This window comes from Mytilus edulis, chromosome 2 (assembly GCF_963676685.1).
Source record: "Mytilus edulis chromosome 2, xbMytEdul2.2, whole genome shotgun sequence".
NCBI classification, from domain to species: domain Eukaryota; kingdom Metazoa; phylum Mollusca; class Bivalvia; order Mytilida; family Mytilidae; genus Mytilus; species Mytilus edulis.
The window spans coordinates 23145027-23217115 of NC_092345.1; the positions used below are offsets into that span (position 1 = coordinate 23145027).

Here is a 72089-nt window from a genome sequence, read left to right on the forward strand (position 1 = left end):
TTGTGTGACTATTTAGTTTTGTTGTCTTATGCAATTCATTCATATTTTTTGTCGTGTATAATAACGTTCTAAAAGTATTACGTTAAAACTTTTATTTAGCATCAATTGTTTTCCATAAAAGAGTCTTTCTGCCTTTACAAATATTATATATAAATATACTAAATAAATAAATGATTTGGAAAATACATTGAAGGTATAAAAAGTCCTGAGAATTCCGAATGCAATTAGGTTATATCCGGGCACTCTGGTTCTAAACCTTGGTTCCATCTGGGTTTTCTGGTTCTGAACCTTGGTTCTTTGGTTCGAAACCATGGTAACTGGTTCAACATCCGGGTTGTTTGGTTAAGGCAACCCAACTTCTTGGTTCCATCTGGGTTCTATTCTAGAACATTCTAATGTTCCCGTTGAACATAACAGAAGATAACCGCAAGTCTCCGAATAAAAAGGTAAAGTAGGTCAAAGACGCTAAAATTATTTTATAACATTAAACATTTTAGCATCGACGATAAAGGAAGCTATAAGGTATTTATCTTCTCATTTTAATTATTTTGATAAGGAAACTAGATAAAAATAAAGCATCGTATAGATTTTTAAAACAAACCGAAATATACAGTATATCCAACATCCTTTTATTTAATTCAGTCATTTTGTTTTCTTTTTTTTCCCTTTTACTCATCCCTTATTTACGTAAATATGTCTAGACAGTGGCGAATCCAGAACTTTTCCTAAGGGGGCCCGCTTCATTCATGCTTCAATGATTCCCTATATAATCAACCAAATTTCCCCCACAAAGGGTTTGGGGGCGCCCCCTGGGCCCGGTTGTTCAAAAGGCTGGATAAAGTTATCCACAGGATAAAGTCTGTATCCACCGGATAACTTTTGTCCACTGGACAACCCGGTTGTTCAAAAATTGTCCAGTGGATAAAATAGCCTAACCAAGGACAAAAGTTGTCCAGTGTCTGGGGGTTCGGATAAGTTCTTATCCAGAGGCTAAATATGGCTGCCCATGTGTTGTATGATGTGTAGTAGACATATAAACCACGCATAAATAGTGAATTTCACGGTGAACCATATTATAGAATTTCAGGCTAGGTAAAGATTTTCTGAGGCTTGCATAGAAGTTTAAACAAATTTTGCTTTATGTTGATTTGAAAAGACCTAGATTATCTACCCAGAGAAAATTCAAATTATGCCGTTCCAGTTGCCACACCGATTAAAATTAATTTTAGATGTTTTTTACAGTTGCATTGTATGTTATTTGTAATATTGAAGTGAGAAAAAAAGTCAGTTCGGACAAATTTTAAGAAGAACGCCTTTTACTTTTAAATTAAATTATTACATGACGTCACAAAGGTTCTGACGTAAAAGAGATGCTCGGCCAACGCACCTGTTGATGAACAATACGATACAAGTTGTTTTTCCTATCGCATAAATCTTCCAACTGCGATTTGGAAAGCACAATAGAATACTAGTAATCCACCTATGCTAGAAGTTTAAAAACCACCCAATTAGGACATGTTGTTTATATGGCTAACGATATGTGCATCTAGTCACTTGACCAGTTGACGACTTGCATATATATTTGATTGCACATTTATTATCAAGTTCGACTGAATTTTATTTAATGGATTTTTAATAATGTCAGATTTGAAAGAAATACATGTGAAGTATATGTTAGAAATCTTTTTGTTCAAAACAGAATGTTAAAAGACATATAAAGGAAAGTTATGATCAATAAGTTGGTAAGCTTTAATTAGTTGGAAAAAAAGTTATAAATATAATAAAATGTATAATTATGTACAATAAATTTGTCAAATTTGATACTCATTCAGTCGTTGTGAAGGGCATGCATATAATCATTCGGTCAAAAATAAAGAAATCAAGATTAAGATTGAATATTATTTTTATAATAAAATTAATTTTACATGTGTTAATGACAGTGCTAGTGGGATGTGTATCACCAGCACAATAGTAAGAATGTCTGTGTTGGCGCCATGATTTAGGAACATAAAGAGTTACACTAGTCCGTCTGTCCCGAATGTCCCATAAAAACGGGTTCTGCTCTTCTTACTTTAGTTTGCCTCAATCAAATACTTCAAAACCTAAACACATTATATAAAAGGAGCTGATGCATGAGTGCCAATGAGAACTCTCCACAAGAGACTAAATGACACAGAAATTAACAATTATACAATGTAGCCTAGGTCACCAACACGGTCTTCAACAATGGGCAAGGTTCATACCGCAAAGTCAGCTTTTAAAGGCACCGACATGACAATGTAAAACAATTCAAACGAGAAAACAAACGGTATAAGTTATGTACAAAAAATAAACAAAAAACAAAATAGGCACGTGCATATAAAATAAGGCGGGGTTAAAAATGTTAGCGGGATCCCAACCCTCCCCCGTATGTGGCATGAGTGCCAATAAGAACTCTCCACAAAAGACCAGATCACACAAACACTAACAACTATGGGTCATATGCAGCTTTCAACAATGAGCAGTCAATACCGCATATAGTCAGCAATAAAAGGCACTGAAATGACATTGTAAAACAATATTCAAACGGGAAAATAAACGACCAAATTTATGTACAAAAAATGAACGAAAAACAAGTATGTAACACATAAAAAACGACATTGATTTAATTACAGGCTCCTGACTTACCACAAGCACATACATACCGAATAAGGCGGGTTTGAACATGTAAGCGGGATCCCCACCTCAACACAAAATCAAATTTGAAATTTTTAAGTGTCACATTTACCGTTCAAGAGTTATCATGTCCCTTTAAAAAATATAAGAAGTGCTGACTCTTTCGTTTCCTTTGTCTTAAATAAGTCTAACTCAATCAAATGTTATGAACCTTATACGCGATTCACATTACCCCATAACACAGATCTGTGAAGCTCAATATTGGGTCACGATGGCGTCACTGTTCATGTTTTTTTATATGTAAAAAGTTGTGGTACGAGTACCAATGATACAAATGTCAACCCGGAGCCTCGAGATAGGAAAACTGCTAAATCTATTGTTTCCGTTCTTTAACTTAAATTTGCCTCAGCCAAATGTTTTGAAACTTATTCACAATGCTTATGGTCACAAAACGGTCAAAATTACGCGAATCCTGCATCTATATGTGGAAGTTTACTCATTTTTTTCACAAGCAGGGGCATCTGTGATTAATAGACATATTCTACATTTATTTCAGTAATCAGCTTATTTTCTTCCATTGAATTCTTTTTTAAATAAACTGAACTTGCACATTTTTTTTCAGGATCTCGGTGCAGTTTGGTAACAGACAGTGATATCAAGTTAAATGTGACCAACTTAACAAAGTGTTTCACTAGATTGAGCTCTCTGTCTAAGTGTACTTTAATGGTTCTTATCATTGAGTTCAGTTTATTGATATGCGTATAACTTCTGTGTGAATTTTTATGATGTAAAAGCAGACTATCCATACCTACATGTCCATGAAATGAAATCTAAGGTAAAATGATTGAAACATTTTGCATTATCTATCACAGGTGGCAGAACATGATGCTACTGAAGCAGTAAATTTTCTTACTTGATATTCACGGAAATTAAAGGATTTAGTTTCATCTGAAGCAAACATTCTAAATAATTGAGAATGGAAATGTGGAATGTGTTAAAGAGACAGTAACAATGTCAAAAGAGCAGAAAGCAGTGAAAGGCCATTTATGAGTCCTCATAGCTGACTATGCGGTATGGGCTTTGCTCATTGTTGAAGGCCGTACGGTGACCTATAGTTGTTAAAGTCTGTGTCATTTTGGTCTTTTGTTGATAGTTGTCTCATTGGCAACCATACCACATCTTCTTTTTTATATCTTCAACAAAGCGAGAAAATCCCTCTTCCAGAGGCGGGCTTCAGATGGCCCTTAACAAAATGTGTACCAGTTCAAACTTCAAATTATAAAATCAACTTACAATTAAAAATATACAAGACTAACAAAAACCAGAGACTCCTGACTTGACGTCAAGGTAATCATACCAAGAGCCACATCCAATATGCAAAGGTCAAGAGTCAAAAAGTCATAGTCTGGTCAAGAGATTCTTGTGAAAAAAAAGGATTTTGATAAAAGGGTCATTGTGGTACACTAAACTAACAATATATCTTATGTATCTAATATATCTTAGAAGATGTGGTACGAATGCCAATCATACAGTTAATTTTCCATTTAATTCAAACAAAATATACAAGTTTTACATTGAGGGCAAAGGTCAAGCTCACATGAAGTTTCTCGTGCCAATAGACTCATATAGAAAACCTAGGGCAGAGACAGAAACACAAGACATATAATAACTAAACTCAATTGAATGGAACTTGTATTGCAGGTCACTACAATTGCCTTCAACAAAGAATATAAACTTTCGCAAAAAAGCAAGATTAACCCCGTCTTTCACTAAAGTTTGATTAGGATTCTTTGCAACGATTATCTTAACACATATAATTGAGAATCGAGTCGTGCAGTTATGTCAAGAAATTAAAACGGTAAGATTATACATTAAAACAGTAAAAACTAGCCTAAGGGTTTACCAATAATTTTTAACCCAACCATATGATAGTACTATGGTAAACTTATGGATACACATGATACAGTCATGAAATTGAATATTTGAAATAGTACGACCAGAACAATACAAGACAGAGTTGTAAACAAAAGAAAGTAATGATGCATATCGAATTTTTAATTCCAATGCACAAATTAAGAACCGTAGTTTTCATTCAATTTATTTATCTAAAATGTACGCTTGGGTTAAACAATGGAAATTAACACTGTATATTTATATAAACGATCAATCTTGTAGTAAAATAGAATAAAAAATATGTCATTGAATTCCCTACATAATTTTTTCAATTAAATAAATGTGTTAGGATGGTATTAGGACCATCGTAGTTAGAACTGTCTTAAGATAGCTTTGTTTTACATCCTAAGACATGTCTCAGACACGTCCTAAGACCATCCTAAATAATGTCCTAAGACCTATCTTAGGACATATCCTAGGATACGTTCATTGACACGGCCCCTGTATTTTTTCAAATGTAATTGGTTTTAACTGCACTCTTTTTGTGGCAAAATTGTTATATTTTCAAGTTGTTTCATTTGCGCAAATTGTCATTTTCAGTGATACCAGCATATACAATTACAATTTTTAACATGTTAGATATATACTTACTAGTTTTTTGTATATCAAATTTAATACATTTTTGTAATTTAATGTAATATAAACGGGTTTGTTGTAGCGTGTTTCTATTGTGGCGTTATCGATACTAGGTATGTTGAAAACATTTGACACAAACGTAGCATAATCACAATTTATTTGTGGTGCAAAATTACATTTCCCTTGGTGGTGTTAAAAAAATATTGTTCCAAACCTCTCAGTCAAAGTTTACCTAAGTTGACTTTATCTATTTTTCAATGTTCAATTTAGTCATAGAGATCTTTACGTGAACATTTCTTAAACATCTGAGGGTTTTGAAAGAAGAGAAGCGGAAGGTAATAAAGGGAAATTTAAACCCTTACGTCGAAAACAACCTGACAACGCCATGACAAAACAAAAACGATAAACAACCACACATTATCATCGCAACTACTCTTATATATCATATTGTTTTAAAATTGATACAAAATTGAATGTTAGATTCAAATGTAACTAAATAAATCCCAATGTTGGCCTAATCAGTAAGGGAAGTTTTCAAAACCTCTTTGTAGAAATTCCATTACCAAAAGGACATTTTTTTATTATTAGTTTGTCTCCAAAACATTTAGGTGGATGTCATTTCTGTCTCATAGTTGAAATTCTTTTTTGTTCAATACTTTTTTCTCGATTGTGAGCTTGAGAGCATCAAATTAGACTCGTCGCCGAATTTGCATTATGAAGAACAACAGGAAAATGCACCAGTGGAGCAGGATATGTTTACCCTTCCGGAGCATCTGAGATCATCCCCAATTGTTGTTGGGGTTCGTGTTGCTCTGTTTTTAGTTTTTTGTGTAGTATTTTGTGAAAAGTATTCAAAATTCAAGTCTTACATTTTGGTCCGCCAGACCGCGTTTCGTCTACTTAGAACTCATCAGTAGTGCTTGAATAACGATATTCGAATGTGAATTAAAATACCAAATTAACAATAAACAGAAACTAAAATGTTATTCCAAACACGGCTCACATCTAGAAATTGACATTGAAAGTTGTTTTAGAAAAAATGATTGTTAACTTTTAATTACTATGTAGCAACGCTTCAGCAGTACCTGCATGTGAAGTATATATCTCCGAGTTGAAGCTATATTTCATAGCTTGCGTTTCTTGTAATGATTCCCTTGATAGAGGGTCGTAGCTAACCAGGAAACTATTAAACGAAGTGTTCCAAGTGGTGAAGATGAGGTCATCCTTTCCAAAATCTTGCGGTCGACATCACCAATTGATTGACCGTTATGGAATATCTGTTACACAGATAACGACGGATATGTTCCGTATTTGTCGTTACCACAACACCGTCCTTATTATATCGAATAAGACTATTATCGGATTTGTATTTATATGAGCAATACGACGGCAGCCACATATGAGCAGGATTTGCTTACCGTTCCGTAGCTCCTGAGATCCGGGTTCATGCTGCGCAGTCTTTGGTTTCCTATGTTGGTTTTTTTTTAGAATAATGTTGGTGGTTTCGTTTTTGTATTTTTTTTTGGGGGGGGGGGGGGGGGTAGCCATAGTATTGTCAGTTTGTCATCGACTCATGAGTTTGAATATCCCTTTGGGATCGTCCGCCTCTCCTTTGTTGGTTTGTAGTTTTCAGTGGTATCTTTGCCTCTTTTTCATATTTTTAATTGTGAAAAATGTAATTTCCGCAGAGTAAAAGATTAAACTATACCCTTGTCATACAATTTCATTTCTTCGATACAATGTTTTAAAAATTAAAACCTGGAGGACATATCAAGACAAACTCCTGCAATTAGTTGGTCCTTATTTGAGATTGTAAATTTTCAGCTGACAGCCCTTTAGAAAATCTAAAGATTAATACTTTTATAGACTGGTTTTTGATATAAACGAAGACTGCTCAACATTCAGATTGTATGTAAAGGCCTATTTTACCCTGTGTACTACAAACAGAATAGGATTATAACAAAATCAACTTTATTAATGTACAACAAAGTTTTTAATATTCAAACATAACATTCAGTCAATGTTCCACAACACTTTGATATACAAGAAATATCAAACATATATTCAAGTATAAAGATACGAAATTGAAATAGACACAAATAAGCATTGAAGATAACGATTGAAATAAGTACATATACAAATCTAAACATGAATCAATTTACAATTACTCGTCACATACACACACAACTTTTGAAACTTAGTATTGGGTTGTCGAAAGATTAAAAGATCTGGGTTACTAAGTTAATTGTTGCCTTTGCAAAAGATAAATTGTGAAGTAAATTGAGACATTCGGGCATAGGTTTTCTACACAGTTTTACAAGAAATCACACATACATTCAGATAAAAAAATCGAATTGAAATAAAGCTTACACTTATGCTATTCTCCTTTCTAGAATTTAAAGTACTCTTAGTTATTTCATTGTTTGTGCACCAAAATGAGAATAACGTTACTCCATTGGTTGAATTTCTATTCTTTAGAACGATTTAAACCAATCACAACGTTCATGTGTAAACTTTTGAAAAAATTACCCAGAATGCATTAGAATCTGAAACGGCGAATAAAGCAATGCGGATAATGTATTTAAGCAGACACCCATATCAACATTTCAATTATAAATTGAAGGGTGAAAACACCAAGCCAACAATGCAGAAACTAGTAGAAGGGAAGCAAAAGTAGTTCAACAATGAAAATACAAAGTGAAATAAATAAAAGCAAATCCAAATTCAACAATACACTGACAGATATACAAGTATGAACGACAAACATTTATTCATATATTTAAAACAGAAACCAATATCAATTATTAACAAGAACCCATTCCCTGGCCAGAATGAAACAATCAAAATTCAACAGGATGAAAATGTTTTGCTAAAAAAAAAAGAAAAAAAAAAGAAAAAGAAAAAAAGACAATTCATGCAATCTAAGCATTTTAATTTTTTTAATTTTTTTTTGCTTTCACTTTCCATTCAAATTCAGTGGAATTACGAAACATCAATTTTGATCATATTTACCATGAATACCTTTTGACTCTATTTAGGTATAGCGATTAAAGTATATAGAAAGAAGCATTATTTATATGTTGTCTATATCATGAAGACTTAATTACCAAAAAACAAAAGTACATAAAAACCAGTACTTCCTTTGTAATGATTTAGTATTGAAAAATAAGGAAAAAGAGTTAAACCTTGCTAAATTAATTACAATCATGTGCCTTTCACAAGTCTGGAACCTAGTAAGTGGTAGTCATTTGTTATATCTTAATGATTTGGCTTGCAGTTCTTTGTGACCATTGCTTTATTTAAGATATATCCTAGAATACGAAATTTATTTCCGCCAAATTATCTGCAGTTTCCTTATTCATAAAATAACATTTGTCACCTGTAACATATATAAGTATCAAGTAAATGATAATATCTTAAATAACAATAGATCATGTGATGCAAATGGGACTGTTGTGTTGTTAAATATATATTTTTTTTTTACGCTTATTATACAAAGTATTTGGAAAACCAGTTGCGTAAACGTAACATTGGTGCGTATCAATTGCGGTGTAATAAAATGGTTCCCATAGTTTTAGTATAAAGAGTGTCTTTTATCGATAGATCTAAAATACCAGTAGCCGCTGTTTTTTTGTTTTTTGTTTGAACGACTTTGTACAGAAATTATGCGATGTGAGCTTAAACACTTGTTTATTGTTTAAAGGCCATATGATGACCTAGTTGTCTTATGTTTTTTTATGTCCTTCGATTGCTGCCTCTTGACGTATAACCCAATGCCCCACACAAACATTTATTCACAAATTCAGGAGAAACAATATAACACAACGAAATTTAAAAGACAAAAACCATCTGGTCAACGTTGCCAGAACAGGGTTAAAACGTAGTTCATCTTTTATATAAGCTTTGGATTTTACATATTTTGGCAACGAGCATCACTGAAGAGACATGTATTGTCAAAATGCGCATCTGGTGCAGAAAAATTGGTACCGTTAATGATATTAGTTTTAGAACAATTCACATATTATATCGTGGTGAATACTTCTGCTTTATAAAATAAAGAAAACAAATAATATGTAGAGAGAGAAAATATAAAATGAAATAAAATATGAATAGAAATTAAACCAAAGTTTTAGAATGTATTTGGTGATAATCTGATCCTTTTTTTTTCTCTGAACCTGAATCAATTTATCTTTAATGTGTCCAGCGACCACATGATCATCACAACTCTCCTGGATACAATATTAAATTCAAATCTTTTGATAACAGAGTTATAATACCACATATTACATTATTATTTACAAATGTTGTGACCAATTAAAAAGACTGTTAAGCCCCAAAAACCTGAAAATGTGTATTTGAAAGTAGACTAATATATATTTTTTTAATTCAATAATTGGAAAAATATCATCTGTTTCAAAAGGATATTTACCTTTTTTTCAGGAAATAATTAGGTGTCGGAAGTTTTCGTAGTTATGCTGAATGTAGATTTTATATTACCACACATATACTTTGTTGTTAAGTTAGCTATAGAAAAGAATAAACCTTGCAGACCACACATTAAAAGGAATATGTTGTTAAGCCAATCAGAATATAAAATACCAGATAAAAAGCCCATGACCATTAAGGTTCCAGATAAAAGTACAAATCGCAAAACCAATTTTGCATGTCTGAAATTTGAAGATTTGATTATATGTTTTGATTCCATTTGAAGCAAGCACAGCTGGATAATAACTGCAAACAAAACAGCGAATTTAATCGCTGTTAAAAGGACAACTGGTCCACTTAAGAAAATAAGAAATGCTGGATACCTGTATGGGAAGCAACCTGAATTTCCATATCCTATAGATAAATTGGCAACATTGAGATGATCCAGAATGACAGCAGGAACAACAAATACAACTGGAATCAACAAGGCAGTAACCATCAACACTCTCCTTGTGAAGGTTCCCTTCTGTTTAATTGTTCTGTTGCTAGACTTCATTGATGTTAGATTCTTTGCTATATATAGAACTGATATCAACATAAAAGAAAACACAGACAGCCACAAGTAATGAAGAATGACACTAACAGTGTAACACAGAATTGTTGTTTTTGAGAGAAAACCACCAATCACGAACAAAACATATGAACAAATTAATGAAATGGAAATATTTTCCGTGTTAGAACCTGCAATACTTGAAGAGCGGTCAAACTTTCTGCTCATAATTAAAGAGAAAACCAAAGCAACAACTGAAACTGAAAAGCATAAATATGTCAGGATAGCTTTGATAGAGGACAGCTCTCCGCTTTCATTGGAGTCTAGGTTTCCATGGTATTCGTGACAGACTATGTCTATTACTTGTATATTGAACAACTCAATTGGTTCAGCTAGCACTGATATCTTATTACAACCAAAATGTTCAGATATTGATAAATTTACACTATTTTTTGAAAGATTCTTAACTATACCTTCAATGACATCATCGTTTATCCTACCAAACGATTCATTTTGCATTATCAGTGGTAAATTCTGCTCTTTGATTAGTTCAATAGTGTTATTGTCATAAGTCAAAAACATATTCAACATTAAGTTATTCAGATTCCGCTCCATTGTTTTTATTTCATGAATAAAAGATGGTTTGGTGATCGAAGCATGCAGTTTAACTTCTGCAACTTTGCTATTTTCTCCCTTTGGAAGAAAAACTGAAGTTTTAGTTACTTTAACAATATCTACCAGCTTTGTCATGGTCCATTGAAAAGTCGCAGTAGCTACTAAAGTCTGTTCTTTTGTCAGCGTAACCCTCGATACAAGATAGAAACTCAATGGTTGCATTACATAATTTGTAATGATTTCTAAATCACATGGATTGCTTGCATTTATCTGAAAGTAAAATTCGAGTACCGTTTACAAACATATTTACATATCAAAGAAGTACAAGTGACAACTATTTTTTGTATTTGACATAATTATTTTACCACAGTTATATTTTAAAAAAATACACATTAGCAGTTATATTGCCTATTAAAAGAGCTTGACTTTATCTTAAGATGTATTTAAGATCAACGTGTATATTTTGTTTTTGTTTGAACATATATAGAAGACGGCCGATCGAAAAGTTGAGAAAAAAAATTGTGTATCAATTTTTTAAAGTTTCTAAAGGATTTGATTGTTATGCTTTCAAACTTTCCATTTTGTAAAATGATTAATGTTAATAGTTATTCTGTTATAGTTTAGGGGGTTAAAAACATAAAAAAAAAATTTTTTTTAATTTAACAGTTTTTCTTTAAATTTAACAGTTTGAAAGATGAAAAATGCAGGAATTTCAAGCTTTCATTTCGGTTATAGGTTAATACAAACACAATGGAAAGCAACGTCTTTACGACTGTTTAAAATAAAATTGAGAATGGAAATGGGGAATGTGTCAAAAAGGTAATAACTAGACCCAAGAGCAGAAAACAGCCGAAGCATATTTTGTTATCTTAATGTGGTACATAACACTACAGGGAGATAACTCTGTAAAAATCAGCTGAACGTTTTAATCAGGTTCTATTGTTAAGGAAATATTAAGATCCTCAATGATCATTATGAGTGTTTGTCAAACTGCTATATATATCATAATTTTATGTAAATTAAATTAATTTTAGTCAAGGTGCTTGGTACCAACTTAAGAATATATTCTATGACCTTGTTAATATATTTACAATATTGAATAATTACATTAGATGTATGTTTCATTATAATACGTTATTCTGATTGGCTAACTGCACATCACGTGCTATTCCTGAAACAATTGCATTACACAATAAAATTTATCATTCATGATGACACTAGGTCCAACAATGAAGTGCACAGGAGAATCAAATAAAAACTTGATAAAAATCGTGTTTTCATGATCCTAGCAAAAAATGTAATTATAAGTATTGAATGCTTCTTTTTGTAACTTTATAGGGTTGTAAAAGCGTTGACCGTGCGCACATTTTTGTATAAAGCGCTTCCGCGCTTTATACAAAATGTACTTTGGTCAACGCTTTTACACCCAATTAATTTACAAAAAGAAGCATTCAATACTTATAATTACATTTTTTGCTAGGATCATAAAAACACGATTTTTATCAAGTTTTATTTGATTCACCGGTGAAAAATAATTGTCTTCCAATTCGTGAACCAATCCATACAAACATCATAAACTTAGTTTTCTGTGCACGAAATTAACATTTTTTCGTGTAAATTTCGTTTAATCGTCATTTGTTTTTTCAATCGGTCAGTGTTGTTGTGAAAATATGGCAGGTAATTAAAGTTTGTGTTTTGAAGCCGAAGTTTAAAGATTGTCACCTGTTTGTCAACAATCGACAAAAAATCAACAAAAAAGCACGGAAATTGAGCACGTGTTTAACATGTAAATTCAGATAATAGTTTATTTTAAGGACATCCATGCGTATTGTGATCACTGGATTCTTACGAGATGGGTCAAGCTGAGGTCACGTTGCATACGGAAAATATGTCGGGGAAATGTCTCCTGGAAGGAAGCAATTAAAATAAAGTAAACTTCTTCTAAATATGAATAAATTTAAGAATTTTCTTCAGAAAAAAGGTAAATGTACATAAGTTTTATAATGAAAACTATCCATTGAGTTATAAAAAAACATATGCATTATTTTTTTTGATTTTAGGTTTCTTATGACTTTAAGGTTTATCAAATTTAAAAAGTTGTCTGATTTTTCTAAGAAATCTCGATAGCTTTAACGCGGACCGCGAAGAAGACCCCAAATGAACTGTCACAGACAAAAAAATTGCACATTACCGTTTGCTGAATAAAGAAGCGGGGAGACTTCATTTGTAAAGCAAAACAATATCTATGTACCTGTTATTTGTACAATAGTTGGCTAAATTCCCTAAAACGACCCAAACAACATATTACCACAAAAAAATTAAAACAACATTCAAATATTCATGCGTCGAAGACGCTTTTCTGGAATTACTTTCATCAGGATCGATCAAAGCCCAATATTTGAAAGTCCACTCTATACAAGAACCCAAACAATTGAATATCGTGCGCTATATGACTAAAATTGACCCAAACTAATAGCCTAATAGATATATGATCATGTTTGTCTGAGTATTTAAACCAATAGTTTTTTAATAAATGTTAAATTTAAAAACAGACAATTTAAGAAAAGTGTGTTATAAATAAGGTCAGTAGTGAAGTACTGACTACTGAGCTGATGGTATAATCGGGGATGGATAATCCACGGACAATAAGCACATGAGCTTACGTACGATTGATGTTAAATAGCCATATATCAGCATCAGCATCGTCGTCGTCGTCGTCACCGTCTAGTTCAATGAGTTCTAGTATCTCATATATCTGAGTTAACTTGACATTACGGATAGAACCGAAACTACAATATATCTGCCTTCATATCTCGATTAGCTTCGCGATACAAATTGAAGTCTTTTTGAACTCGTTCGCTGAGCTCACTCGACAAAAAGCTTCATATTGTGACTCGCAGCTGGTATTTGTTAATATCAATATGCAGACAACCTGATAATCGGTACTTCCGATTGACAACTTCCCATTTATTCACAGTTATATACTCTCTACCCCGTCGTATATGGCGTTTGTATACTAGTACGCTCGTTCACGTCCACACTAAACATACTTTATCATAGGGTGTGCTACTTATACAAAACTACTCCATTTGAGTAATGAAGAATAATGACTGAATCGACACTAACTAAGTTCACAATCACATATTGCTTGACTGTTACGATAATGATGTATCTTAACTAACTATGATGTGTGGTCGCGGTCGTAAATCCTTTTAGGTACCAGAATATTCGTCCGATCTGCAAATAAACCAATATTCTGTTGCAACATCGTTTGTAACGTTCATTTTGATTGGATAACGTCACCAATTTTCATGGCATCAATTCGCAATGAATGCTATAAAAACGTACGCGCAAGCGCAGACGACGTATGGCAGATTGGTGATATTAAGTTTACTGGCGACGCGTTAGCGGAGCCAGTAAACGCGTATTTGCGACCATCAAATCACCAATTGGTGACGTCGGAGCTAAAAATACAATAATGTTATCTCCATTCTAATAAAACTGACAGAAAATAACGTTAAATCATACATTTAAAATCTGCCATACGTCGTCTGCGCTTGCGCGTACGTTTTCATAGCATTAATTGCAATTTGATGCCATGAAAATTGGTGACGTCATCCAATCAAAATGAATGTTACAAACGATGTTGCACTAGAATATCGGTTAATTATTTGCAGATCGGACGAGTATTCTGGTACCTAAAAGGATTTACGACCGCGACCACACATCATAGTTAGTTAAGATACATCATTATCGTAACAGTCAAGCAATATGGATTTACGACCGCGAATCAGTCGTTATTCTTCATTACCCAAATGGAGTAGTTTAGTATAATATCTGGTAACTTAAAGGATCTACGACAGTTATTTCCTAAGTGTATAATCCGGATTTTAAAATTTTGACTGTTTGCATGGCGATAGAAACGTGCATATCAGGAGACTCTTATCATGTCACCGAAGTTTGTCTCCATTTGGGCTTTTATATAATTAATTCTATACCCCCATCTATTATTTCTATTGATAAAGAAACATATCATAGATTACAGCTTAAAATTGTAAACGTCAGACGCGTGATTCGTCTAAAAGTTTCTTCTGAATGAAGTCATCAATTTAAAAACCGGTGCACTACTATTGACTTTAATTTGTGTAATGTGTTGAAATATTACTCGTGTTGTTATAATTGCAAATCAAAAAGGGAACTGTTTTAACGGTGTCATTTGGTCTATAAAAACGCGGTTCGTCAATGGCACTTTTTGTCTAACACTCAATCTGTTACGAAATCATTTATTGTTGAAGTATGTTCGAAATCAAACTTGAACGCTCTTCGAAAACAAAATAAAACAATTGTATGCGCCTGGAGTGAATTTCTGGATTTATCTACATCAATAACGCTCAAAGCTGAAAATTTCGGGATCCAATATTATTACAAGAACCAAACATGTTATGATTTTTTCCCTTAACGTTACGCACGCTGTTCATACAACCTCTGGGATTTAAAACAGAATCTTCGAAATTCCATCGCAAAACCAAAAAAAAATGTCGGCAAACACGTTCCAAGATGAAAATAAATTCAGAACATGTTTTTAATTATATTGTTTTAGCTATTGGTCATATACTTAGTTATATCTAAAATATTTGACGATTTAAACAACAAAGTTATGCAAAAAAACGGATGTCCAACAGTCGGAAAGCTGACCCCGGTTTGACCCCATTTCTTAAAGCAACAATGGACGTCATGTGATTACCATATATGGGCATTTTTTTACCAAAAAAAGTGAAGCTCGTTTTTTGGAATTTGTAGTTTTTTGCATGAATTAAAACTAATTTCCTTTTAAGTGAACATTCTTGAGTATATAAGAAATATATTACTCAACTCAATTATGGATTTAACTCATTTTTTTCTCTCAAAATGTGTCTTCAAAGTCAAGGTGTTGACGAAAAAAATTGGTTACAGAAAATTAAAATCGTAATTTTCTTTCTTAACTTCTCGGGAAGCTATGCTGAATTTGAATTATGTTATGTAACATAACTTGGACTATGATGTGTCAAATTTGTGCCAGTTGATATGCTAAGATACGCAAATGTGCCAGTTGGATGTGTCGATATTTCTGACGAAGCGGGGCCGACGGTAATTCACGAGTTACGTCCCTTTGATTGACACTATCATGAACAAACTATTGTTATATATCAAGCAATATGCTGTTATTTACATGTGGATATTATTAATATATTTTGATACTGTAAACATGTGCCAAAAAATAGAGAAACACATTTTATCACTTTTCAGAACTCAGTCCCTGTGAAATAGGCCCTATGTGTCCCTATATATATGTGCCATAATAGGGTTAATAATTTAATATTAATTTAATATTCCAAGAGTTAATTTAATATTCATGTTTTGGTAAGTATTTTTACTGCTGCAACCAAATTATTTTAACACAGAAATAAATGTCTACTCAATTTATACAAGGGGTAGTCTAAATATTCATGAATAATGGATCAAGACAGTATTAAAAAAAATAATGATAAAAAACAGGAATTCCTTTTCATTACTGATACTTGCAAGTTGGTCCTACCTTTTTCATTTAAACATAAAAGAGATCATAATGAAAGTATTCTGAATGTAAAATCTTCATTATTTTAAATTTATAAAAGGAAAATTAGTTTGCAATCCTTGTATGAACAAACCAAATATAACCATGTTGTCTCATTGATTTCATGCAAGTTATAGTTCTAATGAAAGGACTCAAATTATAAAAATAACACACTAAACTAATAAATAAATGGTGCTGGTCATGGCAGAACTTGAAAATAAATAAGAACAAAAAAGACTTAGTAATATTTCTCTTTTTCTATTTGAAAAAATAATAATAACAAAAACTATGCATTTTTACATTTATATAAAAGTATTTCAGAGCAGTTTCTGGGGGCTAAGTCAACAATTATGTTTTAGATCACAAGTCAAAATTAAGTCTCAATTCATGTCAGTATGATAATGCTTTGAATAAGATTGATTAAAATGATACTCTGAAAGAGATTGTTTGAAGGCAGCAACCATTTGTTTTCAGGGAGGGGGGGGAGGGGGTGACTATGGATTTTTTTCCAGACAAGTTGAAAACAATTCTTCTCTTTCAATTTTAGCATTTCATTTAATGGCAGCTGAGGGTAAAACAAACATTTTTTTTCTCAGGGTCAAATACAAATTATTTTTTATCCAAAAATTGGAAACAAACTTTTTTTCTTCAAAACAATCAAAAGCCACCACCCCCTACCCCCTACAGAAAATCAAATGGTTGTTGGCTGCCTAAGTTGAAATTTAGGACAATACTTTCTCATTTACTTTTGCAGGATTCCTTTATCACAAAAAAAAAGTATTATTTTAAAACAACGAATGTATTTTATGTCAGTGCATCTAAAGCAGTTAAGGTTGTGCTAAGACAGTATAAGATTTCCTTACCTTGGTTTAGTTAAGTCATACATTTCACTGACTTAAAGAGAATTTATATTAATCCAGTCAAATATTCACAGCTGATCTCGCCATTACTTTTTCAAACAAACATACTAAATGTGTGTACATTGACTGCATGTGTTTAGATGCCAGGTGACATCCATGTGTGAGACCGAAAAACTACAATGTCAAAAAATGTCTTTCTTTTGGAATTTAGTTCAAACGGGGTTTCCCAAGGGGTAATAGAACGTTATACTTTATGATTTTTTAAAATTTTGAGATACGTATTATTAATTGTTTGTATAGTACATAAAGTCTTTGTTAATCTGTGAAAAATAGAAGAAAATAATTTTAAACGACGATCAACGGCATTACGGGATCGTTAAAACACGGCCAATTTGACATGTTTGAGATTTTGTTTTTCTTTTGATAATAAACTCCATGCTCAACAAATCGAAATAAATTTATTTCAGACCCTAATAGCAAGTAGGAAACTGAAATAAAGATAAACTTCCAAATTGGCGCCAAAAAAAAAATCCGCGAAATTAACGCAATTTCAGAATGGCGGGTTTTAATATCAGTCCCATTGTTGTCTTAAGAAAGTAGCAACAACGGTTGTTTCTAAGGGCTTGCTTTCCGACTGCAACGTTACATTTTTAAACAACTGTTTTAACTTTTATGTATAGTGATGCTATTTCTTATTCTCTGATCTTCCCGAAACTTGGCGGGAACAACGACGTGTGTTGGTTCTTTGTGACGTTAAACGTTTTTTTGTCAAATTTCTTTTGACTCGGTGACAGCAGATTTAGCTGAAACAAGAAATATGTCCAACGACGTTTTTCGTTGACTTAACGACAAAAAGTGAATTTTATGAGTGTAACGTAACGGTACCCAAATTGCACCGAGTACCCAAATTGCACCTATTTAGCAAAACTAGCAGCGAAAATCTTACAAGATTTTCTAGAGACTAAACAATTTGTTTTTTTATGATTTGATACTATCACATCTTTCAACATAGGTAAAACTATTTAGATATGCACAAAACGTTCACAGTATCTATCAACAGATGAAGTATTTACTGAAAAAGCAAAATGTACTGAAACGTCGCCATGCGACGTCATCAAAACGTCATCTTTTTAAAATGAGCAAATACAATATGTTACAAGTATCCATTTAAAAAATAATGAAGAGTAAGCATGGACTTAATCCAATTGTTCAAAACATTTAAAGAAATTAAACAAAAGCTCTGTTATTAGACTTTTGACTATGTGAATTTAAGCATGGAAGCAATTTGGGTACTCCTAATTTCAAAATCATTGATGGTTTGGAGGTCAGTTTAGACCAATTTTTCTATGATTCCATATGGAATAAAAATCAAATTGGTGTACCTTTATAATAAAGAAGGATAAGGCTACAAAATAAACACAGAATGGACATTTTTGTTTTCATCATAAAAAAACGTAGATGAAAAAACTGTCAAAATAGGTGCAATTTGGGTACCGTCACGTTATATAGAAGAAAATGTCTAAAAAAGGTAAGATAATAATAACATCTTCCGATAGAACAAATATTTGCCTCCTTGTTCGTGAGTTCAAAAATTGTAGATTTTAAAAAATCTTCTCTACGCAGTCGTTTTTCAACCGGTAGCCGTTTTGTCCAACTTGATATTTCATTTGTCAAAGCTCTAAATGTGTTTTTTTCTTGCCTGATATTTCAATAAGTTGTTTATAATTTATTAAAACAAAAGTTAGATACACGAAGAGAACAAAATCACAAGAATCTTTTTTTATTTACTACATATTTGAGTCTAAAAGTGATAAAATGATACGAACATTTACAAAACGGTAGCCATTTTGTCCCAACGTCGGAAAACGTCAAAAATCCGAAAAAGCTTATTTCCGACGTAACAAGTTTGTGCTCATTTTTTTTCAATTAAATGTTCCAGATAATTAAAACAAAACGTTTGAAGGACGTCATGTTAGAATATGAATATAATTTTCTTCATTTGTAAACGAATATCAACCAATTTACAAAACTTTTCAATAAATGTATATAGATAGATAGATAAATAAGAACATTTGGTATGAGTGCCAATGAGACTTCAAACAAAGATTTTTTTAAATTCAAATCAAGTTAAAAAAAAAAAGTAAATATGTTTGATCGACAAATAATTAGTAACTATTAGTAATTCCAAGTAATTATGAGTAATTTGATAGTAATCTGAAATGCAAGAAATTTTTCAATGTACCTTAAGTAATTCTTTTCGTAAATATCAAGCAATTTTTATCATATATACCAAGTAATTCTTTTAAAGCAGACTAAGTATTTCTATTTATTATAGTAAGTTATTCTGTCGTTTACGATTGTAATATTACAATAGTTTAAAATGGCTACCCGTAACGCAGAGCCTGTGTATGTCGTTTTGATAGCCGACAATAGCGTGTATTGTATAGACGAATATATCTGTCCTATGTATTACTTGGTTTTAATAAAAGTCCTTTTGTAGGGAAAAGAATAAGGATAAAAGTTTTGACAACAGAAGTCTCAGCGTGGACATTCACATCAAGAAAAACAAGAAGTGACGCTTTATCTGAAGACATTAAACGGAAAATCTATGAATACTGGATATCTCCCGACAATTCGCGACCTACTGCAAACAAGAATGATATAAAACGCGAAAGATTAGGTCCTAAAATATACACCAGTCACATGAAGCACGTGCTTGAAAAAACTCAGACGGAAGTCTATATTAGTTTCAAAGAAAAATACCCTGATTTGAAAATTTCACAGAGATTATTTGAACGGTTAAAGCCATATTTTGTTGTACCTGTACGTCCATGTGACCGAGAAACATGTTGTTGTAGGTATCATGTAGAGGCTAGATATCTATTTAAAAGTTGCATGGATTTTCGAAAAAAAATCACACCATTTTCTGAACATTTTCCAATTTTCACCCATCTCACTGACCTGACCAATCATGCTTTGTGTCCAAAAACTGACGGGCAAGAATACCACCAATTGAAGTGTGTGGAGCGGAGGTGCGATGATTGCGGCGTGAACAAATTGCATTTATTGGAAGATGAACTCTCCCTAACTACAGAATCACCAAATGTTGAATGGATGCGCTATGAGTATGTTTTCGTTCCAACAAAAAGCGGGGAAAAGAAAAAGCTGTGCCTTGTTAAGGTGAACACAAAACCGGGAGAAATGTTCAAGTACTTTCTTGAATTGATATCAAAGTTTTCAGCACACGTTTTTCGTGCAAAATGGCAAACAGAACAACTGAAATCAATTAAGAGCAACTTGAAAAAAAATGAAGCTATTTGCATTCATGACTTTTCTGAAAACTATTCGTGTAAAGATAAAATTGAAATCCAAGCATGCTATTTTCAGAAAACGGAAGTTTCGATACATGTATCCGTGATTTATAGGCATCCAATTGAAAATCTAGACGGTTCGTCCGATCCTGAAGTTAATGGTGGATTAGTTGAAGAACAGTTTTTTGTTATAAGTCCTGATCAAGTTCATGATCATAATTTTTCACATGAGGCGCAACGGCAAATAGCGGATTACCTAAAGAGTATTAACTATGATTTGAAAACCATGCACGAATTTACAGACGGGTGTGCTACACAATATAAGTCAAGGCACTGTTTCGGAGATTTAAGCTATGCAAAACAAGATTTTGGTTTCAATATAGTTAGAAACTATTTTGAAACATCCCATGCCAAAGGAGTACAAGATGCCGCAGGGGGGTTAATAAAAAATCAAGCTGATTTTGCAGTGGCGAGAGGAAAATTGTTTATTCAAAATGCAAATGATTTTTATAACTTTTGTAAGGACAATTTAGAGACTCCAAGGCAGTCCGCTATATGCAAACGTCGAATTTTTAGATATGTTGAGGAAGTTCCCCGAAATAGAACAAGATCTTTTAAAGTCGTTCCGTCAGTAAGGTGTATTCACCAAATCAGAAGTACGAGTCCTCGAAATGTTTTAGTTCGAGACTTGTCCTGCTACGACTGTTCCAACTGTCCCGATGAATATAATGCTTGTACTAGCGAAGCCGGAATTTTTCGTAAATATAAACTTTGTCATGAAACAGAGTTAACCGAAAGACTTATCGCAAATAGCGATGAAAATACTTTCATTGAATTGATTCAACCCGGATTTATTTTAGCCGTTTTTACGGACGATCCAGGAGAGGACTATTATATTTTAAAGTGTTTATCCGACGTTAAAAAACTAAATCAATCAACTTTTGATGACTGGGGAAACACTTTTCAAGCTGGAGTTCAATTAATTGAAGGGTTATATTTTGATAAATTATGTGTTAATGGAAACAATATTCAGTTCAAATTAATCAAGTGAAAAAAGTCTTTAATTTACTTGAACAGTGTCAGATATATTTGTATTGGGGTGGAATCAAGGTATGGAAAATTTATAATGACAGATGATATGCACCATGAAATTTTAGCAGCATGTGATTAAAAAGTTTTGTACATCTATACATGTAGTTTTGTTTTAATTTATTTATGGAAAAACTTTCCGTCTTATTTTCCCTTCTTACATGACTTACAATACAGCATTTTGCAGGTGTTAAATCGATATCCACAACTTGAGGCAATTCGTGGTTAAAAGACTTTAAAAAAAATAATAACAGAGACAAAAATAACCAGCAACACAAAACAACCCGAATGAAACTTGCAAATTCGACGTTAAAATTTCGAAAAATCCTCTTTGACGTCGCATTTTCAGTGTAACGTTAAGGGACGACATCAAAAGTTCAATGTAGGATAAAAAACTTAATTCACGTAGTTTTTTCGCTGACCCCCCCTACCCCCCTTCTTAACTTAATTTGGGAAAAATTGATTTACCTATATGGATATATGTAAAATCGATTTTATATGAACAAAACTTTCAACTATGTTGACCCCCCACCCCCAAACTATTCGATTTAAGTTTTTTTTATCCTACATCGATCTTTTGATGTCGTCCCTAAGTTGTAGGAACATCGTGCACAACGTTCTTACATTTTAACGTTGAAAATTGATATTATCAGATTATTACATGGCATTTTTCATATTGCATGTATTATCAGCCCTAGGTTCAATATCAGCCCAAGAGCCGTATGGCTCGAGGGCTGATATTGACCGAGGGCTGATAATACATGCGATATGAAAAATTACATGTTATGATCTTTTTATCATATGCTTCAACAGTAGAGAAAAATAACAGATTCATATATTGATCCTTCTACGTAGTTCCCGGAAAGAAGTTGAAAGAGTAAAAAGTTCACGGACGTCGGACCCAAAATTTGATTCATTCAATATGAAATCTTTCTATCATATGCCTCAACAGAGAAAAAAAAACACATTTTAATATGGAAAAATCGACAAAAAAATAATTCAACAATATACATAATTAGGAGATAACTGTATTGTATTTTAAGCTCCGACGGCATCAATTGGGGATTTGATGGTCGCAAATTAAGTTTACTGGCGACGCGTTAGCGGGGACAGTAAACGGGTATTTGCGACCATCAAATCCCAAATTGATGCCGTCGGAGCTTAAAATACAATATTGTTATCTCCATTCTAATGAAACTGACAGAAAACAACGTTAAAACATGTATTTAAAATCTGTCATATGCCGTCTGCGCTTGCGCGTACGTCCCATAGCATCAATTGTCAATTGATGCCATGTAAGAAAGTGACGTTATCCAATCAAAATGAACGTTACAAACGTTGTTGCATTAGAATGAACATTGAATAGAAAAGTCAACTTTTTTAAAGGAACTTTCTAAATAATGTTTCAGAAAAACTTCAAAATGCATTTATTCAATATTTTTTTTTCTTTTTTTTTAATCTAATTTAATTATTTTACACAACATACTTTCCAGTATTCAAATAATTGTTTTGTACACTACTTTGTAATGTTTTTCACTGAAAACGTAGCATTGAGGTGTAGTTTCCGGAATTTGCCGAGTATCACCGGAATGCCATGTGATAACGTTACGGAAAGGCATGTGATAACAATCGAAGCATGTGATAAACTTTTCATATCAGCCCGCTTAGCACCAATTCGAAAAATATGGAAAATACTTTAATTTAATGCTATTATCATACGGTAAAAATCATATGTTATTTAGTCTAAGTATATGATAAATATTTTTATATATTGAATAAGAATATAAAATTGATTTTTTTTTGCAACAAAATTGTCTGTTTGGAAATATTGAGAGCATTTAAAGAGCAAACTAAACATTTATTAGAGATATGCTGCACATATATATTGATAAACACTGTTGTACTTATTTTTGGAGGATGAAATATTCCTAGATTTTTTCTTTAAGACTTTTTTGAAAAAGCTTTCGAATAGTCTGATGGTCATTACTATTCCACATTTGGCGTTTTATTGCTTTGATATACAAATAGTATATCAATATATCAAAATTGAAATGCAGATTTACTGATTGACAACATATTTGTTGAATTTAGCGGCATGATATTTCAATGGAAAGCCGGCTTCCGATTAGTACTTATTTTTTCCACCTAATGGCCAACCTGTGTTTGCACTCGTATGAAGCAGAATCAACGCAGGACCTACTTACAGACAAAAACATTAATCATCATGCAAAGTTCTTTAAGTGCAGATTGATTATGTCCTGTCACTAAATAACCCACATTTCAGTTAGTGTTGCATCTCATATATATGTTACAGTAAATAGGTGAAAATAGGAATTACATGTAATTACTAAAATTTAGGAATTACAGGTAATTCCCGATGCACTTAGTTAATACAAGTAATTCCTTAAACGGCCCAGTTATTACCAGTAATTACTAATTTTAAAATGAATTTTTACACCTATTTACTGACTGCTAAAACAATGTTGTATTATGGTTAGATGATCAAAAGTTATGGTAATACTAACTAGAAGATCAGTTAGTACTCTTAAAATTTTGAATGGTTGATTTGTATAAAAAAAATCTATTGATATGGACTTTCAAATATTTGGTTAAATCAGAGTAACTTTAGTTTTAATCCAAAATGGTTAAAGTTGACCATTATACAGATAATTTTTTACCAATTTCAGCAGACATGGAAATCAGAAATGGAAAATTCTTCCAAAGCATTATGTTTTAACTTTTTAAAGAAAACTTTGAATTTGAAGAATATTTAGACTTATTACCTTATAAAGATAAGATAAAGTTATGTCATTAGCTTCTAGATATAAAAAAAATAAATATTTTGTTGTTGTTGTTAAATCATTAATAAAAATGATATAGTGAAATTATAATTCACTGTTAGCAGACAATCTGGTTCTATTTTGTTAAATTAGCTGAGAAACAAGGTTGATGAGTTGTGCACTTGCGAGTGAAACTTTGGACCTCATTGAATACCTTCAATTCAACCCCTAGCTGGAGATGGGTTATTGATGTATTAAGCTATTAAAATTGTAAGGGTTTTGCAGAACAAATAGTCTTCTTTTGCTGTTAATCGCAGGCTCAACAAAAATGAGGAAAAAATATTAAAATTTTCCTCTAGATACTATCTTTAATTTGACTAGTACTGTAAGAAGCTTCTGTAAAACTTGGGTAAAAATACAGGATGGTTTATAAATTCTAATGTTTTAAAAACTTTAACTGCAGAGTGTATGTAATGTTAACTGGGGAAAACTAGTCCTTTTATAAGTAATATACGAAAAAAAGGATTTTTTTTCAAACTTTACTTTTGGATAGTATCTTATGATCATAAGCATTAAGCTTCTGTCCAAGTTTGGTAGAAATCAAGGATATTTAGAGAATATGATTTTAAAGTTTTAAACCACAGTGCATGATGGAGATTTTAGTTCAACAAAATTATGAAAATCAATTTTGAATTGATATCATTGTCTTGCATGCATATATTTACGGAGTTTCAAAACCTATAAAACAACCATTTTCCAGTTTCAATTCATAAAACACTAAAGAGTATGCACTTTTGATGTGTCTTATATTCCAACATCCCTAAGTAAGCTCACTTAAAATACCCTACCCTTTACTTTTTTATTTGGTATCTTGAACTATGTTTTGAATTTTAAAACAAAAACATCAAGTTAGTAAATAGCTGTAAAAATGACATTAAAATTTAGTGATTACCAGTAATCACTGTAACAACTAGTAAATACATGTAATTACTGAATTGGCTAGTAATTACAGGTATTCAAAAATTGTACATTTCAGAACTAAGTCTACACCAAAGACAAATTTTACTTTTGTACTTAATAATAATGATATGGAAATTGTTCCTAGTTATACTTATCTAGGTTTACTGTTGTCAGAATTTTTAGACTACAATTGTATGGCTAAGGCAGTAGCTAAATCTGCAAGTAGGTCTTTAGGTTTATTAATAGCTAAATGTAAAGCTAATGGCGGTTTTCAATTTGATACATTTACAAAACTTTTTGATACACTTGTCATGTCTGTCATTGAATACGGTGCCTTAATTTGGGGTCACCAGGATTTTTCTTGTATTAATGCTGTAAAAAATAGAGCAATGAGATTTTTTATGGGTGTGGGTAAATACACCCCTAACTTAGCCTTATATGGAGATATGGGTTGGATGCCCAGTAGTATATCTCAGTGGACATGTATTTTTAGATTATGGTCGAGACTTACTAAAATGTCTCATTGTAGAGTTAATAAAAAGGTTTTCTTATGGGGCAATAAATGCTGTAATAGTAAATTTAGAAATTGGAATTATAGAGTCAATGTGAAATTTAAAGAAATGGATATGGAGTTTTTATGTAATACTGATTTTTCTATTGATAAAAATACAATTAAACAAATTGAAAAGGAAAATTTTTGTAGATATAAAGAGAAGTGGTACTCTGACTTAATGTACAATGAAAGAAGTAAATTGCGAACGTATAGAATGTTTAAGCAATGTTTTAATAAAGAAAAATATTTATGTATTAATATGCCTGGAAAATATAAGAGTGCATATGCTAAATTTAGATGTGGTGTTGCACCTCTGAGAATAGAAACTGACCGATATGAAGGCATTATGGTTGACAATAGATTATGTTTTAATGAGCAATGTAAGAAAAATAACATTATTGAAGATGAGAAACATGTCTTAATTAACTGCCCAGTATATGCAGATTTACGAGCTATTTTATTTAGACATGCTAGCTCTTTTAATTGTGATTTTGTTAATTTGTCTGATGATGATAAATTCAAATTTTTATTCACTGATGAAAATGTGTGCTACTTTTTAGCCAAAATCTGCTATGATGTATTATTAAAAAGAAAAGGTATTTTATATAATTGTAGATAATTATAATGTGTTTTGTAGAAATTTTATAGTCTCTCATAACTCTTTTTAGAGTGGCTCATGTTGTTTTAAATATTACTGTAATTTTATAAATGTATAAAATTAACAGAGAGCAGAATAAAAAAGGAAAAAACCAATTTTCCTCTTTTTTCACTCTAATTTCTGACAAGTGCAATTAGAGGCCAAAATAAGACCAGAACGTAATAAATTTATTCTATAACCCATGTATTTGAGAAAAAATCATGAAAAACAAAGACAATTATGTTTCATTAGTATTTATTTGATACATTTCAAAATAAATTTATACTGAATTCTACACTTTACATTCAACTCTCCATAAATGATGCAACTTAGAATAAATTTATTCTAAATGCATGGTGCTTTCTGTATATAATCATTTATAAAATAAATTTATTATAAAGAGCCTTGATATCTATTATCAGTTCGAGAAAATCATAGAATAAATTTATTCTACATTTAATGTAATTTATGATTATAACAATATTTAAAATACATTTATTTTGAAAGTCCAGTAATCTGTATGCTGAGGCTGTGATACAGAATAAATTTATTTCACATTTAATGTCATTTATGATTATAATAATATATAAAATAAATTTATTTTGAAAGTAAAGTAATCTGTATGGTGAGGTTGAGACACACTGAGAATAAATTTATTCTATGTTCAATGTGATTTTTGTCTTGTATAATAATATATAAAATAAATTTATTCTGAAAGTACAGTTATCATATTAAGGAGGCGACACAGAATAAATTTATACTACATTCAATGTGGATTAAAAGTATTATGATATATAAAATAAATTTATTTTGATAGTACAGTAATTATGTTAAGGTTGAGACACAGAATAAATTTATTCTGGTTATAAAAATATGTAAAATTTGTTTAGGAAAAAATACACTGATCTGTATGATTACATTAGGATACATAGAATAATTTTATTTTAAACCAGCAGTGTTTTTGATAATATTTGATATGTTCACATAATAAATTTACCTTGACAATACATTTAGGTCATAAAAAATGTGTTCCTATATAATTTTCAATTTTTCATGTCTATTTAATGACATATAACATTAATAAAAATGTATTTTATTTGAAGTTGCGATCTGACTGTTTTTAAACCCAACTTAAGACAATACTTATATCTGCTATCAACAATGCAAAAGGACACTCCCTTGAAATATGAAAATATTAATTTCTTCAGCTGATTTTGTTACATGGGACTTAATAGAAAAAACTGTGCAGCAATTTAAAAAAAAAAAATATCAACATATAAATGTAAAATTAACAGATAAGAAATAGTAAAAGTTCAACAGGTTTTTCTAAAATTGAAAATAAATCTATTTTTTTAAACATGTCTTTCTCTGTAGATGTACGTGCTATGAATTGTTCTTTTTCTTGCTCTGGATAGGCCTGATCTGAAAGAAGTAACGACAAATTCAAAACAATTTCAAACATTTTTAGTTAGCATACCAAAATTTATTATATTTGATGAAGAAACTGTCTATCTTTCTTTTAATTATGATGTCTATTTTGTTTATATAATATTATTCACTCTCTTAATTGTCATTAATAACAGTCTTGCTCCGTGTTGAAGTCCGTACTTTGACCTTTGATGATTTACTTTTATAAATTGTGACTTGGACGGAGAGTTGTCTCATTGGCACCCATACCATGCCACATCTTCTTATATATATATATATATATATTGCCTCTGGATACAGCAAGATAAAGATGGCTATGCTATGCACTTGAACTTACCCGAATAATTCAGTCGTTATATTCTGCTGATCTACGAAGGCTACATTAACCTCGTGTGGGAGAAAATAGGACACAGAAAGGGCTTGAATTATTCGAGTTACACTTGAACAGCAATTGTTGAATTTTTATACACTAAAGGGATTAACGTACAGTAACTCATTAAACTTTTACAATTTAAAAGTCAACACTCTATCAAATTAAAAACTCATTATTACATACCTAATCTCCATCTTCAGAAACACTGTATAAGTCAGGACTGAATAACAATCTAATCTTTTTTGCTGGTGTTTCATAACATTTTTCTCACTCTACAAGAAAATATTTGAAGTTAAAATGCAGGAACACTTACTGTTATTGTTTTTCTTCAGGCATATTTCTTTATTTTTTATCAGGATTGGCATGAATCGTTCCCAACTTCCTGAATATGCATGTAATATTTGCCATTGGACATTCAGCAAGTCATGATCAATCAATCAATCAATCATAGAGTCTTAAAACAGATGAATGGTTCATGCCTAGGAGACAGCGAACTGAAGACACAAATTACAATTAAAAACAGGTTTCATTAAGTTTTAAACAAAACACAGGTCTGGTGTTGACAATACTTTTACCTATCCCATTCAACATACCAGAAAACAAGTAAGACATGTTTCAAAAAGAACAGCAGCTTCCTCAGGCAAAGGTATGAGTAATGTACCCAACACATTCCCCCCTTCAATAAAATATCCGTTTTCCTCTCAAAATGTTAAAGATGCGCCTTCGGCACTCTGATACAAAAATATATTGAAATTTAGGTACATGTACTTTTGTCAACACTTTACACATTTTATTACCAAAATATGAGTGCAAATGTCTCGCCTTTTTCTTACTTATCATTCAAATCATGTTGAAAGTCTTTAGTATGGAGGTTTAACTACAAATATCACGTATACTTAACATAAGCAATGCACAACTACAATGTATGATTGTTGTCATGTATACTATTAAACATGAAGACCTCATTTTGTGTGTCGCTTCTCTTCCTTCCACCACGATAAATTATTCATCATGCCTCGACCAAAAACCTTAACCCGCAGCGGGACAGACGGAAGAACGAACAAACGAACGAACGCACAGATTCGCAGACTAGAAAACACAATGCCAAAAGATGGGGCATATAATTTATTGTTGAAATTGAAAGTAGTGAGTTGGCAAAAAAGAAAGTAGGGTAGGGATAAGAGGGAATCAGGACTTTTTCGGAACCTCGGGATTTGAAGATTGACCCTTGCGGGATCCGGGAATATATTTTACGATTTCGGGATATGAATTTCTTTAAATTCTGCATCTCGGGATTTCATGTTTTTAAGCCCAGGATTTCGGGATCAGGACCCCTCCGACCACCCCTCAAACTAGCCTTAGTCGGTCAGTCATATATACAAGATTCATATCCTACCATTGGCATGTTAATAATGCCCTCAAAAGAAAAAGCACTGATGGATTGTCCTAGAAGCATATTTTATTAGACTAATATGGTCTATATATAAGCAGTTACATTTATTTCATGTTTGGAGCGGTGCAAATTTTACCAAAAGATGCATTGTAGCAAAGGAGAAGAATAATTGTGGTCTGAGACCAGAGACACAAAAAATATTGAATTTAACAGAAAGGAAACAAATATCAGACTTTGAAAAAAGGGAGAGGGCTTTTGATACCTTTTATGAAATTCTCCATACATAATATCTTTTTAATACAAAAAATCATCCCAGTTCACAAGCTGTATATGACCGCGATTTTGTGGGTGTGTTCTGGTGTTGCTAATAGTACCTGAGAATCAGATCTTAATACAACATCTTTCATCGAACAATTAGGTTAAGGTCATGTTAACCCCGACAGATAGACATGACACCACAGTTGTCATAGTTGTTCCATACACTACATATTATTGACCTATTGCTTATAATGCCCGAAAAATTGACCCAACCACACAACTAAAAATTGTCCAATGAACCATAAAAATGAGGTCGAAGTCAATTGAGACCTGTCAGACGGACATTTCCAGCTGACAATGATTCCATACATGATACACAGTATATAGTGACCCTCCTGCTTAAGGCATCTGAGAAATAGACCAAACCACAACACCATACATCGGCCAATGAACTATGAAATTGAGGCCAAGGTCAGACGAAACCTATCGGGTGGATATGTACAGCTTACAATCATTTCAATAATCAATACAGCAAATATAGATGACTGACTAGTTATAGTATCTAGATACAGTCTTGCTTAAGTTACTTTATCTTTGATAAATGATCCATGGAATAAGGTCGAGGTCAGGTTAACCCTACATGTACCTACCTGACGAACATGTAAATGGTGCTAGGAACCCATATACCAAACATAGTTATCATATTACTCATAATAAGTGAGTTTTTTATTTAACAAAACAAAATGTATCAAGCAGTTACTGAACCATGAAAATAAGGTTGCCGGGACAATGATCATATATGATAGACGGAAATTTCGTAACATATCGTATGAAACATTTAGATTGTCTTACCTATGAAATATAATGCTTCAAACAAAGAGTGTACACCATCGTCGCCGGTGCGCTGGGTTGCAATACCTACTATGTCTCGCATACAGACGTCGGAGAAAGAAAAAAACATCACTGCACAACAGACATCAACGTTTCATATAAGTTCTGAAGAAAGAGATACCTTTCTGAGAAAATTTATTTTTTCCAAATAGGACCCATTAATTTGTATTCATGCTTGACTATCTTTCTTCCAGAGTTTAATCGTTAGTACACATGATATATATCATGTGTATGCTACACTTTTACCATTATATAATATTTATGAAAAATTCACTGTTGTCTAAGTGTGTACATTTCCCTCGAGATACAATGTATATTATTTACCATTTAAAATTCCTTGCAGTCAGAATTAATACATTTTTTAAAAATTATTCGAAAATGCCTGCCCATAACAAGTATATATTTGATGACCATTCAGGCATTCATTTGAGAAGAAAGATTCGACTGAGGTGTGTCTTTTCAAAGAGGTTCTTTTAGTTCGAAAAGGACATCGGTGGTCTACTAAAATAGTGCATAGTTAAGAGAATTTGTCAACAGAAGGCATGAAAGGCTTATAATATCTATGTTAATATTTATAAAGACATACAATAGATACTTACAGACTTTTGTTGTCTACCCTGATATGTTCCTGGTGCCGTTTCAACCACTACAAATACAATGCACAAATGGATATTGAATCGTCGCTCCTAATCTTTGAATATCTTTCCTCCATGTACTAAATCAAATAATTCAGCGCCCTATCCACTACTTTTCTCGATGAAATGGTTAATGGAGTGATCGAAGTGATCGTAATATAACGACTGGATTATTCGGGTTATCCATGTACTGACAAATATATTAAGATACACGCGGTGGATTTATTATGTAATTTCCGTCGTTTGTTTGAAATTATCTATCGTGCGAAATTTTACATTCGAATGTTTATAATTTATTAGGGTTTATATGATCACGATGGCCACAGTATGTGGTCATTAAAATATGATATGGGTAATTAGCATATGATAACAAATCTTGTTCGAAGAAACTTTAGAATCGTAAGATTTTATATTACAATTCTCTTTTTCGTTTAGTTAGGTTAGAATATCTCATAATAACCTCCTTGTTAAAATTAAAAATAATTTACGTTATTAAAAAAAATCGAAGTTTGGAATTTACCAATATTTTTTTTTTGTAAAGGAACATTTTTTCCATAGAAAAACAAAAGAATATTGGGTATCAATCCGTGACAGAAAATGAATATAACCACATTAAAAAATTAAGCAAAGGAACAGCGCTGTAATTGCTGTAATTCACATTAAACCTTCAACGTGGAACGAAAAGTATCTCACAACACTGCACGTGTAAGACGACCACTAGCAACAGCCAGAGCGAAATAGTTTGCCAAAAAAATTGAATAGACTTCGTAAGATGTTACACAAACCAATTTGGGCGCGTTCAAAAAGGAAAGAAGTAACGGTCTTTAAAAACTTTAGTTGTTCTTACGTATTTAAATCAAACTATATTATATGCAGAATAATTTTTGGTAAGTTATATAGATACATGTATCAAATGAAAGGGTAAGGACTGCTGAACCTTGCAGAACACACACATTTGACAGATGAATACAAATGAAACAAATAGTTATGGATAAGTTCTATAAAATTGAGGGCGTACATTGCCTGTTACTCATATATAAAGTACCTTGTTTGGTGTATCCAAAAAATGATATAACCAGTACAGTCTGATGTGTAAATAATGGTATACTTATCTCCCATGTATATATTTGCATGCTGGTTTTTTTGTGTTGACGTCCGGAATACTACACTGTTGACTTAGCTTCTTGTTCCAGCTTTCCGTAAAAAACAATGTTTTTTTTCCATGATATTACATGTAACATTGCTCTTATCAAACAAATAATGAAGGTTAAGAAAACATTCGTTTATAAGTAACGAAAGCATTTGAATACTGGTACGATTGAAGTCAGAATAATGCGTCTTGGCACGTCTTAAGCTTCTTACAAAGTTATTTGTATCTGCTGAAAAATGCGTCAAAACATCTGACTCAGTTTGTCTAGTACAAAACGTGTTAATAACATAAAGCATGTTGTCATTCTGGGTGTATGTATGTAATAGTTACCACTGGACATCAGACATCGTTTTTATCTTCATCCTCATCATTCTTTATATAAATAATGACGCGAATATCTTATGATAAAAAGGGACATAAAAAAGTGGTTGAAACTTTGCTCCATCATGGATATCAATCTAAATAAATATAATTCTCTAATTTCGTTATCCTCTTATAAAATGTAAGCACTATCATGTTTCTGTAATGATTTATCCGGGTTATTGTTTCACATGTAAATTATAAAATAATAAATGTTGAATTAACTAAAAAAATATATAAACTATGAAAGTCCCAAAGCACTTACTTCAAAGTTACTTAAACCCGCGGGGATTTCAAGAGAGCTTTTTACACAAGACAAAGTCAATGAAGACATTCCATTACGAACCTATATCTACTGTATTTATTGTTATTTTGTTCAAGTCCTGAATATGTACATAATTTTAGCCACATCATGTTCAGCAAACTTAAAAATCGTCTCTTTTTTTATCTGAAAACTGTCATAGGGTGAAACTTGCACATTTATTTCTTATCTAAGATCAGTATTTAATTGCCTAGATTAATTTGCTTTGGCCTAGCGTGTTAAGTATTTGTAGATTTATTGTTTTCGTGAACTTTAGCAAACTGTCTGATTGACCGTTAACTTTAATGTATGATGCAGCTGTGTTTGAACTGTAATCATTTCTAATTAGAGCCGTAAAATTTATGTTCCTGTTTGTTTATATTCTGTTCCAATACTTCCGATACTATTCTTTCTATTTTTTGTTCATTATTCTCTATTCTGTAAACCCCCATCCACAGCCTCAGGTATAGACGAAGTGTCATATATGTGGCCTGGTCTAGTAATGTCAGCAGTGTGATCTGCACATATATCATTTTGTAGAAAAAAAGATGAACGGGTGGCGTTATACATTGTTTTGATGTAAGATATGATACATCTTTTCTATAAAATCGATTGATTGACAGATTGGTGGTTGCAGAACGTGCAGTGTCAAATAGTTCATGCATGCATGCACGGAACGAAAAGCTATTTGAAAACAATACGTACCATGGGGAATACCTGTAATAAAGGGTAGACCAGGATGAAGTTCGGTAAACTTTTTATACGGGTTTTACATTTTTTCTATTTTGACGGATGAAGACAATTCTATTCCTAGGTCACCCTTAAGTGTCCATAAAATCAGCAGCCCCCATACATATATATACATACCTACTTTCCAATCTTTTAAAACAAATAAAAGAAAGGATAAGACAAAATGATACACATTCTTAAACGCCTATTTTATCGGTAATAATACTTGAGGGTCTTGTTGGAGTTGACAGAATATCAAATCACGCGACTGGGAAACGCAGAATAAAGGACAAAACATATAGCATATACAAAAAAAATATAAAGAATAGAAAATAAAAGGATGATCAAATAGAGAATAATGAGCAAAATTATAAAGAATAGAAAAAATGTTTTAAAAAATTAAAGAATATAAAATCGATGGACCATCCATCCAGACCATTATAATTTTGTAGTTGTCCATTTTTTGTTTAACATATTATTTTATTTGAAAGATATAAAATGACCATACATTAATAACCTCTATGAAATGACACAGATTCAAATAATTTACAACCTTCGATTTGTTTAATTTATGTTAGCAAACAAGTGCCGCATATCTATCAGAAGTTGTTAAATAATTATTACTAATTACAACAAACGCGGCTTAAAAGCCTTATCAATTTTATGTAATGCACGCGTACGTTGATTGTAGGCCCCCTAGTGTTACCGCATGCCGAGAAGTCTTCAAATGGAAACACAAGATAATTAATGACAAGACGTAGGACACTTAAACTGGACCCCTGTTGTGTTCACTTATCGCTACACTGACGGTGCGAAGCTATAGATGGAATGGCGGACCAGTTTATATGACACTGATCTGTAATTTTGTATAATATGATCACTTGGTATTTCTCTCTATGTACGTGCAACGAAGATGACAGACAGTGGACATCAAAAGGAGGAAAGACAAGTTAAACATAGACAGGATAGTTTTCCAGTTTCGTTTATGAAACATTCATCACAGTTCAAGAAATTGGAGGTTAGTTTTGTTCAGTTTAGGTGGCGTGTGGGGTGGGGTCAAGGATACTGGGGTCCCCTCATGGATACCCGACATATATGCTCAATGCATACTAGACCTTTAATAAGTCTCTGCTTATGCCTCTTTTCAAATCCTCGATCGATCCGCATCTGCGAATCAATTTGCATATTTTTTTACGATAGCACTGCATAAGAATAATATCGATCACTCCATAATAAACAAGTACAATTTGGAATAAAACATTTATGGAACTCCAAAACTGATTATGATAACGATAATCATATCATTAAAGAAAGAGGTGTTTCATGAAGCAAAGCTTAATGCTATAACTAAATTTGACTTTACTACTCTGACAATTTGTTATATCACAAAGATAAATTTATATACTACAAGTGTGGACACAGATCAGTGTGGATAGTATGTTTGGGTTTTTGACAGTGTTTTGTATGACAAAAGTTCTTTGTTATCTCCATTGGTTTCTATATTATTAACTATGTTGCATAATATGACAACTAACCTGAGCATTAGAAGAGTTGTTTATTTTATATTTAGTTTTTTATTTTCAAGACGGGCATAAAAGAGCTCGAGACACTAATTGCATCAGTTACCAAATGATTATGTCAGATAGAGTATGTTCTACATTCTTGATTTGGGATACATTTTGAAGCTAGTAGAAGAGGAACACATAACAAGTTAATTTTAATTTCATGATGTGATTTTTTTATATTGGAGATGGTATCTGAAAACATGCGAACATAAGTTTGAACGTAAAATTATTAGATAAATATTATTTATTATCTTAAGTTTAATTATTATGATATTAATAATCTTTCTAATTGGTAATCTCATTATTATTTCCTACTGGTGAAAGTTGAAGTAATCTTTAAACATTTAAAAAATTAAAAAATTAACTTTCTTTACGCTTAGTCTTAGAACAGCTGTTAGGACACACTAGCTATGAAATTGTTGCATAGAAAGATGGAAAATGTACCTATTATTTTAGCAAAAAATGAAAGATACCCTGGTAAGGGGCGGGACCAGTCCTTTTTAAAAGAGGGTTCTAAACATTTGTTCCAATTTAAAACCAATGATCGTAAAAAAAAAAAGGGTGTTCAAAGCACAGAACCCTAACTGGATCCGCCACTGAATCCAAAGGATATTTATACTCATAAGTCTATGAAAAAATAACACACCATTGCGAAAAACGAATAAACGAGCAAGAGATTATTTTATGTAAAAAACTAGTTTTGAACATTTTCATAAGTACCTAAAGAACTGTACTCACACTCTTATGCAATCTATTTGGCAACATGACCATTTCAGTCAAAATATAATACGCTGTTCTTTATAGGTCACTAGACACTTCTATCAAAAGGAATTTGTTTAAAGAAACACAAAAGTTTAGAAGGCAGACAAAATGGCAGAAGTTACTACAACCACAGAGAACATTAGTGAAGGATACATTTTGAGGAAAATCTTTAGAGGTAAAAAAAAAAAGAAGTATCTTAGAATGCTGAAATTAAGCTTCATAATTGTTGTTTTATAAAAAGTGTTCTTTCTTATCTCATTGCTAAAGGTTTTGAAAGTGCTAATTTAAATATAATTCATTCATGTATTTTGACAATTGTAGTTCGGTCGGAATTGTTATAAGTGAATTAAAATTCATTATTTTAAGAATGCGAGCAATGTATCGGTTACTCTATGAAAAGGAAAATATTATGAATTTTAGAGCGAGGGCCTGATATATGATGTTCAGTTGTACAATTATTTGCACATCTTATTTATACGGCGATCAGATCCGGCTGCTCCTTCAGCCCTTGTACATCTCTCTGAAACATTTGCTTACTTTACAAGTTACAGTTCGTTTTTGATAAGGTTAATATAAGATGTTGCAAGACTTTTACCATCTTGAGTTATGCCCATTTATAACCATAAAAAATGCTGGATGTTTCTGTTCTCTAACTTAAGTTTGCCTCAACCGAATGTTAAAATCACAAAACTGTCTTAACTACTTGAATCCTGTGCATGTATCTGAATGTGGAAGTTGACACGTGCACATTTACGAGCAGGATCATTTGTAGCCCATAGACACATTTTTCTTTTTTTTTTGTATGAACTGCATTTTTTTATTTGATCTTTCAGATAGCTTTGGTTGAACGGAATAACGGAAACATGTATTTGGGAATATTACATTTACAAAGATGATTGTTCGAAAAGTTAAGAAGAGTTTGAAGATGAATTATTCCAACTACAGATCTGCATGTCACTAAAAGATCAGATTACTAAACGATTAGTACCAGGAGCATTATAACGAAGCTTCAAGTTGTCTCTCAATTTGTCTGTAATAAATAAGACCGTTGGAATTTTCTTTTAAATTCTTTTAATTTTGTATCATGTAATACTTTTAAGATTATTTTTATATAGAACAAAATTCATATTGAATGTAGAATAAATTTATTCTGTGTCTCAGCCTCACCATACAGATAACTTTACTTAAAATAAATTTATTTTATATTTTATTGTAATCCGAAATCGCATTCAAATAGAATAAATTTATTCTGTGTCACAGCCTCACCATACACATAACTTTACGTCAAAATAAATTTATTTTATATTTTATTATAATGCGAAATCGCATTCAAATAGAATTAATTTATTCTGTGTCACAGCCTCACCATACAGATAACTTTCCTTCAAAATAAATTTATTTTATATTTTATTATAATCCGAAATCGCATTGAAAGTAGAATAAATGTATTGTGTGTCTCAGCCTCACCATACAGATTATTGGACTTGCAAAATAAATTTATTTTAAATATTGTTATAATCATAAATGACATTGAATGTAGAATAAATTTATTCTATGATTTTCTCGAACTAATAATAGATATTATGCATGGCTCTATATAATAAATTTATTTTATAAATGATCATATACAGAAAGCACCATGCATTTAGAATAAATTTATTCTAAAGTTGAATCCTTTACAGAGAGTTGAATAAAAATGAACAGCTAAGTGTAGATTTCAGTATAAACTTATTTTGAAATGTAACAAATGAATACTAATATAACATAATTGTCTTTGTTTTTCATGATTTTTTCTCTAATACATGGGTTATATAATAAATTTATTACGTTCTGGTCCGAATTTGGCCTCTAATTGCACTTGTCAGAATTTAGAGTGAAAAAAGAGGAAAATTGGTAATGTATGTCAATTTTGAGGTGAGACTCTAATAAAGTATTTGTCTTGTCTTGTCTTGTCTATTTGTCTGGTATTCACTGAAATGTTTAGTAATTACATGTAATTCCTAATTTCACCTATTTACTGTAACATATATACCATAACACGTCCCGTATAAAAACTCGATGGTTCACCACAAAAAAAAATATTTACTGTGACAACAAAAGTACCATGAAATGAAGTTGAAAAGATAATGATTCCCCTATACTATGTTCTATAAAGGATCCAATAGTTTCTAATTTAATACTGGAAAGTTGTGGTAGAACGTTTTCCGAACAAAATTTGCATTAAATTAAAAAAAGTTAATTTTGATCAATAAAGTAATATGTTTTTGTGATTTATTGAGAGTATATGATATTTTCATTCATTAAATTACAGGTATAAACTAGAAAAGTCAAGAATACCTTTTTTCTTGTTAACATTTTCGTTAAAAAAAACCCGCATAATTTGTTTAAAAACCCGGACGATTTCACAGTTGCTCTCGAAAAACACGGACAATATTAAAAACTGATTTTTTTTTGGTTAAATGCAAGGAAATTGTGCTTCTTTGTTGCACAAAACATGTGAAGTATTCAAAATAGATGGTTAGGCATGTAAACAACTATTATAATTACGAAATAGCAGTTAATTAACCTGATCCCATGTTTTATCCGTTGGACGTCTTTTCAAAGTTTTGAACATGCTCAAAATTTTCCACCGGACAGACCGGACGTCGACGGATAAAAAATACGCTTAACGGACATGTAACGGATATGGACGGACGTCTAACGGATAAGAACGGACGTCTAACGGACATGAACGGATTGAAAAAAAGTTATCCGTTATGCTTCCGTTCGAGCTATCCGGTAAGGTGTGACCGAGGCTTTAGCATAGCATTTATTAGATTATTTCGCTCCCTTCTGATAGTGTTGCAATCAGTAGCAGACATGTGTACTGCTTCAGTAGGCATTAGACTCAAAACGAAGTATTGCGTTACTTCGATGTTATTGTATATTGCCCTCTGAATGTGTGTTCGTCTTTTATTCGTTGCTGTATTGACGCATACCGCTCATCTTCTTTTATTTATTTTAGTTAAATAAATTTATAGTTACCTGGTAATTCAAATTGGAACACTCCTCTGTCTTTCGTTTTCTTTCTTCGAATGAAAATAATATTGTCATTGGGTAAATTGTGTGTTGACCAAAATTACCATACAGTGTATCGATGCATTGGACTAAGTCACGTGATGATACTGGAACACAGAACCGATTTCTGTATAACTTTAACTCTCTGCTAATAAATTGGTACACTGGATTGATGAACTTTTGGCAGAGTGTGTCATTGTTTTCATCTAGTTTAAGCATACATGAACGGATGGTTATACCATTTGGTGCTACTAATTGATAGCCTTTGCTGTTTTCAAAAAAAGAATCCATTCTTTCTGATCTCGATATGTTTTCCTGGAGCATTGATGGATCTACCTCATTAAGGTGAATTTCAAGATCAAATGTATCATACAAAGTAATATTATGACAAAAAGCACAATACTTATTTTTGAATACAATATTGTTATTAACAACACACGGTCCTACATTCATCAAATCATTACTTTGACAAAGAAGTGTAACAGTAGTATTTACTTCCGTATCCGGGCATTCTGTCACAGCAAACACTCCTGAATATTCGTCATTGGAATCCTTGTAGCAATGATAATATGGTGTGTGTACAGAGTTTAAATGTTCGTCATACTTAATATCATGACAGCAGTCTTTAAATTGAAGGCATTGTTTATCACAGTTACAATACTGTTTCTTCATTGTCTGTGTCAACTCGCAAGTCCCAAACGGGTAACATGGTTCTGATAAGATTAAAGCGGCATTTGGAGAAATACTCGTTTGGTAGCTAAACTGGTGACTATCAGATAAAATTGTTGTTTCTCTATTCATAGAGTTTTCTTTCGACCGAGTAAAGTCAGTTGATCGGTTGTTCTCGCTTGTGTTATTTCCAGAGTCAACGTCTCGACGTTCCACAGATCTTATTTTGATGTCTGAAGCGTGAACAAACGCGTGTTTGAAAAATAATAAAAGTAAAAATATTATTATTACAGTATTATAAGTCATGATAGACATGTTTCGGTGTATATGAGCTATTAGCCTCGGGTGTGTTTTGCATGGTATATTATTCACTATATATAGTGTTAATTAATCTTTAATTAATTGTAAAACGATATAAAAACGCAATAACATATCATCATGACAAGACAAGACAAGACAATATTTTATTCATCATGTCTGTTGGCGTAGGAACTATTTACCGCTGTTTATTATAACTCGGCAATAAGCTTTAATTAATTTTCTTTGAAATGATTTACGTCAGCTACTGTTTCAATGAAAAAAATGTTAAGGCTCATTATTAAGGTCTTTCCTTTCTTAAATGGAAAGACCTTACTGTATTTCGTTTGTTTATTATTATTCTTTTTCCGCCGTTTTTCTAAGTTAATCGGTGATAAAAGTACGCAAGATATCAAAATGATCTTTAGTATCAAGTATCGGGTTAATAAAAGCTATCTTGTATTAAGGGCACCGTAGTGTACTATTTACCTTATAGGAGTTATCTCCCCAATTACAAAAAACACTGTTATCGCTATAACTCATGAACTATAAATATTAGCGGCAAATGGTTTTTTTTTAAATGTTCCTTGCCAAATGATACAAGTTCAATTAATTTTAACCGAAGCGATCCAGTGACTTATTATAGGAGTTATTTCCCCTTGAATATTTTAATTTTCGAAATGCATATAAATCTCATGAACCGTAAGTCGTAAAGACTGCGGGTCTTCAGATTTGAGTTCATTGGACCAAAACTTAAAAATATAGGTCAAGGTCAAAGGTCAAGGTCATATTTTAGATTTTCAAAAGTTTTTCATTTCCCTATATTAACTATTAAACGGTTATAGATACAGAAAATTTAAGCAGTGAAAAATGATTGGTACTTCCAGGGGGCAACTTTTTTTACATTATGACTATATTGATTTTACCATCATGTAAGGGACATAACTCCCACTGATGGTTTTTAAAAAGCCATTTTTTGGCAAAACTCTTAAACAAAAGGTCCTTGACCCATAGGGTCTTTTGCAATGACCTTGTGGAGCAATGACCTTGACGAATATCACAAGGTCAAAGGTCAAGGTCATCAAATTATGTGGTTTTGGCACAATTTAAACAGTTTTATGTGTGTTTGAATCCAAACCAACCAACCAACCAACCAACCAATCAATCATTCAATCAATCAATCAATCAATCAATCAATCAATCAATCAATGTTTCCGTTTAATGTGTGTCATAAGGGATCCAAGGTGGTTTTTTTTTGCTTGTTTTAATTGAGCCTATTAAACGTGTTTAACCAACCAACGTGTTTAACCAGCATATTTAACCAACATGTTTAACCAACCAACCAACCAACCAACCAACCAACCAACCAATCAATCAATCATTCAATACATGTTTCCGTTTCATGTGTTTAATACGGAATCCAAGGTCTCTTTTTTCGCTTGTTTCAAGAGACCCTATATCAAGTGTTTAACTAATTAACCAACCAACCAACCAACCAACCAACTAATCAATAAATTTATCAATCAACATATATATGATATATTTATTTATGACAGTATAATTAAAAGAAAATGGAAGGAAAGACCTATCAATTATTCAAGAAGAATTGAACTTTAATCTTTGTAATATTTTTTGATTTTGCCATTTGATTAGGGACTTTTTGTTTTTGAATTTCCTTGGAGTTTTCAGTATTCAGGAAGTTAAATTTGTGTTCTTGTTGGAAGAGTTTGATGTGTTTGGTACTCATGTTTTTTAATAGAAATATCAAGCTGGCATCGTACTTTTGTGATTTTATTTTTTTAAATACAAAATTGTAAAATTTACGGAAAAAAAATGATTACCTACGGCATATAAGGTCACCTATGATCACTTGAAACTAGGATTGAAGGCTACAACTTACGATACAAATTGTATTAAATCATAAGAGTTGTGTCATATACGATTTTTGTATTATAAGTCCCTCTTGTACACACACACAATCAGAGATTAATCTTGTAAGATTGTTAACAAAAAAAAACTTTTCTTGTCAATTGGCTTTATAATTAGGACAACACAATTTACATGATTTAATAGTCTCTAGTAATTAAATTTTTCCGTAATGATAAAATTGACCATAAAAAACACATAATGTACTATCCAGGAAAAAATTTACCATGCATATTCAGGGCCAAGAATTATATATTGATGAGCTATGAATATGAACCTTGTTTTGTACCAGACCAACCCTTCTCAAACACATTATTATGTGGTTCAACTTCAGTCCGAGAGGCGGATAGTTAACACACAATTCAGCATAGAGAGGTTAGACTAATCTGAAATATTCTCCATGACCTACAATACTATCATATAAATTTTCTGGGTAATACATTTGGTTCAAACATATTTATTTAGCATTTACTGTAATTTTTATTGTTGTGAGACCAGATTTACCATCATAAAACTCAAAGCCAAAAACATTGAAAGAAAAGAAAGGATGATGAATACTATTTTCTATCTGCATGCACCCATTCAGGATTGAATGTTACAGGAGTGTAACTCTAAAAATTTTGCTAAGCTAAATCAGGAAAAAAAATCGTTGGTTGTGTTTAATTGCCCTGCAAATAATATTCTTTTATCAATTTCAAGGGGACACAACTCCTGATCTTCCATGTTCTGACCTACTTATTATTCAATATTATTTTTTTTCTCTTCAGCTACTTACTGTCAAATGTAATTTTCTCTGTGATGTTTTTGTTTTGATATTTAACCTCTTGGTTAGTAATGTAAATATTTTCATCATTTTGTAAGGACCAGTCATGTTTTGAAATCCATTGTTTCACTTGAGATTCTACAAAATGAAACAAATACACTTTTTAATTCGAGTCTGAAGCAGACAAACATGAAATTTTAAAGTATAACATTTAATGAATATATATACCAATAACAAATTAGAAATATTGGATCCCAATATTTGCTTAACCAAATCCAATTTATGATAAACACAAAAATTAATTAGGTTTACTGTGCTGTCAAAAAAAATTCAGTTGACTAAGAAAAGGGCATATTGAAGTATTCTTAGAACTGACACCTTAAATGATATATTGCCTAGATACTGACAACATAACACGATACCTGGTATATTGCCTAGTAATTAATTGAGTGTATCGAATGGTATGGTCTGGTATGTGGTACTGACAACATGACACACAACTAAAATAAAACATGATAAAAATTCTAATTTATCCATACTTTCAACTATTTATACACTAGTTATCTAGAGCTAGCATTCTATTAGTATTTGTGAATGTATTGAACTAAGATTCTGTAAAAAAAAAATCAAATGACCCTAATAAAATAGCAGTGTGCACACTTTTAGAAGACCAAGATAGGTCCAGGAGAACAACATTTATACTCACCTGTTTTATATTAATACAGTGAGGTACACAAGGAGAAGTTAAAATAGTGTCTTCTTTATTCTTAAAACTTCTTTTTTGACACTGGATCCATACTATGGGATGTGCATTTTATTTTTTCTTAATGCCTAGCGCATAAGAAAAACACTTCAGACACAAAACACTAACATCCATTTCTTTTACAACACTTTGCTTACTGTGGATACGAGGGGGAAAACAAAATACTCTAAACTTGGTACATACTTATTTAAGGTGGAAGACCTTAATTCAGGGAGATAACTCTTTAAATTAGTTATATGTGTTTGTAAAAGTCAAGTTTCATCAATGTATCTTAAGCATTTACCTGAAACAGATTGAAAATAATCTATGTAAACTAGAAGCTTAGAATATATTTATGAAATTGTTAGCACAAATATAACCGGAAGAAAAGTTACTTTAGGAACTTTTACAATAATTCGCAAAGTGCTTTATATGAACTCTCGTTTTGAATTGAATATTTATATGAACTCTCGTTTTGAATTGATTATTTATATGAACTCTCGTTTTAAATTGATTATTTCCCATTTTAGTTTCAAGTTGAATATTTCTTGTTTTCAATGTTCCCTTTTCTTAAATATAATGTTTCTTATTTCAAATATCCAAAGTGATTATACATGTAGATTTACTATTTTACAACTTAATCCGATGGCTGTCAAAAGTGTGAGAGATAATACATGTATCTTACACTCGAACTACAAAAGCAATTATCGCTATTTTATAAGTTAAGCCGGAGGACAATAATCCGTTTATTATTACATAAGATTAGACAATGATAGATATATTACATGAGAACCTTTTATAATGTTTTAATACCCTTATCTTGGACTTAATTTGTATGTTTTGTAAACTGTTGCTGGGGCAGTCTTCCCCTAGTTTTCGAACTGTAAACTTGTGTTAATAAATTTGTATATATTTTTATACGGTCTTGCGTTTAAAGCAGCCATAGTGTCGATTATAGACCTACAGACTTTAATGTAACCCGTGTCGAAGTTCACGGATGTATGCCGGAAATCATGGGGTTATACAAACATACTGATAATTTTAAAAATTATTTCCCTTAACCTACTAATATTTGGTATGTGCGTTCATGGTTAAGTCTATATCTCAGATACTATAAGCAAAAGGTATACATTATATTTGGTGTATGGAATAATTTTAAGGTGTACATGTCCAACCGGCAGGTGTCATCTGACCTTGACCTCATGTTCATCGTTCAGTGGTTAAAGTTAAGTTTTTGTGTTTTTGGTCTGTTGTTCTAATACTGTATGCAATTGGGCAACTATATTTGGTGTAAGAAAATATTTTATGATGTACATGTCAGTCTGGCATGTTTTATCTGACATTGACCTCATTTTTATGGTTCATTGATCAATGTTAATTTTTTGTTTTTTTGGTCTGTTTTTCAAATACTATTAGTAATAGGTCAACTATATTTGGTGAATGGAACGAGTATAAGATGTATATACCTGTCTGGCAATTATCATCTGACCATGACCTCATTTTCATTGTTCATTGGTCAGTGTTAAGTTTTCCTATTTAACATGTTTAATGTTTGCTTCTTCGATCTGAAATAGGTCAACTATATTGAAAGCATATTTAGTGTATGGAATGATTGTGAGGTGTACATATATTTCCAGTTTGGTTTATCTGTCTGACCTTAACCTCATTTTCTTTGATCATGTTAAATTGATGTGGTAGTTGTAGTAAAGCTTTATATTAAGATCTATCAACATAATAGTAATGGTTAGTAAATAAGGCGAGAAATTGCAGCATGTGCACTCTTGTTTATTGAAATAAAATATCATAAAGGTGAAAACAGCTTCCTTCAATTTAACCTGAGCTTTGATATTCACGTGAGAAAATTTGTTTTCGCCAACTAACATTTATTGTACAAATTCTTGTAACAATGTATATATTACTAATCACCTTTCAAGAAGAATCAGATTTAGTCTTTGGTTTCCTATTAGGTGTATTATGGATGGTTTTTGTCTGGTTTTTTTTTATGTGGAGAAATATTTATACCCCCTTTTTAAACACATGAATGAATTATGCAGTATTGCATACCTTGAAACCCCAAACTTTTTTATTTTAACTTCAAAAATAGTCACATTTTCCAACAGTTAATGAATATTAATCTAAATTTCAGTAATGTCTTTGTATTTTGGGCTTAGAGTTAAAGGTTGTACAAGGTGCATATATAATCAAATAAAAATTTCACTGCATTTATTTATAGCAAGAAGAAGAACCTATCATAAAGGTCATGAATATTGCTGAGATGTTGGAGATGTGTCAGTTTAAAAGTTTCTGGGTAGGTTATTGTGTACAGTTGTACTTACTTGGTTACTGAATAGATATAAGAAGATGTGGGGTAGAGGTCTATTAGACAGAATTCCGATGAAACAAATAACAAAAAAAGACATATAAAGGGCGACAAGAACCTCTTAAAAGATACCAGGCTTAAAATTTGTACGGAAGACGTGTGTCTCCTCTTCAAAAGACGCATCAGTGACGCTCACACCAAACAAGGTAAAGGCCAAATAAAGTACGAATTCAGTAGATATGTCTATACAGTATTAATGGTCATAAGTATAAAAAAAAAGTTGTGATTGAAATACACAAAAACATTAAAGAATTCATTCTCCAAATAAAACAAAACAAGATCTGACTACAGGGGTTTATTCTGGCTATTCCTACATTTTGAATTTTATAGGGAAAATAGCAAAATTTTTTGTAGGAGTTCACAGTATTTGATTTAAACAATGGGATTTTGTAGGATTATGTTGTAACAACAATAAACTAATGAATCAAGGTAAATCAAGGTAATTCTTGTGGCAAATATAAGAAAAAGAATAGTTTATATTACAATATTTTATTTCATAATTTCATAGCACATTTTGTGTAAATAATATGCAAAAGCACAATATGAATTTATAGGCATGATGTTATTCACAAGCAATTGCAATTATTTGGGTGAAAACATTTATACATACAAGTAAATAATATCAAATTACAATTGAAATATATATGTTAAATTTTAATAATTATTCTTTGAACCAAAGCACTAAATTTTGAGTTACACTAAACAAAGCACCAAAAGTACATTAATCATAGAACTCACACAGTAATGCATTGCACATACTTGAACATACAAGAGAAGACAAAGTCTTAATCAATGTGCAAGCGATGAGAAGCAGCATCTCCATACTCGACTGGAGTAAGCTCATCATTCTGTAACCTTGTTTTCAGTGTTTGCAGTCTGTCATCTATTTCCATGTATTTTCTCTTTCTTGGAACACGTTTCACACCGGCTCTGTACTGGATAAGTGTCAGAGCATCGATGGAAGGCTTTTTCTTGTCTCAACAACTTGATCATGCTGATTTTTGATTAAGGTGCCTCAAGGCAATCACTGGCAATATTCCTAGTCAGACAGGGTACTGTAAATTTAGAAATTATTACGAGGTTTTTATTATTGCGAATAATGCGACTGGGTGATATTCGCAATAATAAGAACTCGCATTTTTGTCCTTTCTTCGAATATCCCAATATTAAATGCACGTAATAATTTCTGAATTTACAGTAGTTTTTTTTCTTAATATAAAAAGAAGATAATTGCCAATGAGACAACTTTCCACATGAGACCATGTGACACAGAAATTAACAACTATAGGTCACCGTGCGGCCTTCAACAATGAGCAAAAGGTCATGAAATGACAAATGTAAAACAATTCAAATGAAATAACTAACGGCCTAATTTATGTACAAAAATATAAACAAAAAACAAATATGTAACACATCAATAAACGACAGCCACTGAATTACAGGTTCCTGACTTGGGACAGACACAAACATGCAAAATGTGGCAGGGTTAAACATGTAAGCCGGATCCCAACCCTCCCCATAATCTGGGACAGTGGTGCAACAGTACAACATAAGAACGAACTATAAAAATCAGTTGAAAAAAGCTTAACTCATCAGATGGATACAAATAGAAAAACATATAATAAAAACACAGAGTAGATGTGGCCGGGTACTTGCATATCCCAACAACAAAAAGGAACTAAGTACAGATCTGAGTGTACTTGCAGTTACTAACAGCTAGTTCAAAGCCACTAACAACGAATGAAAAAATGCATGTACCAAATGTTTATTTTTTATACAACTAATGTTATTTTATTACAGGAGATGTTTTTTTTACTTATTTTATTGTCTTTCACACCGGTTTTTAGCTTTTCTTGATGTCATTTCTTTTTATTGACTAACTATATTTACTTTTCAGGAATGCCTTTAAGTAGATCAAGAACTAAGTGCCAGTGTTCATGTTATTACAGGTTTTGAAGACAGTATAAGAAAATGTAAGTTGGAATGATATCTGAAGGAGACAGACCTAGAACACTGGACACTTTTAATTTGCAAAACACTCATTTGCAAATCCGCCGCCGCCTCAAACAAGAGCTACAATATCATGTATATAACCAAAATGTGCGGAATTACATGGGATTCAATAATTTCATTGGTTTTATACTGTTACTTTCATATTTATTTTGCAATTTGAATTATAAAAACATGGGATTTTCAATATCCCATGGGACAGGGCAAAATCCCATGGGATTTACCATTATCCCATGGGATTTTGGTTAAATCTTTGGTCCCATGGGATTATTGTAGTCCCATGGGATATTTGTTGTCCCATGGGACAAAAAAAATCCCATGGGACTATAATTATCCCATGGGATTTTTAATATCCCATGGGACAAAATAAAATCCTATGGGATTAAAATTATAAATATATATATATAAATATAAAGTTATGTGTATGTTACAATGAATGCTGTTTGGTAGTAAAATGTTTTAAATGTATACGAGGTTTTTTTTTATTTTTTATATATACATATATATAATTTTTTTTAAATTTTGTCACAAACATGTTTTTTATTTGTTTATATGACAATAAATATTATTCTTATTTTGGAATGTATAATAATAATATTTTACAGTCAAAGAATAAAGTCCTTTCACTGAAACAAAATGATGAAATTTCTAAATAAATGAAAAAATATTGTTTTGAAATCTTTGTCTTGTTTATTCTATTATGAAAAATAGAACTGAAAAAATATTTTATATTTTGACTGAATAGTTCACTCTTTTCATGAGGTAAGATTTTCTTTGTTATAGGTTCATTGCAATACTTGTATAGGCAAACAATTTGAATTATATATAACTTTGTGGTGTACATAATAGTATGCTTATAATTGCAAATTTATAATATAAACACTTTTTGTTAAAGTTTTTGCTTTCTTTATTCGCAGCTTGCTATGTACAATTATTCAGTCAACTATATAAGAGTGAAGTCAATAAATAATTTCATTCACTAGAATATTCCTGCAATTCTTAGACAAAACATTTTTTCAATCTGTTCTTCAAAGATCTTCCTCTGTACATCTTTATTGAAAGGAGAGATTCAAATGAGAAGACAAAGCAAGTTTATTTGGACAACAACATTCTAATATCTTGTTCATTCGTTCCATCTTTCAATTGATAATTACATTGTTGTATTTATATGATCAAGTTCTTGTGCATCAATGATCGTGATGATATGACTCCTTTTTGTTTATAGTCATCATGTTGAAATTTCCTCTTTCAAATAAATGTAGGAAAAAACATGTTCCATTTCAAAAAAAAAAAGTCGCACTATGGAGAAAAATATCAGCTTTAAGTTTTCCGTTCAGTATTGATCTGTGAATGATGACCATGAAAATCCAGATTTCTGACCTACAAATACAGAAACTCAAAAATTATCAGTGAAGAGATCAATAAAATGGCTATTTTATCATGTTTATGATTAATATGATAAACTTTCATTTAAATATTCAAGTACTAAATTACAGAAATCGCTTAAATTTTATAATACCGGTAGTTTAGTTAAAGTACAGCTTATTTAAAATTATAATAAAAAATATAGGCCACCGATGAGTTAAATAAGATATTACATTTTTAATGCCAAAAAATGGCTTTTTTGCACCAAAGGCAGATAATTTGGAGCTTTTTCAATGATATATGCATTTTAAAAGTCATCTGGGGCCAAACCGAATTGATTGTTTTGAATGATTTGGTGTACCATATGATAAAGATATAAATAAATTGAGTTATGAAAAAAAAATATTAAAACATTTTTCTGAAATTGTTATACCCTAGAGCCTCCTTAAATGTCATTTGATCTCTATTGGAGAAATGTCTCATTGGAAATCAGACTGCTAAGTGTTTCTAATATCAGGAGCTTGTACATAGTTCAGTGGTTGATGTTGGTTCATACCCGTCATTTTTATTTTTCATAATTTTTTGTTTTTATAAATTAGTCTGGTATATTTGACGTTTGAATTGATGCTCTGTTTCAAATTTGGTTAGTGTTGACTTTTATAGATTACTATAACATGTATAGGGTATGGGTTTTCTCATTACTTACAGGTCATCAATGGCCTCTAATAAGTAATTACAATGCTTACATCCACTAAATTGAACTCTGATTGATAGTTTTCTCTTTCATCATACCACATCTTATTTTAATAAATATTTAATTATTATTCAAGGACAAAAAATTTTATAACAGTGGACTTACCATTTAGGCTTTGTTGACCTCTGTAAATCTTATTTTGTTGATAATTTCTTCTGTTTATAGTTTCCCCTTTATCTTTCATGTTCTTGCCCTACACATAAAAGGGTAAACATCATTTAATGACAAAAATAACTACTACATGTATTACATAATTAGTAGGCAACTGAAAATTTTGTCTTATTTGTATATAACATCAACTTACTCATCATTCTTGCTGTTCAATATCATGAATATTATCATTATTCTATGAATATGAGGTCACAGTAAAATTAACCTTGGCAGGCAGACATCTTTTTTTATATGATACCTTGTAGTCATTCCATACAACAAGTAGACCTATGCTTAAAAAATCTAAGGCCAAAATTAAAAATATGTTTGTTTCCCCTCCCCCCACACGGGTCAAAAATAAGCGCCCGGGTCAAAAAATTATTTTCCACAAAAAAATCGAAATTATTTTTTTCCTGAAAATAATTTGTTTCCATTTTTGGAAAGTGCTTGAAAGCAGAAGGATTGATAATCTAAATAAATACACTCAAATTGAGCACAAACAACTGATAAGTGGCCTGGACTGGACAAGTCAAACCATTCATGTGACCATGCTATGACAATCACATCCAGTTAAAAAAAACTAGAGGCTCTCAAGAGCCTGTGTCGCTCACCTGTTAATGTGTTTACTGATGTCAGCCATCTTCGTTGGTAGGCGGGGTCATTAGACACTTTTTTTTTAAAATAGATACCCTAGTATTATGATTGTGGCCAAGTTTGGTTAAATTTGGCCAAGTAGTTTTAGAAATGATTTTTATACCAGTTACAAAAATGACGAAAAGTTGTTCAATATTGACTATAAAGGGCAATAACTCCTTAAGGGGTCCTCTAACAATTTTGATCATGCTGACTTATTTGTAGATCTTACTTTGCTGAACATTATTGCTGTCTACAGTTTATCTCTATCTATAATAGTATTCAAGATAATAACCAAAAACTGCAAAATTACCTTAAAATCACCAATTTTAGGGCAGCAACCCAACAACAGGTTGTCCAATTCAACTGAAAATTTGTGAGGGGATATATCTTATTCTGATGGACATTTAAATCTTGAAAGATTTGCCCTAAATGTCTTAGTTTCAAAGATATAAAGCAAAACCTGCATTTTACCACTATGTTCTAATTTTAGCCATGTCGGCCATTTTGTTTGGTAGGCTGAGTCATCGGATACATTTTTTAAACTACAAACCACAATGATAATTGTGGCCAAGTTTGGTTAAATTTGGCAAAGTAGTTTCAGAGAAGAAGATTTTTAAAAAAGTTACAAAAAATTATGAAAAGTTGTTAAAAATTGACTATAAAGGGCAATAACTCCTTAAGGGGTCGACTGACAATTTTGATCATGTTGACTTATTTGTAGGTCTTACTTTGCTGAACATTATTGCTTTTACAGTTTATCTCTATCTATAATAGTATTCAAGATAATAACCAAAAACTGCAAAATTTCCTTAAAATAACCATTTCACAGGCAGCAACCCATCAACAGGTTGTACGATTCGTCTGAAAATTTCAGGGCAGATAGATCTTGACCTGATCAACAATTTTACCCCATGTCAGATTTGCTCTAAATGCTTTGGTTTTTGAGTTATAAGCCAAAAACTGCATTTTACCCCTATGTTCTATTTTTAGCCATGGCGGCCATCTTGGTTGGTTTGACAGGTCACGCCACACATTTTTTAAACTAGATACCCCAAGGATGATTGTGGCCAAGTTTGGTAGAATTTGGCCAAGTAGTTTCAGAGGAGAAGATTTTTGTAAAAGTTTACAGACGACGGACGCAGGACGACAGACGACGAACGCCAAGTGATGAGAAAAGCTCACTTGACCTTTCAGGTCAGGTGAGCTAAAAAAAAAACTGCCTTCCTGGTCTGTTTACAAAGGGTAGACCCGGGGAGGGGAAACAGACATTCTTTTAAATGTGGCCTGATAAAATGACAAAACCAAGAAAACTTATCATTGACCAAAGAACAATAAAATGCGGTCATGGTTTATATATGAATCTGCCATTCAGACATGCACACCTTACAATTGTTTCATATCTACCAAATATAATCTACCTGTAACTTTAAACATATGATAAACTGACAAAACAATGCAGTGTTTCATTGACCAATGAACCATGCATGAAAATGAGGTCAAGTTCATATAAAATATGACAGACAGCTAAGTGCATCTTACAATTATTTTATTCACTAAATAAGGGGGCCTTATTGCTTACAGTATCCGGAAAATTGACCAAACCACAAAAACTAAATATTTTCAAAGTTCCTTATACCCTGCCAATTCGTTATGGTTGTGCCTGTTCCAAGTCAGGATCCGATAATTCAGTGATTGTCGTTTGTTTATGTTTAACATATCTGTTTTTCAATTTTTTTGTACATAAATTAGGTTGTTAGTTTTCAACTTTCAACTTGGCTATCATGTGTAAAATCATACAAGTGTTGGGAAAACAGGAAGTTGTCGAGTGATGAATCTGAAAATGCATCACACGGTATAGCTGACTTATTTAACCCTGAAACCAAATTTCAGAAATCCTTCTATTGTAGTTCCTAAGGAAAATGGGACGAAAAATATTCATCGGACGGACTGACTGACGCAAGGATGGATGGACAGACAGGGGTAAAACAGTATACCCCTCCCCCTTTTTTAAAGTGGGGGCATAATTTTAATACGGGGCTATAAAAACCCATGCAAGATGTCAAAACAAAAAGAAGTAACCTAATTCTTACTTGTTAGGGGCTATTTATTTATTGTCGGTTATACATATAACAATACAACATATTAAATGTCTGTAGAGCTTTTATCCGACATACATATATATGACAAGCACAATACATTTGTACATGAAACATAAAGCTCATCACTGAGATAGTAGTCTCAGATAGAGGGAGGCGGGGTCAACCAAACTCCCCTATTCAATCTGAATGCAGGACAGAAAGTCACAGTCAAAAAGTCACACACTGTCACAGGACAAAAAGTCACAATTTAGTTTTGAGATTATTTTTCTTTGAACAAGAAAACACTCTTTTTGTATTTTTCTTGAAGTTTTATACATGAACATGATGTAGCAACTTTAAATTAAAATTTATTAAAAACAAATAAATCAGTGCATTAGGTTTGCGCACATTACCATTACATTTGCGCACAAAAATCATTACGTTTGTGTGCAGCTTTTGATTACATTTGCACACATTTTTTAACATGTAAATATAAAAAAAAAGATATAGTATGATTGCCTTTTACAGCTGACTATGCGGTATGGGCTTTACCTCGGGCTTTGCTCATTGTTGAAGGCTGTTTGGTGACCTATGGTTGTTAATGTCTGTGTTATTTTGGTCTCTTGTGGACAGTTGTCTCATTGGCAATCATACCATACCTTCTTTATATTGGCTTATGGTTGAAGGCCGTAAAGACCTCTAGTTGTTAATGTCTGTGTCATTTTGGTCTCTTGTGGACAGTTGTCTCATTGGCAATCATACCACATCTTCTTTTTTATATTATGAACAATTTCCTAAAATTAAAAATGAATATATGTAATAAAAAGAAGATATTTCAAAATCTTTTTTCATTTATATTCAATCAATTGTCAACAAATTGTTTGTGACTTTTTGTCCTATTAACTTTGTTACTTTATGCCTGAGTTTGACATGTGTTTGACTTTTTGTCGGAATGTCCTGTGACTTTCTGTTTTTGCAGAAGTCCAGGGAGTGTTAAAAAATCACATGTGCAAGTTGAGAGTCAACACTTACACAGGGACTAGTCTACACAATACTTTTTCAGAATGTCAGCAAAAAAGAATCACTGGTGACAGGGGAGTGTAACCGATGAATTGATCCTGAATCAGATAAGATTTTCCCGGTACGTCTAAACACCGCTCAGGAGGACCTCCTGGGTGCACACATGCAGGGCATACAAAGTGCACTCATGGCAGACCCTATTATTGTCGCCGTCGTATCTGCACACATGATGGACAAAAAAAATGATGGATGTATATATTCGTTATAGATCGTCATACACTTCTCATTTTAGAGTTAAATTTGCAAGCAACCTCTTAAGATTCTAAAATAATAATGCTACTAAAAATATATTATTTCCCCCAATTTTCGCAATTTTTTCGCCATATCAAATAAAATATTTAGGCGACTGTGCTTTTAGTGAATATAAACGAATCGATGACGAGGCCTCACGAATAAATATAAATATGAAATATACTGGAACATCGATTAGCATAGATCGAGCAGCAGAGTAAACTTCCACATAAATCTCGAAGTTATTTACGCCGGATAATATAGACTGTGCTCCTGAATAAAGTTGTCAAATACATGTGTTTTTTACTTCTACAAGAAATTTGATTCAAATGCTAATTACGCACCATTTGCTGAGCAGAGAATCATTCTAAGCCAGGAACCGTCTATACTAACTGATAACAGTAAGAATAGAAAGAAAATCAAAAAAAAATTATATGAAATTAAGAAGAAAAGTAGCAAATATAAACTTCAGTAATTGCGCATTGAGTAAACATGATTCCAATATTGCATGAACAAATCCTTGAGAAAACGTATTATATACATGTATGAATAAAGATGTGTTTTAAAAGACCTATTGGCATTATTTCACACTAGGACCTAAGATAACTAGAACTTAGCAATGGTTGATCCAGAAATTTTCATATGTGGGGACTTATTGACTGCCTTAGAGGTGTCACGTCCAGTCATGCTTCTGTGATTCCCTATATAATCTACCATTTGTTTCCCAAGATTTAGGAGGGGGCTGGTACACACATATATATATAAATATACCTCTGCGGCGGAGCCAGCCATTTGAAAAGAAGGGGGTCTCAACCCAGGACAAAAGGGGGAGGGGGTGGTTCCAACCATATGTCCCCATTCAAATACATTGATCGTTCAAAAAAAGGGGTGGTTCCAACCCCCGAAACCCTCCCCCTGGATCCGCCACTGATACCTAGTATGCATATAATTAAGAACAGCTTTGAATATATGCATATAAAATCATGGTACGTTTAAAAACCATTCAGGATCTCCTGGTTGCACACAGGACATTAAGTAACTTAGGACATGTATATATAATAGTAAGAGTTCAGGGTATACATTCGATAACTAACATATTTTATAATTTTGCAATTTTTGTTTTGATAAAATCAGAGACATATAATACATGTATTGAGACATATATAATATATGTGTCTCCGAAAAAATCAAACCATCTTTAAAGAAGTTATTTCAGTTTGAATCGACTGTCTTTTGCATTAGAATTCCAAAACGTTAATGTTATTTACAAATGCCAAAACCTGCAAGAAAGAAACATTTATATTCGGTGATTTTTACACTAAACGTTTTCGTAATTTGTTTTAAAAATATTAAAAAGTACATGTACATCGTTTTTTCAAGATTTGTATAGTAACTGGTTTAATTAAGTCCCCCTGATGAAATTTAAATTGCGAGACGCTAATTAATAAACTATGATCTATCTATCGGCATGCGTCGTTATTTGGGATACGTCACGGATGACCGATGGTCATATTCAATACGATATACCAATCATCATTTGAATTTGGGCAATTGATTTTTAATAATTAGGACTAATTGGTGATGGCAGAGAATAAGTCGCTGGTGATGGTTAAAAACATATAGAAGTAAACTTTGCAAAAAAAAGGTTTCCTCGGAAAAAATTATGAAAATATATGAATATGCTAAATAATTTTTTTTTCCGAAATAATAATTAAAGACGTTTAGAAATAACAAATTTTCACAGTTGGGAAATTTTCAATTCAAGTTATTTCATTTTGAAAACGTTGAAAAATATAGATCTTATTATATGTTAAATGTGGGCCGCTTGGAGATCAACTTGTGAAACCCTGCATAATTAGGGTTTGTCTACTTTCGTCTTTTTATGTTACCAAACATTCTATAATCAAGGATTTGTACAAGGCCTTGTTATAATGAATATTATCGCCAATATCACCATAATTAAATAAAGAACAGATACAATATTCGCCTAAAGAGTTTGCCATCTAACAATTCAAAATGAAATGTTGAGTCGAAACTGAGGTACCAAATCTATAAAAAGAATCACTATTTTAGTCGAAATTACTGTATATAACATTCTTTTTTTCAAAACTCCTGAAATAATTTAACATTAACTATAGAGAGCTTACATATGCAAATCTGTTTAAAAGTATGTGAGCGTAAATAAAATTTGTTTATTACCCCCCCCCCCCCTTTTTTTCCTTCTATAAAATTTAATTGTAAACGATTTTCGTTCTTAATTTGTGTTTGCTCATTACCTGGGGTTCATGCTGTCAAAAAAAAAATGTCTCCTTGTGTAAAAGTTATTGATAAGAAAAAATTGAAGCTTCCAGAAGAATAACGGTACGTCTAAACACCGCTTGAAGGACCTCCTGATTGCACTCATGACATACGAAGTGCACTCAGGACCCTTTATAGTCATCGCACACAGGATGGATGCATATATTCTTTATACGCTTCTTATTTTAGAGTTAAATTTGGTAGAATTTGTAATTCTTAGAAAATAATAAGGGCACGTGTCACTGATTACACAACTACTGAGCCATGAATTATCCAATCAACAAAATTAATTGGATTATCTTTATTGTTGTTTTATACATTGTGTTGTTAGTACAGTGTGATCATGCGGGAAGTAATATTGTGACGTCTAGAATGAATATCACGATGTTTTAAGATTTTCGTCTTTTATTAAAATTTCGTTCCATAAATTTTTAAGTTTTATTCTTAATTTTATTATCATGTCCTGGACCAGTAATTAATTCTTTGCACGAATTTGAAAAGGGAAATAATTATAAATGTTCATACTTTAAAAGAATTTATATTAATTAAAGTTTTGTATATGGAATCCGTTCTAAACGATAAAAGCCGTACTTTTCAAACAATCAAACTCATATACATGTAGTTAGATGTTATTTCTCATTTTTATCGACCTTGTCCAGGAATTTTATTTTTGAGTTATACGAATATTTTAAGAAATCCGTTTTTATTAAGTTTTTTTTCTCTAATTAAAGTCGTTTTGTCCAGTTTCACAAGCCTGAAACGAATTTCAATGCGAAAATAAATTCTGAAAATGAACTTGTCTCCGTTTTCGTCTCCGTTTTTTTATTGTAGTAGCGAGAAATTTTAAAAAAGAAGATGTGGTATGATTGCTAATGAGACAACTATCCACAAAAGACCAAAATGACACAAACATTAACAAAGAAAGACCATTTCGAAGACAGTTTATTGACACGAAATCCGTTCAAACCACGACTAAGTCTTCATGCACAGATTTCCGTTAAGGTTAAACTGAATATTGTACATAATTGTCTTCTCTTGTATAATGGTTTGTTGAGAATAAAGATATACAAATGTAATAAAATTTGATATTCAGTCAACATTGTGTTTGTTTAAAAACTTGATTTAGAGAGAGAGATAGAGAAAAGAATCACACTGAAAAACAAAAATCGAACTTGTTATACAGAAAAAAAAACGCAACTATAAAATAATTTTCTTTATTCGTGAACTGCAAAACACAACAAATTAATTTACCCGTCATCATGAAAAATAAACTGAAAAAGCACATCGAATGAGATATATGTTTTATTTTTTCTATATGCAAATTCATGTTAAAGGTAAAACTGAACTAAACAATACAATTCCTAAAAAACAATAAAGATAATCCAATCAATTTTGTTGATTGGATAATTCATGGCTCAGTAGTTGTGTAATCAGTGACACGTGCCCTCATTATTTTATAAGAATTAACATATCTATCTAAGTTCGATTCAGGCGCGGATCCAGAGGTGGGAGGGGGGTTCCGGGGGGGGGGGGGGGTTGGAACCCCCCCCTTTTTTGGCCGATCAATGCATTTGAATGGGGACATGTAGTTGAACCCCCCCCTTTTTTTTGCCCTGGGTTAGGACCCCCCCCTTTTTAAAATGGCTGGATCCGCCCCTGCGATTTCAACTTCTACCAAAATTTAACTCTAAAATAAGAAGCGTATAACGAATATAAACATCCATCATGTGTGCAGATATGATTACGGTAATGGGTCCGGGATCCTGAGTGCACTTTGTATGTCCTGAGTGCATTCAGGAGGTCCTGAGCGGTTGTTTAGACGTACCCGAAGAATAAATCATTTCCTGAACCTAAAATACATTTATCTGTAATTAAAGAAAATTCGCCTAAAACATTCTCTCATATATTTAAACAATTAATTGTAAAATAATTAATTCAACGTCGGACTTTCTGTCTGTTTACTAATACTTTTCTTGTTCAGTTTAGTTTATACCCATAATAGATGAACGGAAATAAGTACTTTTTTTTAGGAAAATTTACAATTAGATGAACGGAATTAAGTACTTTTTAGGAAAATTTACAACTCAAATGTTCAAAAACAAAATTCTACACTTTTTACCTGGATGTTTTTCTCTGCCTCGAAGCCGCAACCTTTGACCCCGTATCAAACGTAGCGACCAACACCTCACATGACGTATTCTCGATGTTGAGGTATTGACAATATACAATCACATTTATCAATCACATTTATCAATATACAGCAAGTAAGTAATTTGGTGTTGAATGCCAGTAGATCAGAATTTGTTAATTGAACTTTACCTGTTTAAGGGGCACTAGCTGCCAAATTCATGTTCTTCATCGATTTTAATAAAATTCACATAACGTGTATATAGTGTTGAATTGTTTATTAAAATGTTGCGCACAATCTTGGCTGATATGCATAAAACCATTATATTTCATGACACTGCATGAAAAAGAAATTGACTTATCGCATAATACCAGAACCAGAGACATATATATTGTATCTAATATCTCTGCCAGAACTAAAAAATAAACTACAGTAAGTCCACATACACATAAGAGGGTATGGATGTGAATTAACAGAATAGAGAACAAAGGACAAAGAAAAAAAAGGAATAAAGAATAGAGAAAGAAAGAGAATAATGGAAAAAAGTGTAAGTTATTAAAAATATAACTAAAACAAGAATGTGTCCCCAGTACACGGATGCCCCACTCGCACTATCATTTTCTATGTTCAGTGGACCGTGAAATTGGGGTAAGAACTCTAATTTGACATTAAAATTAGAAAGATCATACCATAAGGAACATATATACTAAGTTTCAGGTTGATTGGACTTTAACTTCATCAAAAACTACCTCGACCAAAAACTTTAACCTGAAACAGGACGAACGAACGGACGAACGAACGGAGGCACAGACCAGAAAACATAATGCCCCTCTACTATCGTAGGTGGAGCATAAAAAGAAGACAGAAAAAAAGACACCCCTCCGAGACGAGCCTTACATGCACTGTTATTACCCAAGGTTAATTTTACGGCGGCTCATTTTATTTTGGCTTAGAAATAAACATAATTGACAAGTTTCCTTCCCCTGCATTCTCGATCCCACATGTAAATAGCACGGTGATTTCAAAAAGACATTGATACATCATTACAACACTTGCCGTCAGTATTTGAATATATTGATTAAGAAGGTATAGAAGATTAATGCACGCACACTATTATCCACCACTGGCCTAAATAGTTAGTCCGCAAACAACGAGGGTCATAAAAACCCAGCACTTTGAACACAGCCACCGGCATGGTGTGAATCTGAAAGCTTCCCACTATCCATTTCTACCCATAGAAAACTTTTGCCTTTCATTTATCAAAAATGAAATATGTTGATATTAATGGTATATAAGAATTATTGGGGAATTCAAACCATTCCTATTGTAAGTGATAAAACTAAATTTATATCAGGGTGATTGAAATGAGGGAAAAAAAGGGGGAATCAGGAGTTCAGGGCCCCCTGTTTGGGAAAAGAATTGGTTGATTATATATGGAATTCTTCTTCTTCTTCTTCTTCTTCTTTAAGGTCAACAAGGCTTCAATACTGAAGAATACATGTTGTTGCGCATGCGTGATTGACAAAAATTTATACAAAATTTATAAAAATATTTTATAACAATTGGAGTGTTTGTATTTACAGATTGTGATTAAAAATATATGTACATGTTTTGTTTGAATTTGTTTATTTGAAGCTAGAGAGAACAGCTGGTGTTAGCTGATCTCTAAAGCTGTCTACAGTGGTGGTTTCAATTACAGTTTGTGGTAGTAAATTCCATTGAATAATTGTTCGCGGGAAGTATGACCATTTGTATGTGTCCTTGGAAGTTTGGATATGTCTGTATGTCTGAGTATGATTTTGTCTTGTTCTGCTGTCTGTTTGTTCAAGAATATGCGATGGAATGGCAACAAGACAATGTATTACTTTATAAAATAAAATAAGTCTGGTTTTTAAGCGTCTCTCAGCTAGTGGTGGCCATTTCAGCTGATTTAGCATGTTTGTGACACTGCTCGTGTAATCGTAGTTGTTGTGTACATAACGAGCAGCACGTCTCTGTACCTTTTCTAATTGTATCTGTTGTTCTTTCATATGGGGGTCCTAGACACTACAACTATATTCCAGTTTGGGTCTTACTAGTGCCTGGTATGCTCTTGATTTTGTTTCTGTGTTTGTAATTTTTAAATTTCTTTTTAGAAAACCAAGTGATCTGTTCCCATTTGATACTATATTGTCTATGTGTTTGTTCCACTTTAGATTTGATTGTAATGTAATGCCTAAATATTTTGCTGATGTAACTGATTCGAGAATGTGATTGTGGAGGATGTAATTATGCCGGTAGTTATTTTTCTTTTGAGAGATGGAAAGGTTTGTACATTTATCAGGGTGAAATGCCATAAGCCAATCTGACTCCCATCGAGCTGCTGAGTCAAGGTCAAGTTGTAGCTTATGACAATCATCTTGTGTTTTTATTTCCCTGTAAATTATGCTGTCATCAGCAAAGAGTCTAAGTTTACTGTGTTCTAGATATTCTGGTAAGTCATTTATATAGATAAGAAACAGTATTGGTCCCAATACTGTTCCTTGAGGTACACCAGATGTTACGGGTACTGAGGTGGAGGAAATGCCATTAATGACTACCGTTTGTGTTCTGTCCTGTAAAAATGCCTGAATCCAATTAAGTGTGTTATTTTCAATACCATAGAATTTGAGTTTGTAAAGGAGGTGACGATGTGAGACTTTGTCGAACGCTTTAGCGAAGTCCATTATGATTAAGTCAATTTGTGTGTTGCTATTATTTGATCGTGCTAGTTCTTGAATGAAGTCTATTAATTGTGTTTCACACGACCTTGATTTTCTGAAGCCGTGTTGTAGATCGTATAATATGTGATGTTTTTCAAGGTGAGACATGATGTTACTTGTAATTATATGTTCCATTAGCTTGCAACATATGCATGTTAAAGATATTGGCCTGTAGTTTACGGGTTTGTATTTTTCCCCTTTTTTGAAAGCTGGGGCTACATTAGCATGTTTCCAGTCCTTAGGTGTTTCTCCAGTATCAAGTGACTTTTTAAATATCAATGTAAGAATTGGTGAGATTTGTTCCTTTAGTTCTTTAAGGACTCTGCCATTGATATTGTCCGGGCCGCAAGCTTTATGTGGATTTATGTTTGACAGTAATTTAGTAATACCTGCTTCAGTGATTGTTATTTTTGGCATTTTTGGGTGGGGGCTTGTACCTTTGTCTGGGATGTTATCATCTGTTTTATCTGTAAATACGGATTGGAACTGTTGGTTTAAAATGTTCGCTTTTTCCTCAGTGTCGGTGACTAATTTGCCGTCTTTTTTCAAAGGTGCAACACCAGTGTTATCAGATCGTGTGCTTTTGATATAGCTGAACAGATTTTTTGGTTTAGCTTTTGCTGTTTCATATTGACCAGGTTCGTCTATTGGTATGTCACAGATCATTTTTTCAATATATTTCCAATATTCTGCTCGTAATTCTTTTTGTACTATTTGTTTTAACTTTTTATATTTTTCTGGATCTTTCTTCCTTTTTTGATAAGCTTTGTTTTTCTTATTTATAAGCCTACGCAGTTTGTCGGTTACCCAAGGTAATCTATGTTTGTAGGTTATCATTTTGTGTGGTACATTTGTTTCTATAGATTTTATGAGGTCTATCTTAAAGTATTCCCACAATTCATTTACATTACTGTGTTTGTATTTTTCTTGTATTGTTGTTAATAATACAGTGAGATCAGCTTTTATGTTCTCCCAATTTGCTTTATTAAATTTCATGATTTTTCTAGGTAGTTCCCGTACCCTTTTTAGCCATGTGTCAATTTCAAGGTATACTATATCATGATCTGCCTTACCAATTGGTGGTAAAGTTGTCATTTTATTAACACTAGATGGATTATTAGTGAAGAACAGATCTAGGGTTCTGTCTTTGCGTGTTTCTATATCTACCATTTGTTGTAAATTATGGTCAAAAGCTATGTCTAGAAGTTGTTGGTGTAATTTTTAGCTCACCTGGCCTAAAAGGCCATGTGAGCTTTTCTCATCACTTGGCGTCCGTCGTCGTCGTCGTCGTCGTCGACGTCGTCGTCGTCGTCGTCGTCGTCGTCTGTCGTCGTTAACAATTTTTCAAACATCTTCTCCTCTGAAACTACTGAATGGATTTGAATGAAACTTAACATGATTGTTCCTTAGTATATCCTGCACAAAATGTGCGCTTCGATTTTTGATCCGTCAAAAAACATGGCCGCCGTTACTTAAAATAGAACATAGGGGTCAAATGCAGTTTTTGGCTTATATCTCAAAAACGAAAGCATTTAGAGCAAATCTGACATGGGGTAAAAATGTTCATTAGGTCAAGATCTATCAGCCCTGAAATTTTCAGATGAATCAAACAAACCATTGTTGGGTTGCTGCCACTTAATTGGTAATTTTAAGGAAATTTTGCAGTTTTTGGTCATTATCTTGAATATTATTATAGATAAAGATAAACTGTAAACAGCAAAAAAGATCAGCAAAGTAAGATCTACAAATAAGTTAATATGACCAAAATTGTCAATTGACCCCTTAAGGGGTTATTGTCCTTTAATGACAATTTTTCACAATTTGTTCATCATATTTGCTAACTTTAAAAAATCTTCTCCTCTGAAACTACTGAATGGATTTGGTTAAAACTTAGCATGGTTGTTCCTTAGATTATCCTGCACAAAGTGTGTGCTTTGATTTTTGATCCGTCAAAAAACATGGCCGCCGTTACTTAAAATAGAACATAGGGGTCAAATGCAGTTTTTGGCTTATATCTCAAAAACGAAAGCATTAAGAGCAAATCTGACATGGAGTAAAAATGTTCATTAGGTCAATATCTATCAGCCCTGAAATTTTCAGATGAATCAAACATCCAATTGTTGGGTTGCTGCCACTTAATTGGTAATTTTAAGGAAATTTTGCAGTTTTTGGTCATTATCTTGAATATTATTATAGATAAAGATAAACTGTAAACAGCAAATATGATCAGCAAAGTAAGATCTACAAATAAGTCAAATTGACCAAAATTGTCAATTGACCTCTTTAGGAGTTATTGCCCTTTAAAGACTTTTTTCACAATTTGTTCATCATGTTGACTTACTTTAAAAAATCTTCTCTTATGAAACTGCTGTATCAATTTCAGCCAAACTTAGGCTAAATGAGTTTCAGAGTTTCAGAGTATCTAGTATAAATTTTATATTTCATTTCCTTGTATGTCAAGAAACATAGCTCCTATGGCTAAAATAGAACATAGGAGAAAATGATTTTTTTTTGCTTTTGAAGAAAATAGGACGATTCAAAGAACATTTAAATAAATTGAAAAGCCAAAATAATCATTGATGAGAGATTAAACCAAAAAAATTCAGGTGAGCGATTCAGGCTCTTGAGAGCCTCTTGTTGTTCTGGTTTTCCAGCAATAATAGATGGACCAATCAATATGGCCTAAGTTAAAGTCTCCTCCTAGCCATATGTTAGAATTTGAGATGTTTTTGATTTTTGTTAAAGAACTATTCAAGTTTTCAAGAGATGTTCCATCATCTGATGGGGGTCGGTAATAACTTCCGACAATGATCTTTTTGGTGCCTGAGATGTTAATTTCGGCCCATACATTTTCACATATGAATCACTGAGTCATGGCAGGAGCAGGCCCCTCTTAGGCAGTCGGTGGGCCCCACTTATGAAAAATTCTGGATCCACCACTGTGGTCATGGTGGTCTTCAGTTGTATTATCTTTTAAAAAAAAAATTACACCTGTATAGTGTATATTCTTTAGTGTAAATCAAGGGAAAATACTGTGAACTATCTGTGCATTGGGGCTTATTAAAAGGTATTTCGGGGGGAAGAAAGAAGGGAGGGTGAGTCCATTGGAGGTAATCCCCACCCCTTTCAATTTGAGAATATATATGCTATTATCTTGTAAACGGTCCAGATCCCCATCCCTAAACCATATATATTCTTGAATGGGACGATAAAACAAATCAAATGAAATTAAAAGGAGGTCTTTGGGGGTTACCCCACTCTGTTCAATTTGAGAATGTGCTATTATCTTGTGAACGATCCAGATCCCCACCCCTAAACCATATATATTCTTGTCGGGGACAATAAAATTAATAATGAAATAAAATAAAAGTGAAGTCCCACCCCCTCTAGTTTGAAAACTTGTAAACGGTCAAGATCCCCACCCCTAAACCATATTTATATATTCTTGTATAGAACAATAAAACAAATCAAAGGAAATATAGGGAGAGTCCATGGGGTTCACCCCCACCCCCACATGTTTGAGAAACTTTTAAATGGTTGAGATCCCCTGTCATTCAGTGGTTAGGTGAAAAAATTTCAGGATCCCTGATCCCCACCGTCAAACCATATATATTCTTGTATGAGACAATAAAACAAATCAAATGAATATAGGATCATCCCCTTTGTCTTGGGTTGGGAACCCCCCTTTTTAAAATGGCTGGATCCGCCCCGGCATACCATCTAGCTAGCTATAAAGGCTTTAAAAATATGAAATCAAACAAGGAAATTAACAGTGTAGGCAGCTGTTTTGAATTTAAAAAAAAGTCTTTTACATATATATAACAATGTTAAATTTTTTGTGCATTTATTTTTGCTTATCGTATTTTCAATAATAGACAAAATTGCATGATTGAATATTGTAATTTAAGAAAAATCAGCATACATGATATAAAATGGGAAGTGGAAACTGGGAATTTGACAAAGAGACAACAACCCAATCAAAGAGCAGACAACGGCCGAAGGTCACCTATGGGTCTTCAATGCAGTGAGAAAAATTCGGCACTGGTCTTCAGCTCATAAATATGTATCAGAAATGAAAACGAGATACAGCTTTCAGTTGTATTAATAAAAACCTCACAATAAGTTCTGAATATCAGAATATACAGTATTGCAAGATTCTCTCAAAATGTACACATAGAGCTGAAAAACTGTCAGTGACTGTAAAATTAATCATGCTTACATTAAAGTCCATGGAGTCCATCTTAATATGCATACTCTCGTACAAAGGAATATAAGCATGATAAGTATGCAATAGACATCAAGTTTTCAAAAATAAGAGTATCTATGCCATTAATTTACGACAAGATCTTAATCAAGTAATAATTTCGGTTTGTTTAAATATTTCGGAGGTTAGTATGACCTCCTCTTTGGTGATGATGTTTTCGTTTTAAAGTTGGGAAAATTGTTTGTACATGTACCAACAAAAATAAAAACACAAATTCAATCTAGAATTATGTTTTTATCATTTTTTTATGTTTAGGTTGTCAGCAAGATGAAAAGGACAAGTATGCAGTTCAAAATTCAAAATGTGGATAAGTTGAGGTTCTAGGTCTTACCTTTGCAGATTTTCATATTTTGCATGAATGAATTCAAAGGTTATATGATGGACAGCAGAGAAAGAAAAAAACAACTTTTCAATTATCCTGCTCCTGGATAAATGTAAAACATCTTGTTTTTCGGTAAGTTTTATGCTCTGTTTTGATAGTGTTAGTGCATTCATCTTTCCCGTCTTTCCTCTAAATTGTAAGTTTTTGGTGAGTGTTCACCATGAATTTCAGTAAGTAACTTGTGGATTTACATGTATATACTCAAAATTTAGTACTAATATATAAAGGGATTTTAGCATGACATCCTGCCAAATGCTTGTTTATCATGTTTATGTTCCAGAACAAACAAGTATTTGGACTGTACGCATACAGTCTGCCCAATTTTAAGAAGTTGGTCAAGTTTATTACAAACAAATGTACAGTACAGATCAACATAACTGAAATCTTTAATAGATTAATACAAAAAGTTTAATTGCAGTTAAAATAAAAACACAGGTTTGGTTGAGCTGGTACCAGACAGTACAAGTATACTTAAATGGTCTGACTGTACACATATGGTGGGACTGTAAGTTCTGGACCATAAAAGTAAGATCCGAATACTGATATGGTTTGGAACATTTATACATGTCTTAAAATTAATATCAAACACATTGGTGTTTTTGAACTTGGTAATAAGTTATGTGATAGAACTATAATGTTTTGGGATATCAAAATCAAAAATATCCCATTTTTACTTTTAATAAAGAAGAAGATTATTGATGTATGTTTAAATGTATATTAAAATGAGACAGCAAGCCAACAACACAAAAAAAAAGGATAAAACATACATATTTTGTTTGTATCAATGTTATAATTTCCAATATGTTCAAGGTATTTTTTCATTGAAATAAAACACAAATTGAAATCTGTCTGAACTTCAAAAGCTTAAAGAAATATTGTTTCTGTTGTCTGCATTTTGTATAATATATATTGCAAATTCTTGTGAATAATGGAATGTTATTATAGTTGTCTAAAGTTTTAACTTTTAACATTGATCTTTATACTGTAAAATTCATAAATTATTGCGTGCATTTATTATTGCGATTCTGTCATTTTAGACTTAAATGCGATTTTAAATTTTACGATTTTGAAAAATCCTGTTTAATCCATATAAAATATTTCATAATACGAGTTTAAATTATTGCGTTTACAACTCCGTTGCATTTTTCGCAATAAAAAAAAACTTGCATTAATTCCGAATTTACAGTATATATATATATTATGTATATAACTTGGGAAAATACCCAAATTTTATAAAGAAGAATAAATTAATTGATTGTTATATGGTATTAGTATAGGAAGATGTGGTATATTGCTAATTTGACAACCCTCCATCAGAGACCAAAGGATTTAGGCCGTTAGCAACTGATGACACTGGACAACCTTTAACAATCAGTAAAATCCATACCGCATAGCTATTTTTATTGAAAATCATATTATTGCTACATGTATGAAAACAATTTTGTATAATCCATTACTTTAGATTTTATTGGTTCTTTTTCAGAAGGATTGATATTCACCACCTAAAATAAATGGAGAAAACATAGAAACAAGACCAGAATAAATTCAAAGAAAAAAATTGGATCAGTTATTATTTTCATCACTCAGTCAATGATTTGAAGTTCTTTTAAATTCAAAAAAATATTGAAACCACAATAATGTCAAAGTTCTGTGCTGAATGTCCAAAAAGTGGACTATACCATCAAACAATGCTGGATGATAAGAAACTATTAATGTTTTGTGTTGAGGGATATTGTGAAAAAAATAGATTTACTTAAATAGCTACTAGTATGTTAAGCCTAACAATAGAGTTTTTATTGATTTCAAATGGCAAATAATTGTGTTTCAAGAAAGTATTCTATAATTCATGAATAAACATATATTGATACTTACATTATCTGCTTTGTTGTTTAAAAGTTTAGTTTTGAACAGTTAAAGAACAATATGCTAAATTAACATTTCCCAAGAAAAATAGATATTCAATTAAAAAGATTCATCTTATAATAATTTACTACCAAATAGAATACATTGTAACATACACATTACTGTTTATTTATATCTATATATTTACAATTAGAATCCCATAGGATTTTAATTTGTCCCATGGGATATTAAAAATCCCATGGGATAATAAAAATCCCATGGGATTTTTTTTGTCCCATGGGACAACAAATATCCCATGGGACTACAATAATCCCATGGGATTTAACCAAAATCCCATGGGATAATGGTAAATCCCATGGGATTTTGCCCTGTCCCATGGGATATTGAAAATCCCATGTTTTTATAATTCAAATTGCAAAATAAATATGAAAGTAACTGTAGAAAACCAATGAAATTATTGAATCCCATGTAATTCTGCACATTTTGGTTATATACATGATATTGTAGCTCTTGTTTGAGGCGGCGGCAGATTTGCAAATGAGTGTTTTGCAAATTAAAAGTGTCCAGTGTTCATAGTTTCCTATTACTCATAATAAGAGAAAAAACAAGAATACTTAAAATCTTAACTTTTAATTCAAGTAGTACTGAATTATAAACATGAGGTCAAGGACAATGGACATATGACAAGACGGAAACTTCATAACATTAGGCATCTATATAGAAAGCATGCAGGATCCAGCTATTCTGCCTTCTGAAATATCAAGCTTAAGCTAATGTCGCCACCAAATCACTATCCCTATGTTGAGCCTTCTGCCACAGAAGGTGCAGGCTCGACATTAAAATTGTACTAGTGTTTTATATAAAGCAATTTAACATGGCGCGACGCTATGTGCCCTTTTGCATTATCGGGATCAAATTGGTATGCGGTATGGTTTTTTGGCTGATCAAAGGGCAACAACATCAATGAAGCTATTAGATGCCATTATCAAATACAGAAGAAAACTGAAGGAAATGCCAACAGCTGATAGAGAGAAAAGGAAAAGAGAAACATTGATAAAGGCAGAGGTGGCTTCAAGCCAAAATTTAATGGCATTTTTCAGCAGGCAGAAAATAATTCTCTTCATAAACTTGAAGTGTTAATAAATAAATAAATTGAATATTAACCGGCACATTGTGATTGAGCCAATATCAAACAATTATGTTTTTACAGCAATTAATATATTTATATATATGTATGTATTCCCCAAATTACCTTCAGGCGTTTAACTGTTTAATAAATTAACAATTAAGTGATGTACATGTAGATATTTCTGTGTTATAGCAGTTTTCCTTGACAAGCCCATTGTATTTGTATTTATTTGTGCAAACATGGAAGTATTATATTGACAGGAACTACAACGATTAATTAGCACTTATTTATAACCCGTGTAGCACTATAGAAAAAATATGGAAACTGTCTAAATAAGTATGCTGTCGTTAATTTCTTTTGTGACTATCTGTGATGCCGGGGGCAAAAATTGACCAGAGATACTTCTTATTAATCACTTGGTTTTTTATTGAGACAAATTAACATCAATACCTGTTGGTAAACAACTTTGCTTATTTTTAATCGCGTCGGCATGCGCGTAGCTACGTTTACGTCAAAACGCCCGGGCGTACACTTGAATTTTGAAAATAAAACAAATAATCGACATAGAATAAGAAAAACTGGTCAAAAGTACATCAGCCTTGTGCTACTTTTTTCAATGGATTGTAATTTTGAATAAAAAGGGACTAAATTTTCTCAAATAGATCATTTAATATATTTGTTCGAATCTTTTGTAAAAGTCTAAATCTACTATGAATTCTACGTACTTTTCTCATATTTAAAGCAATTCACTATCTGCTCAGATTCGATATGCTGTTTGTATTTTTGTCGAGCCTGTGCTTTATGTCCCAACAGCGAGACAACGCGGCGTCAATATTTAGGTTCCGAATGTGGATAAAGTCATTTGAATGACTCTCCGTGAAATTTTACCAAAGTTGGACAGAAACTGTTTATGATCAAAAGAGTAATCAGAGCAATATAATTATATCTTTAATTTTCCCGCATTTTAAGGGCAAAATGTATTTCTTTCTGCAATTAATAAAAAGTCGTAGTTTGGGCTTACATTTTGTTATTTCTCAATTACATTAACTACTTGTCGAATCTTCATCGAATTTTATGAAAATGCCGAAGAAGCTTTTTCTATGACTAATGTCTAAAGCTAAAATTTTGAAAGCATTTGTTTTCGTTCATTTTTCTGTTCTTTTCTGGTAGACAGATAGCCGGACTCTTCTTTACACAATTAATTGTTTTACATGCTCAATTTATAAAGATTGTCGTGAAATATTCCAGATCAAGAAAAAAATATCAAAAGAAAATTTTAGATTTTTTTTAACTCTCTTTAAAGGAATGATAAATTGATTCACCTTTTGTGTGTTTTAGGTGTTCCAGAATTTTTTGTTTTGCACCTCTCAGAAATTATTTTTTTTCGTGTTTATCAAAAGGTGCTTTTGTCGATTGTATGCTCACTAACGGCACCCTTTAAACTTATTTAAAAGTAATATTGGTTTGGACGTTTTCTCTAAAAACAAATGACCATTAGGCTAGTTTCTGGTTTAACACGATGAATAAGTTAACATAGGCTATTACAAAATTTAACCAAAACAAACAAACCATTTAGATTCAAAAGTATGTTGCTATCAATGATTTTTTACTGACAGGAATCATTACGGTATTTCATTCTCGATAGGCTAGCTTTCGGGGGCTTCGTCCCTTTCAAACCCACTACCAGCAGGTGCTTTAACATTGAGCGGTTGGCACCCCTCATATCCCTCGCCAAGGTTCGGGCGTACACGTAAAAATGACCTAGCTACGCCACTGGTCGGTTAATCTTTATTCATAAACAACTTATTTAAACAAATAGATTGATGCATAAAAAATGAAAATCAGTCCAGAATTAATTATTCTCTAATTTTTATGCTATTTTCATAATTCTTGAGTGGTGGAAAAAAGATTTCTGTATATCACTAGTGAAAAATCTGTTCTCGTCAAATGATTGATTGAACTTTGATTATGACGTCAAAATTTCTTGGTTTCTTTTAAATTTTCTTATTGTGACGTCATGAAAAATGGTGACCATGTCTGATGACGTCGCATATAAAGAACGCAACTTTCTGAAAATCTTTGAAAAAGAAGGGGTAAAAAAATCATAAGAGAAACAGATTCAGACACTATAACTTGTGTGTTATGATATTTCTCCACTCTCAACAGTTAAGTTTTAATCATTCAAAAAGTTTGGCAAGCCTCGTGCTTTAAATAATAAAATTTAACTGTCTCGAGTGGAGAAATATCGTAACACTTGTTTTAGTGTAGGAATCTATATTCTACAATGATTTAAAATAGGTAGTGACATTATTTGATTTCTTCCAGGGTTAAGTTAAAACTGTCAAAGGGGTTTGTTTTAGTAACTGCTGGGTCACAAAATTTTTCATAATAGATATATACTCTGTGATGAACCGATAAATGTATAAGGTTAATTTAGGTTTTAAATGCGAAAATTAATCGATCAAGGACTAAATATCACAGACATTATAAAGTCTATATATTACAGTTAAAAGAAGACACACCTCATTATTTATATATTAGTGTGTTTAAATTTTTTCACATTTGTGAAATTCAAAACTAATAAAATATTCATATTTGAACTAATTTTCTCAGATAATATGCAGCAGGTGTCAGTATTTATATTTGTCATTTATGTATGTGCCAATCATGACTTATGATTTGACCGCTGTATTTATCAATTTGAGAAAAAAATAAACTTATAAAATGTTATGGGATAGCTAAAC

At 32.0% G+C, this 72089-nt stretch overlaps 1 protein-coding gene and 3 long non-coding RNA genes across 5 annotated transcripts; 2 read left to right on the top strand and 2 right to left on the bottom strand.

The window, feature by feature from the left end:
- Positions 1-19688: 19688 nt before the first annotated feature.
- LOC139510519 (uncharacterized) lies at positions 19689-21735 on the top strand. The gene has a single exon (XM_071297090.1). The coding sequence runs from the start codon at positions 19931-19933 to the stop codon at positions 21587-21589; it is 1659 nt and encodes a 552-aa protein (XP_071153191.1). The 5' UTR covers positions 19689-19930; the 3' UTR covers positions 21590-21735.
- A 5065-nt stretch (positions 21736-26800) lies between these two features.
- On the bottom strand, positions 26801-31743 carry LOC139511753 (uncharacterized). Its single transcript, XR_011662086.1, has 3 exons — positions 31500-31743; positions 28542-28630; positions 26801-27979 (listed from the first exon to the last, which is right to left on the bottom strand). It is a non-coding gene; the product is annotated as an uncharacterized lncRNA (long non-coding RNA).
- Positions 31744-49396: 17653 nt separating this feature from the next.
- LOC139511754 (uncharacterized) lies at positions 49397-54440 on the bottom strand. Its single transcript, XR_011662087.1, has 3 exons — positions 54262-54440; positions 50471-50558; positions 49397-49626 (listed from the first exon to the last, which is right to left on the bottom strand). It is a non-coding gene; the product is annotated as an uncharacterized lncRNA (long non-coding RNA).
- A 5386-nt stretch (positions 54441-59826) lies between these two features.
- On the top strand, positions 59827-68226 carry LOC139511755 (uncharacterized). Of its 2 annotated transcripts, none has more exons than XR_011662089.1 (3): positions 59827-60052; positions 66227-66425; positions 67840-68226. It is a non-coding gene; the product is annotated as an uncharacterized lncRNA (long non-coding RNA). The 2 variants fall into 2 exon arrangements; XR_011662088.1 differs by having other exon boundaries at positions 59830-60052; positions 67837-68226.
- The last annotated feature ends 3863 nt before the right edge of the window (positions 68227-72089 follow it).

Excerpts from the sequence above, each read along its gene's own strand:
- LOC139510519 (XM_071297090.1), top strand. The coding sequence starts at position 19,931 with ATGAAGCACGTGCTTGAAAAAACTCAGACGGAAGTCTATATTAGTTTC.